General features: G+C 43.2%; 1 protein-coding gene across 1 annotated transcript; it reads right to left on the bottom strand.

Annotated features, from left to right (window-relative positions):
* Positions 1-1,910: 1,910 nt before the first annotated feature.
* LOC135527458 (beta-catenin-like protein 1) lies at positions 1,911-42,815 on the bottom strand. Its single transcript, XM_064955978.1, has 16 exons — positions 42,802-42,815; positions 42,389-42,569; positions 39,075-39,181; positions 34,375-34,514; positions 34,081-34,178; positions 32,838-32,931; positions 32,145-32,236; positions 31,865-31,937; positions 31,368-31,426; positions 29,850-29,998; positions 27,247-27,428; positions 19,926-20,023; positions 19,578-19,658; positions 6,161-6,298; positions 4,770-4,842; positions 1,911-2,152 (listed from the first exon to the last, which is right to left on the bottom strand). The coding sequence occupies exons 1-16, from the start codon at positions 42,813-42,815 to the stop codon at positions 2,064-2,066; spliced, it is 1,668 nt and encodes a 555-aa protein (XP_064812050.1). The 3' UTR covers positions 1,911-2,063.
* Positions 42,816-60,948: the final 18,133 nt, after the last annotated feature.

Here is a 60,948-nt window from a genome sequence, read left to right as displayed (position 1 = left end):
TACAGTCACTGTGGGGACGATGTCCTCAATGCACTTATTGATATAGCCAGTGACTGATGTGGTGTACTCCTCAATGCCATCGGAAGAATCCCGGAATATGTCTGTGATAGCAAAACAGTCCTGTAGTTTAGCATCTGATTCATCTGACCACTTTTTTGTAGACTGAGTCATTGGTGCTTCCTGCTTTAATTATTGCTTGAAAGCAGGAATCAGGAGGATGGAATTGTGGTCGGATTTACCAAATGGAGGGCAAGGGAGAGCTTTGTACGCTTCTTTGTGTGTGGAGTACAGGTGATCTAGAATTTTTCTTTGCACATTCAACATGTTGATAGAAAATAGGCAGAACTGATTTAAGTTTCCCTGCATTAAAGTCTCCAGCCACTAAGAGCGCCACCTCTGGGTGAGCGGTTTCCTGTTTGCTTATTTCCTTACACAGCTGACTGAGTGTGGTCTTAGTGCCAGCATCCGTCTGCGGTGGTAAATAAACATCCACAAAAAGTATAGCTGAAAACTCTCTAGGCAAGTAATGTAGTCTGCATTTTCTCACAAGATATTCTACTTCAGGCGAGCAAAATCTAGACTTCCTTAGATTTCGTGCACCAGCTGTTTACAAATATGCACAGACCTTCACCCCCGCAGTGTGCTGTTCTATCTTGCCGGTGCAGCGTATATCCCACTAGCTGAATATCCATGTCATCATTCAGCCACGATTCTGTGAAATATAAGATATTACAGATCATATCTCATCTAATTTATTGTCCAATAATTGCACGATGGCAAGTAATATTGACATAACGGCAGCTTTCCCACTCGCCTTCTGCGGATCCTAACCTGGCACCACGCACTGTGTCCTCTGTACCTGTGTCTCTTCCTCTTGCAAATAAGTGGGATGTTGGCCTTGCCGGGTGTTCGGAGAATGTCCTGCTTGTTGAAGAAAAAAAATCTTAGTCTAATCCGAGGTAGTGATCACTGTCCTGATATCCAGAAGCTCTTTGTCTAATCCGAGGTAGTGATCGCTGTCCTGATATCCAGAAGCTCTTTTTTTTGCCATAAGATACGGTTGCAGAAACATTATGAACAAAATAAGTTACAAATAACACGAAAATAAACATGATAGCACAATTGGTTGGGCACCCATAAAACTGCTGCCATTTCTTCCAGCGTAATTTATAAAAAAATCTGTGGCAACAGTTTACCAGAAGTTGACAACACAAGGATTCTCACTAACTCCATTGCTCATGAATAAACCATAGCCCATATCACAGTCTGCTTTCCAAGCACATTTCAGTTTCTACTAAGATCTGCGAATAAGGCCTACCCGCCCCATTGGGATTGCCAAGGAAGTCATCTGAACAGACATGGTGCAGTATGATACCAGCACCTTTATGTCATCCTGGGAATCCCAGGCATCAGACCACATTACCACTACCTGTAGGGTGTCTCACTGTGATTTCACAACCCAACTGCAGCAGTCCTTCTGTGTAGAGGAGGCATACTGTATATTCAGACATTCTCCCATTAAATATGTATGCTTGAGATATAAATACCATTCTAGTCTTGCCAGATGACAAAAGGCCTGAGAGTAGTTGACGCACAACCTAAAAGAAGCATAGACCCTTGGTCTACACAGCCTTGGTCTACACAGTCTTCCCTCAATCTCTCTTACAGCTAACACAACCCTGCCAACAGCAACAAAGTGGGAAATAATTACACGTAATTCACCTGCACAGAAAACAATGGGACAGCAATTTATTTTATTACTTAAGCATTTCTATCTCAAAAGAAGAATGGAAATTAGGTGTAAATGGGGGTTTAAAATCACAAAAACAATCTTATCCGGATGGGATTTTATTACAAAATACACAAATCAAACAACACAAACATGTGAGTCTGAAAGAGTTGCAGTTTAAGATTGCACATCTTTGTTATTATATTTTGAGTCATTATAGTCCAGCACACAGAGAGCGCAGTCAATACAGCTTCTCTGCACCTGCTGGACACTGGTATCTTCTGTCTGTGAGTCTCTGTTCTGGCCAGGTACTCCTCCCAGGGATTGGTTAGGGTTAGAAGTTCTCCAGCTGGTCCATAATCCTCTTCTGCTCACTCTCTTTGAACTCCTCACTCTTCCCGTCCCCGATGTTTTCAGCATACTCTGAAAAAAAACAAATCCCCAAGTTTAGTTTGGTAGACTATGAGCTCTTCTTTTGAATCAAACCACTCCATGGACATGGTTCCTGTAATCCACACAAATCAAAGGAATGGGGAATTGAAACCTAGGAGGATGTTCCTGAATGACAATGACATAACCACTCTTTTCCTCTCTCTCACGCCCACACAAGAATACATGCATGAACACTGAACACACCCAGTTTCCCCATACGCATGTTAAATAACCCGTGGCTTAGTGCCAAGGCCAGAATACAAAAAAGGAGAGATATAGAAAAGGCTGCAGTCTGCAACCTAAAAATCTAGGATATACATTTTTCTAAAACTGAATCTCCAACCCTATGTTCTAGCCCCTAGATCCAGTGTTGTGCTCTAGCAGTGCAGTACGTTTATTCCTATATCCCCTGACTTACACCTTGTCTCTCAAGGGTACATACTTCAGCCTATATTCCCTGCCAACTCACACTAGACTCTTCTTTAACTGAGGCAAACTCGCTGTGGAACGCCAGGCAGTCACACAGGCGTAGCCTCTGAAAGCAGCAGTCTATTTGTGAGTCTAATGTGGAGGGGTGTGTTGTCAGAAGCCCAGCGCAGGTAGCCCCTCTTGCAGGATTACCAGTAAAGCCTGTGGACCCTTGAGAGAGGAGATCAAAAACAAAGTTTCTCTTTTAAATGCCAGAGAATAAAAGAGTTTCTGACAATGGCCTGAGGCAAGGGGAAAAACATGGCTTCAATAGACTGCTGGGGTGAATCATAAGGAGTTCACACAGAGGATTCATCTCCTCAAGAGATTCAGTAACCATGACCATGAGCAGAAATTCAAGAGACTCACACACACTTTCTAACACAGAGCGGCGCTCTGAATCTCATATTCATGATGACTGATAGTAAATCTATACACAGTGGTATTAAGCACTAACAAAAAAACAAGACTCCAAATATTTTCTTGAAGTCCTAGATTCTACATCATACCCTGCTCATTCAGCCCCGAATGTGTGTGAGCCAGCAGGGTTCCACAAATGACCCACACAATCTCAATATCCCCTAGAATTAGCCTCAAGAAGACAGGCCCACTCTCCAAAATCATGGGCTGGCATTCTAAGGCGCTCTTCCTGTCACTGTGGCGACCAGGCTGAGGGGAATACAGCGTGACAAACGCTGCTACCATTTGCTGGGTCACCGACTAGGGCTTCCTGCTCGATCGCAAATGTTGCACTTAATTTTCGAGCCAATCTCACTGTCGACAAGTAGGTTAATCATTAAGGATCTCAGCCTGCAAACTTACAGAATGGAGAAACCTTTGAAATGGACCACTCCTGACACTTCACCTGTCAACTCTGATGTGTCACCGATGAGGCTAAGAGCAGAAGATAATAGGGAGTGCAGACTGAGGCAGTGCTTGTTAAGACACTCCGAAGAACTTCAATGCTTAATTTCTCCCAAGAATAACACCTTCAATCTATAGGTTGTAGTCTTATGCAAGACTTCAAAACCTTCAACTGCACCGGTTGGGAGGGTATGGCAGTCACACACACACACGGGATCATCATGCTTCTGGATGGCATCGTCCACCACACGTGACTTCACAGGTTGGGCCCTTCTACTGAGCAGCTGTCGATCGGAGCTAGGTTAGAAAGCTACATTACATTATTCATTCCCCAACACAGTTTCATTGATACCTTGGTTCCACAGAACCTCCCACTCTGAGCTGAGGGCCAAGAGTCCCCATTTGGTGGGAGCCAATCAGACATTAAGGTCATTTCACCCGGCCTGGCCAGACCGCTGAGGCTGCTGGAGTGTAGAGGCCTGGACAGACAACCTATATCATCTGGAGCAGACAGAATGTAATATATCTAGTGTATCATTCAACAGAAGTAATAATCTAGTATTACAATTTATTCTTAAGCTCCATATTATCCATAGAACGGGTGTGATAATAGGCAGCAATAAAAAAAAAACTCTACATTTGGTCATCTCAAATTCATCAACGGTCCACTCTAGACAGCCTTCACTTTCATTCTAAAAGATCGGAGTCAAGTTCAGAGCCATTGACATGTTCTCTGAATGTATTTAACCTGTTCATGCTGCCTAAGCCATGTCCAATGCAGGAGTCAGCCTTTTAAATGGGGAAGATCAGGGAGGAGCTTCCCACTCTAATGGGCACCCACACAGTGTCAGTCTCACAGAGACGACACAGACGAGGGCAGCTGAGCATGAATGTAAGTAAGTAGTAACTGTTGGCTTTCGAGGGAGACAGGGAACATGGGGCTAGTGCTGCACATCAACATGAGACTCGCTACTCTGTCCAAGCTGTGACATGATGGATGTCTCTATTTACATCACTACATGTCATCAGGGCTGAGAGCCATACCGTCCACAGCTTCCTGGTCTTAGTTGACAATGACAGAGGTTAATAAATAACTCAAAATACAAATCACATTAATATATAAACTAAAAACAGATAGTACACATGTATTTATGCCTTTTAGGTAAAGAAGGAAGCAGTGAGGCTGGTAAATAGGCTAGGTGTTGTATGGCTTCGGAGTAGATCCATGTCAGTGCTAGTCTCTTTGCCTCTAGCAGGGTGTGACGTGGACCCTCACCTCTCGTGATGTGCCGAACCACTTTGACAGAGCCTCCCCTCAGGTTCAGGATCTGATGCACCCTCTGCTGCAGCTGAGAGGAGAAAGGACAAAGGTTCATGACTGAATCACTAATAATGCTAGCATACTGTACACTTTGCCTCTGTGAAATTGTACAGTTACTATATCACTCAGAAGTTAAGCTAAAAAGATAGTGTCTTGACAACTTCAAATTAGTGGATTTGGCTATTTCAACCACACTTGTTGCTGACAGGTGTATAAAATCAAGCACACAGACATGCAATCTCCATAAACATTTGTACATCCTATGACGTGGTACCATCATAGTATACCACCTTTGCAAAAAGTCAGTTCATAAAATTTCTGCCCTGCTAGAGCTGCCCTGGTCAACTGTAAGTGCTGTTATTGTGGAGTAGAAATGTCTAGGGTCAACAACGGCTCAGCCACGAAGCGGAAGGCCACACAACTCAGAACGGGCCACTGAATCGCGTAGCTTGTAAAAATCGTCTGTCCTTGGTTGCAACACTTACTACAGTTTTCCAAACTGCCTCTGGAAGCAACGTCAGCACAAGAACCGTTAGGCTGGACCCTCATGAAATGGGTTTCCATGGCAGAGCAGCCGCACACAAGCCTAAAAATCGCCAAATGCAATGTCAAGCATCGGCTGGAGTGATGTAAAGCTTGACGTCATTGGAAACAAGTTCTCTGGCGTGATGAATCACACTTCACCATCTGGCAATACACGAACAAATCTGGGTTTGGCAGATGCCAGGAGAAAGCTACCTGCCCGAATGCATAGCGCCAACTGTAAAGTTTGGTGGAGGAGGAAAAATGTTCTGGGGCTGTTCATTGTTCGGCCCCTTAGTTCAAGTGAAGGGAAATCCTAACGCTACAGCATACAACATTCTAGACAATTCTGTTTCAGCATTACAATGCCCCCGTGCACAAAGCGAGGTCCATACAGAAATGGTTTGCTGAGATCGGAGTGGAATAACTTCATTGGCCTGCACAGAGCCCTGACCTCAACCCTATCGAACACCTTTGGGATGAATTGGAACACCGACTGTGAGCCAGTCTGAATCGCCTAATATCAGTGACCGACCTCACTAATGCTCGTGGCTGAATGGAAGCAAGTTCCTGCAGCAATGTTCCAACATCTAGTGGAAAGCCTTCCCAGAGGAGTGGAGGCTGTTATAGCAGCAAAGGGGGAGGACCAACTTCATATTACTGCCCATGATTTTGGAATGAGATGTTCGACGAGCAGGTGTCCACATACTTTTGTTTGTGTAGTGTACCTACAAGGTACCAAATACAAGTAGCCGAATCTTCATATATACTGTGCATACAGTAGGTATTTTTCATATTGAATGTAAATCAGCCCATGGCCCTACCTGGGATATCCCTGAGTTGCTGATCTCCACCATGATATAACAGAGCAACTGGAGGACAAACAGCCCAGCATCCTGCCTCCGTAGGTAGAACTCATCCTCCATAACATCATCCAGAATCTCACCACGTTTAACCATGTCCTGTCACACACACACACACACACACACACACACACACACACACACACACACACACACACACACACACACACAATTAAAGAAATAATATTCAAGTGTTATTTGTCAACCTTTCCAAATCCAATCTCTTTATTGATCAAGTCAACACACATATCAATTGATTTAAGAGTTAAGTGGCAAGGGGGTCTGCTCTGCTGCTTCTACTCGCATGCACACCTGCATAGTTATCCATCTTAACAAAGCTGTCCATATGCCAATAACGTATGGCTGTCAAAACACAACGGCCACATTAATCATCATGAGCCATGCAACCGGACCGAGGAGAAGCGGCTTCTAGCATGTGGTGCATAACGCCTAACCATGACGACTTGACACCTGAGAAGAACTGCAACAGAACCATGATGTGCATGTTAGCTCTCACCCTGCTGTCAGCCCAGGTGGAGAACATGACAGTTGGCATTCTTTACTGGATATAATTGCACCAATAGACATCAGCCTCCCCCTCAGGACTAAATCTATTTTCAAGGGATATTCTGGCATCAGAGAGGGAGGCATATTGCTGGCATGCACACAGCAGCAGTCAGTGTGCTCTAGTAGTCATACACAAGGGCATCCAACAGGAATATTAATCCGTGCTCTATATATGAGCAAACAAACAGGATCTTTTAAAGAGGTTTGTGATGAAAACAAACTGCTCTTCAAATGTGGATCCAGAGGGCAGTACTGTGTGCTTGACATTCAGATTCAAATACTGACGCCTGTCAGTTGACTCTAATTTGAAAGCATTACAACATTGAAGGGCTCAATTTCTTTAAATAAATCATATCAAGACACATTCAAGCTAGGCTAATTTATGACGTAAAAATATCTTTAGTATGCTAATATCAAAGACTAAACTATTTTGGGACATGTAAGCATTTGCAACTCTAGCCTATTTAGATGTAAAACAATAGACCTACCCATGATTGAAACAATGTTTAAAAAGACATCTGGGGATATAGCTGGTGCAGCTTTCAGAACAAAACTCCTGCCTGTTCTGAGACGGTCATCTCATATAGGCTACTGCATCAGACCAAGTGGATAAAAAAAATGTCTGTATATGCTAATGTATAGCGAACCCTAGGGACAAGGGGACTGGCAAACCTACCAGCTAGTCTGTCCTCATTACTCTGAAAATAATTGGAGTGGAGAAAAACTTTTTCAAAGGAAGCCTGGATGACTTAATCAAGGAATGAGGCCTGACAACCAACCACCAAGGAGAAAGTAATGAGGACCGATTTTCAGTCTCTTCTCCATTCCACATCCTGGTCCAGTACAGGTGTTAATATGACAACAGCAAAATGGAACAAATGCTGGCTCCATGCTTTTCCTCTGGTGGAATGCAAAGAATTAAAGTTACTTCTTTGTCAGCACTTTCCCTGAGCTTACTGTAGCCCTCCGTACACCAGAGGGCTTACCGAATCAGTTTACTTGTGTGGTGTAAGAGTAGGTGATACAACTTGAACAGGGAGAGATGCTGATTTTCACTTTTGATAGTTGCACAGATTAACATTTAGGCTTTTCAGAAATCAAATGGCATTTCTCTATTTTGATCCTACCCTAGGTAGTAGAATCCCAGAAATATGCACGCACACACACACACACACACACACACACACACACACACACACACACACACACACACACACACACACACACACACACACACACTTTAAGCCATCACAAGGATCAATAAGACTCCAGTGGTTGGCTGGGAGGTGATGCTGCGCAATAGGACTTTTCAGGTCTGATCCCTACCCAGCTCCCATCAATCCCACAGCACACAGCCCTCCTACACACAGAGGCTGAGGCAATGGATGTCTGAGCAATAGCTCCATTCTCTTAATGAGGCTGGAGCAGGTAAGGAAGACAGGAAGCAGGGAGAGAGAGAGAGAGAGAGAGAGGAGCAAAAATAACCAAAAAGCATTGAAACCATCCACCAACACTTAAAATTGGAAGAAAGGTAAACTACATTAGCAAAAGTATGTGAACACCTGACATCAAAACATGTCATTCCAAAATCATGGGCATTAATATGGAGTTGGTCCCCCCTTTGTACAATAACAGCCTCCAATCTTCTGGGATGGCTTTCCACTAGATGTTGTAACATTGCTGCAGGAACTTGCGTCCATTCAGCCACAAGAGCATTAGTGAGGTCGGTCACTGATGTTGGGCGATTAGGCTCGCAGTCGGCATTCCAATTCATCCCAAAGGTGTTTGATGGGGTTGAGGTCAGGGCTCTGTGCAAGTTCTTCCACACCGCTCACAGCAAACCATTTCATTACGGACAAAACTTTGTTCACGGGGGCATGGTCCCTTCCCCAAACTGTTGCCACAAAGTTGGAACAGAATAATCTAGAATGTAATTTAGGGCTGACCCCAAGTAGTCAACTGGTGGATTGTTTGGTCGTTAGGCTGTTCGATTGAGATTATTTCAGTCAAGCAGTAACAAATAGATCACACAGGAGGTCGGTGGCACTTTAACTGAGGAGACCAGGCTCGTTCTAATGACTGGAACCAAATGTTTAACAATGCGAAGGGCTCTGTACAGCTCCGCATTGACATGATTGGTTGACGGTAGGCGGGGGCGGAACATCCTGTAGAAATAACAAACTCACTTCCTTGACAACAGATCTGCACTGCTCCGTGAAGCATGAATGCCCTGACTTCTGCTGAGGCTGTATCACCGTAAATGCTGCATGGCCATGGATTGAACATGTGCCCAGACACTGTTATGTACTTGAGTGAAGACCCAAAAGCGGTTTTAACAGAAAACAGAGTTCTTTAATGAAAAACAGGAATGGCATAAATCCTCTTCCAACGTAGTCAATGGAACAAAAGAACGTAGTATAATGCAGGATGCACCTGCCAGGCAGACTCCGACAGGATAGGACAAGGTGGAAGCAAACGGGACGACAGCTTGCTTCTGGCATCAAAAACACAAACAAGAATCAGACACTGAAAGTAGCAGGAACAGAGAGAGAAATAGAGACCTAATCAGAGGGGGAAGAGAGAACAGGTGGGAAAGAGTGGATGAGCTAGTTAAGGGAGATGTAGAACAGCTGAAGAATGAGAGACAGAGAAGGTAACCTAAAAAGACCAGCAGAGAGAGACAGAGTGAAGAGAAAGGACAGGAACAGACATAACAAGACATGACAGTACCCCCCCACTCACCGAGCGCCTCCTGGCGCACTCGAGGAGGAAACCTGGCGGCAACGGAGGAAATCATCGATCAGCGAACGGTCCAGCACGTCCCGAGAGGGAACCCAACTCCTCTCCTCAGGACCGTACCCCTCCCAATCCACTAGGTACTGATGACCACGGCCCCGAGGGCGCATGTCCAAAATCTTACGAACCCTGTAGATGGGTGCGCCTCGACAAGGATGGGGGGGGGAGGGACGAGCGGGGCGCGAAGAACGGGCTTAACACAGGAGACATGGAAGACCGGGTGAACGCGACGAAGATAGCGCGGGAGAAGAAGTCGCACTGCGACAGGATTAATGACCTGAGAAATACGGAACGGACCAATGAACCGCGGGGCCAACTTGCGAGAAGCTGTCTTAAGGGGAAGGTTCTGAGTGGAGAGCCATACTCTCTGACCGCAACAATATCTAGGACTCTTGGTCCTACGCTTATTAGCGGCCCTCACAGTCTGCGCCCTATTACGGCAAAGTGCCGACCTGACCCCCTTCCAGGTGCGCTCGCGACGCTGGACAAAAGCCTGAGCGGAGGGGACGCAGGACTCGGCGAGCTGAGATGAGAACAGCGGAGGCTGGTACCCGAGGCTACTCTGAAAAGGAGATAGACCGGTAGCAGACGAGGGAAGCGAGTTGTGGGCGTACTCTGCCCAGGGGAGCTGTTCTGACCAAGACGCAGGGTTACGAAAAGAAAGACTGCGTAAAAATGCGACCAACAGTCTGATTGGCCCGTTCGGCTTGACCGTTAGACTGGGGATGAAAGCCGGACGAGAGACTGACGGAAGCCCCAATCAAACGGCAAAACTCCCTCCAAAATTGAGACGTGAACTGCGGACCTCTGTCGGAAACGACGTCAGACGGAAGGCCATGAATTCGGAAAACATTCTCGATAATGATCTGAGCCGTCTCCTTAGCAGAAGGGAGCTTAGCGAGAGGAATGAAATGAGCCGCCTTAGAGAATCTATCGACAACCGTAAGAATAACTGTCTTCCCCGCTGATGAAGGCAGTCCGGTGATAAAATCTAAAGCGATGTGAGACCACGGTCGAGAGGGAATGGGAAGCGGTCTGAGACGGCCGGCAGGAGGAGAGTTCCCAGATTTAGTCTGCGCGCAGACCGAACAAGCGGCGACAAATCGACGCGCGTCACGTTCCCGAGTGGGCCACCAGAAACGCTGGCGAATGGAAGCGAGCGTACCCGAACGCCGGGGTGGCCGGCTAACTTGGCAGAGTGGGCCCACTGAAGAACGGCCGGACGAGTAGGAACGGGAACGAACAGAAGGTTCCTAGGACAAGCTCGCGGCGACGGAGTGTGAGCGAGTGCTTGCTTTACCTGCCTCTCAATTCCCCAGACAGTCAACCCGACAACACGCCCGTCAGGAGAATCCCCTCGGGGTCGGTGGAGACCTCAGAAGAACTGAAGAGACGAGATAAAGCATCAGGCTTGGTGTTTTTGAGCCCGGACGATAAGAAATAACAAACTCGAAACGAGCGAAAAACAGAGCCCAACGAGCCTGACGCGCATTAAGTCGTTTGGCTGAACGGATGTACTCAAGGTTCCTATGGTCAGTCCAAACGACAAAAGGAACGGTCGCCCTCCAACCACTGTCGCCATTCGCCTAGGGCTAAGCGGATGGCGAGCAGTTCGCGATTACCAACATCATAGTTACGTTCTGACGGCGATAAGCGATGAGAGAAAAACGCAAGGATGGACCTTGCCGTCAGAGAGAGAGCGCTGAGAAAGAATGGCTCCCACGCCCACCTCTGACGCGTCAACCTCAACAACAAACTGACTAGAGATGTCAGGTGTAACAAGAATAGGTGCGGATGTAAAACGATTCTTAAGAAGATCAAAAGCTCCCTGGGCGGAAACGGACCACTTAAAGCACGTCTTAACAGAAGTAAGGGCTGTGAGGGGAGCTGCCACCTGACTGAAATTACGGATGAAACGACGATAGAAATTAGCGAAGCCCAGAAAGCGCTGCAGCTCGACGCGTGACTTAGGAACGGGCCAATCAATGACAGCCTGGACCTTAGCGGGATCCATCTTAATGCCCTCAGCGGAAATAACGGAACCGAGAAAAGGGACAGAGGCGGCATGAAAAGTGCACTTCTCAGCCTTCACATAAAGACAGTTCTCCAAAAGGCGCTGGAGGACGCGTCGCACGTGCTGAACATGAATCGAGAGAGACGGTGAAAAAAATCAGGATATCGTCCATGTAAACGAAAACAAAAATGTTCAGCATGTCTCTCAGGACGTCGTTAACTAGTGCCTGAAAGACAGCTGGAGCGTTAACGAGGCCGAAAGGAAGAACCCGGTATTCAAAGTGCCCTAACGGAGTGTTAAACGCCGTCTTCCACTCGTCCCCCTCCCTGATGCGCACGAGATGGTAGGCGTTACGAAGGTCCAATTTGGTGAAAAACCTGGCTCCCTGCAGGATCTCGAAGGCTGAAGACATAAGAGGAAGCGGATAACGATTCTTAACTGTTATGTCATTCAGCCCTCGATAATCCACGCATGGGCGCAGGGACCCGTCCTTCTTCTGAACAAAAAAAACCCCGCTCCGGCGGGAGAGGAGGAGGAGACTATGGTACCGGCGTCGAGCGAAACCGACAAATAATCCTCGAGAGCCTTACGTTCGGGAGCCGACAGAGAGTATAATCTACCCCGGGGGAGTAGTTCCCGGAAGGAGATCAATACTACAGTCATACGACCGGTGTGGAGGGAGAGAAGTGGCCTTGGAACGACTGAACACCGTGCGCAGATCGTGATACTCCTCCGGCACCCCTGTCAAATCGCCAGGCTCCTCCTGTGAAGAAGAGACAGAGGAAACAGGAGGGATAGCAGACATTAAACAGGTCACATGACAAGAAACATTCCAGGATAGGATAGTATTACTAGACCAATTAATAGAAGGGTTATGGCGCACTAGCCAGGGATGACCCAAAACAACAGGTGTAAAAGGTGAACGAAAAATTAGAAAAGAAATGGTTTCGCTATGATTACCAGAGACAGTGAGGGTTAAAGGCAGCGTCTCACGCTGAATCTTGGGGAGAGAACTACCATCTAAAGCGAACAAGGCCGTGGGCTCCCTAACTGTCTGAGAGGAATGTCATGTTCCCGAGCCCAGGTCTCGTCCATAAAACAGCCCTCCGCCCCAGAGTCTATCAAGGCACTGCAGGAAGCAGATGAACCGGGCCAGCGGAGATGGACCGGAAAGGTAGTGCGTGATCCAGAAGGAGAGGCCTGAGTAGTTGCGCTCACCAGTAGCCCTCCTCTTACTGATGAGCTCTGGCTTTTACTGGACATGAGGTGACAAAATGACCAGCGGAGCCGCAGTAGAGACAGAGGCGATTGGTGATTCTCCGTTCCTTCTCCTTGGCCGAGATGCGGATACCCCCAGCTGCATAGGCTCAGCATCCGAGCCGGCGGAGGAGGGTGGCAGTGATGCGGCAGGTGGCAGTGATGTGGAGAGGGGAGCAACGGAGAACGCGAGCTCCTTTCCACGTGCTCGGCGACGAAGATCAAACCGTCGCTCTATGCGAATAGCGAGAGCTATTAAGGAGTCCAGACTGGAAGGAACCTCCCGGGAGAGGATCTCATCCTTAACCTCGACGAGGAGACCCTCCAGAAAACGAGCGAGCAAAGCCGGCTCGTTCCAGTCACTAGAGGCAGCGAGAGTGCGAAACTCAATAGAATAATCCGTTGTGGATCGATTCCCCTGACATAGGGAAGACAGGGCCCTGGAAGCCTCCTCCCCAAAAACAGAACGGTCAAAAACCCGTATCATCTTCTCCTTAAAGTCCTGATACTGGTTAATACACTCAGCCCTCGCCTCCCAGATTGCCGTGCCCCACTCACGCGCCCGTCCGGTAAGGAGAGAAATGACGTAGGCGATGCGGGCTGCGCTCCTGGAGTAAGTGTTGGGCTGGAGAGAGAACACCATATCACACTGAGTGAGGAATGAGCGGCACTCAGTGGGCTCCCCAGAGTAACACGGCGGGTTGTTGATCCTGGGCTCCGGAGACTCGGAAACCCTGGAAGTGGGCGGTGGATCGAGGTGGAGTTGGTGAACCTGTCTTGTGAGGTCGGAGACTTGGACGGCCAGGGTCTCAACGGCATGTCGAGCAGCAGACAATTCCTCCTCGTGTCTGCCTAGCATCGCTCCCTGGATCTCGACGGCGGAGTGAAAAGGGTCCGGAGCCGCTGGGTCCATTCTTGGTCTGATTCTTCTGTTATGTACTTGAGTGAAGACCCAAAACCGGTTTTAACAGAAAACAGAGTTCTTTAATGAAAAACAGGAATGGCATAAATCCTCTTCCAACGTAGTCAATGGAACAAAAGAACGTAGTATAATGCAGGATGCACCTGCCAGGCAGACTCCGACAGGATAGGACAAGGTGGAAGCAAACGGGACGACAGCTTGCTTCTGGCATCAAAAACACAAACAAGAATCAGACACTGAAAGTAGCAGGAACAGAGAGAGAAATAGAGACCTAATCAGAGGGGGAAGAGAGAACAGGTGGGAAAGAGTGGATGAGCTAGTTAGGGGAGATGTAGAACAGCTGAAGAATGAGAGACAGAGAAGGTAACCTAAAAAGACCAGCAGAGAGAGACAGAGTGAAGAGAAAGGACAGGAACAGACATAACAAGACATGACAGACACACAATTCTCTCTGCTGAACGCGCACACTACCGCCAATTTGTGAACATTCATTGTATGAATTGTTTGCGTTTGATTGTTGGCGTATATCAATTTCCCATTACCTATATCACCAGTAGTACATATACTGTTATTATAAGAAATTAATCTACAATGTTTGGTACTTTGGTTACGGTAATTTCTGTTAATGCATTCAATATTATTATTCCAGCCGTCCCGTTATCATTGGTCGGACTGGACACGTTGTTTGCAGAGTGCACAACCTATGCTACATTTGTGAGAAACAAGTTTTGTTTTATTTCATTTGATTTAAGAGTTTTGTCAACTTAGTCATTGTCTTTTATTTGGAGAACTTCTGTCAATGTTGAGTAAGGGAATGTAGGCATATAAATGTGCCCATTTGGGGATCTAATACTATTTCTGGTTTGCTTAATGAGTTCAAGCAGTAGAACATTTGAGGTGCTAGGACTCCAGTGAGCTCCTGCCCAAGTCAAGCACGGCTTCTTATCCCTTGTGCAAAGCCTACAGCTGTGTCTGTCCCGAGCTCACTGGCATGGGAAACTGAGGGCCCAGAATATACAACGTTGCAGGTTCGCTAGCACAAGCATTGGGCTGGACCCACACAAGTTATTAATAGTTGATACAATGTTTCAAGTTCATTGCAGACAGGCCATGTGTAGCCAATATGATTTACAGGATATTTAATTTTAAAAATCAGGATATTTTCTAACTGCAGACTGCAATATTTTTATTTGTTGGCTTTATGTAGGCTATTTTTACATAATTGGCAAAGGCAAAATAAGTTACTTTTTATGTTTGTATTATTTCCAATTAGATTTGGGTATAATTTTGATCAACCACATGACAATGATTCAGACATGAAAATATTATAATTGAAACTTTCACAAAAACGTGCATGTGAAAACCATAAACGGCATGCAGATTGGTAGAAATGGTAAGATAAATTGGCATTCCACATGAGAAAGGTCTGCGCCGACTCCTTTAGCCAATTACCGGCTACTTCAAGAGAGTAATGTCAGAACCTGTGAAAGCCAGCAGGAGTGGGAGGAGAACAGTTGGGTCAGGTTCAGGTTTTTTTCTTCTTGTTATCTATAACTCTGGCGTCCGAGGCATTTGTCTAATTTCATCAAACCGTAAGCTTAAAGCATAAGACAAGCTCAATGCATATTGTTGATTTTATTTTATTTTTTAAACACAAGTTTTGTCTATATATGAAAAAAAATGTGTAATTTTTTTGGGACCAATCGATTGGTCGAAAGAACAGACGAATTTTGGTCGACCAACATTGATTGTTTTTTTTGCCGGAGTCAACCCTAATGTTGCTGTATGCTGTAGCGATAAGATTTCCCTTCACTGGAACTCAGGAACCTCTCCCGAACCATCAAAAATAGCCCCAGACCATTATTCCTCCTCCACCAAACTTTACAATTGGCACTATGCAGTCGGGCAGGTAGCGTTCTCATGGCATCTGCCAAACCCAGATTTGTCAGTCGGACTAACAGATGGTGAAGCGCGATTCATCACTCCAGAGAACGCTTTCCACTGCTCCAGAGTCCAGCCGACGATTGAAATTGCGCATGGTAATCTTAGGCTTGAGTGCAGCTGCTCGGCCATGGAAACGCATTTCATGAAGCTCCCGACGAACAGTTCTTGTGCAGACGTTGCTTCCAGAGGCCATTTGGAACCCAGTAGTGAGTGTTGCAACCGAGGACAGACGATTTTTACAAACCACACGCTTCAGCACTTGGTGGTACCATTCTGTGACCATGTGGCCTACCACTTTGCGGCTGAGCCGTTGTTGCGCCTAGACGTTTCCACTTCGCAATAACAGCACTTACAGTTGACCGGGGCAGCTCTAGCAGGGCAGAAACTTGACGAACTGACTTGTTGGAAAGGTGACGGTGCGAGGTTGAAAGTTACTGAGCTCTTCAGTTCGGACTATTCTACTGCCAATGTTTGTCTAAGGAGATTGCATGGCTTTGTACTCAATATTATAAACCTGTCCGCAACGTCTGTGGCTGAAATAGCGGAATCCACTAATTTGAAGGGGTGTCCACATACTTTTGGATATATAGTGCATGCTAGGCTATAGACAAGGTTGGGAAAGGCAAGAGAAAGGCTCATTTCTGTACGCTTTGAAATCCTTTTCAGCATTGAGGCATCCAGTTACAGTGCCTTGGAAAAATATTCATTCCACTTGCGTTTTTCCTATTTTGTTGCACTACAACCTGTAATTTAAATGGATTTTTATTTGGATTTCATGTAATGGACAGACACAAAATTTAATGAAGTGAAAAAAAAAAAAACTTGTTTCTAAAAAATAAAAAAGCGGAAGTGTGGTGCGTGCATACCCCCTTTTCTATGAAGCCTCTAAATAAGATCTCGTGCAACCAATTACCTTCAGAAATCACATAATTAGTTAGATTGGACACAGGTGGACTTTATTTAAGAGTCACATGATCTCAGTATATAAATACACCGCTGTTCTGAAAGGCCCCAGTGCCCGCAATACCACTAAGCAAGTGGCACCATGAAGACCAAGGAGCTCTCCAAACAAATCTGGGACAAAGTTGTGGAGAAGTACAGATCAGGGTTGGGTTATAAAAAAAATATCTGAGAATTTGAACATCCCACACCATTACATCCATTATTAAAAAATGGAAAGAATATGGCATCACAACAAACCCGCCAAGAGAGGGCTGCCCACCAAAACACACAGACCAGGCAAGGAGGGCATTAATCAGAAAGGCTACAAAGAGACCAAAGATAACCCTGAAGGAGCTGCAAAGCTCCACAGCGGAGATTGGAGTATCTGTCCATAGGACCACTTAAGCAGTACACTCCACAGAGCTGGGCTATACAGAAGAGTGGCCAGAAGAAAGCCATTGCTTAAAGAAAATAATAAGCAAACACATTTGGTGTTCACCAAAAGTCATGTGGGTGACTCACCAAAGATATGGAAGAAGGTACTCTGGTCAGATGAGACTAAAATGGAGCTTTCTGGCCAACAAGGAAAACGCTATGTCTGGCGCAAACCCATCACCTCATCACCCCGAGAACATCCCTAGAGTGAAGCATGGTGGTGGAAGCATCATGCTGTATCGGCTTGGCACATCTACCCACTGGGATTTTTGCCCCTTCTTCAAGGCAAACCTGTTCCAGCTCCTTCAAGTTGGATGGGTTCTGCTTGTGTACAGTGATCTTTAAGTCATACCACAGATTCTCAATTGGATTGAAGTCTGGGCTTTGACTAGGCCATTTAAAAAAAAAAAAAATTTAAACCACTCGTTTTGCTTTAGCAGTATGCTTAGGGTCATTGTCCTGCTGGAAGGTGAACCTCCGTCCCAGTCTCAAATCTCTGGCAGACTGAAACCGATTTCCCTCAACAAGTTCCCAGTATTTAGCTGCATCCTTCAATTCTGACCAGTTTCCCAGTCCCTACTTTTTTTTATTTTTTAAATGGCCTAGTCAAAGCCCAGACTTCAATCCAATTGAGAATCTGTGGTATGACTTAAAGATCGCTGTACACAAGCAGAACCCATCCAACTTGAAGGAGCTGGAACAGGTTTGCCTTGAAGAAGGGGCAAAAATCCCAGTGGGTAGATGTGCCAAGCTTAAAGAGACATACTCCAAGTGACTTGCAGCTGTAATTGCTGCAAAAGGTGGCTCTACAAAGTACTGACTTTGGGGGGGATGAATAGTTATGCACACTCAAGTTCTGTTTTTTAAAATCTTATTTCTTCAAAGTGGTAGGCATGTTGTGTAAATAACAATCTATTTTACTACCAGCCTGTAAGGCAAAAACATAGGAAAAATGCCAAGGGGGTGAACACTTTCGCAAGTTACTGTATGAATGCTGTTTGCATGTAGAATGTGCAGCCCTGTATCTCTATAGCATGACCACTAGGATAGTGTGGCTACTAGAGGAGCTGCAGGTAGTTAGACTACTCCTCGTTCCCTGCCTGCAGTCAGCAGAGACCTGACTAACCTGACAGGGGCTACAGCTGTAATTACTTGTCGGCGCTAATCAATTTCACAGCAACTTAGCACCGTCATCCCTCTGCCTCGGCCTGCCTCGAAAGCAGAAATGAGAGAGAGGGGGGAGAGAGTGGGTGAGGAGTTGGGGGGGCAGACGTGGGGACTAGTGCCTTAACACAACCTTTACATAGAAGATGAGATGAGTTTAATCAAATGCAAACAACTGATATTTCCAGGTTCTCAGTACTGCACTGAGGAATTTTGCCATATTGTGGTCAGTCTCAGACATGTTTTACTTTAATCAATTTCCAAGAGCATCATTATTATCACCAAGAAAGAGGGATGAGGGAGGGGGAATAAGCAGCTTATTAAATTCCGGTCCGGAGGACTCCTCTGATGACGAGAGGTATACTCCTGAGGAGTAGAAGAGGAAAACATTTTACCCGAAAAAAATAACACCTGAACGAGAGTGGACTAATAAAAACAGAACTGCTGACGGCAGCCAGTTGTACAAAGGAAGTGGAAGGGGCACAGGACACAGCAGGAAATGGCATCTTTATAGATTGAAGACATGAGAGAAGATCCCAGCCAGGACTGAAATAACATACTTAGTATTAGTTACCTACATTTCTTCAATCTGTAATGAACCTAAATACATTCTTACTTTGAACAATGTACTAGGGCTATCCATGTGCATCAAGATAGTGAAGACAGAAAATGTGTTCTTTGGGTGTCACTTGGTCATACTTGCACTCAAAAGTAATGGGGAATGTCAAGCCGTGTCAAGCTGTCACCCTTTAATTTACAATGTCAAATCAAATCGGGGTCAAATAAAATAATTTCTCATCAGATATGAATCTTAAAGCCATCTCCCTCTTAAAACTACCTTCTCCTGTTCTCTCTCTCCTGCTGGAGAAGATAATTCTCTTATCTGGCTCTTTCCATCTGGCTGAGGGAGCACAGCACAGTCTGGGCCTCACACATTCTCTGGGATCACAGGGTATCAGACTCACTGACAAACACTGCCTTGCTTACCTGTGGCTGATCGGATCTCATTGGGCATCTCTGCCTGTAACAATGGAGGGGGATTCCAGCCACAAAAAGCAAGCAGACATAACCCTCACACAGCAACATATTCTGAGTGGGTCCATGCAGCAGAGGCTGGGGAGTTAAACGTAGATAATAACATTATATTTGGGCATTGGATTTAAATCAAGGATTCCAGCCTCTCTCCAAGCTTGCCCCTAGTCCTGAAGTCGTGACAATTACAAGTCTATCTAAAATGACTCTTCTTATATGGACACTTATCTGCCCTTGTTTCAGAATTATTGTCAGCCGAGGTTAGAATGCAGGCTGTCGGTAGCGGAGGGGGATAGGACCCTTACATGTTTCTCTCCTTCAATCCTCTTGTCAGCCAGCTGAACAGCTTCCAGGTACTTAAAATGCAGCTCCATCAGTCTATCAACCTGTAGGACAGAGGGAGAAGACATCAGACACCAATACAAGGAACTATGCATACAAAATCCCCAGGTAGGGAGAAAATAGAATTTAGACAGTCAGAGGCAGGCATGTAGTATGTCTATGACCGTGTCTGTAGAACTACTCAGGTAGACTGTTGTCTCGAGAACTTAACATGCAAAACCCGAACAATGGGGCACATTATTCCTTATGAACTTTAATAAATATATATAATTTTTTTTATCTGCACAGTTGTGGATCTGTGAAGATCTCACCTTCTCACAGTCATTCTCTGTGAACTTGCTGAGGAGCCTCGTCCTCTGCTGGGCTTTCAAGTTCCGCAGGCAGGAAGCTATGATGGAACACACGTGTTCTGCAAAGGGAAAATAACAATATCAGTTCCACTGTGGCTTCACCAAGGTAGCTCAGCTTAATCTTCATGAGGTGTTAGAAGTAGCCTCGTGTTACTGAACCCACAGTGCTATTATTATACTGTACGTAAAAATAATATGCATTTTCAAAATTCATAGGAGCAACAGACTATTGTAAAACGGATTATATTCAAAGATCAGGTTACAGTCTGGCAGTGGCAGGAATGGAAACACAATGATTAGGACTGATAATTTGCTATTACTATGCAGAGATAAGCATGGAAAATCTTAGCAGGGAAAAAATACAAAGTAATAAAATTTAAAAATCAATTTTCATTAAAGCCTTGCTGTAATGTTCCACAACCGTTATGCTTGTCATTGAATATAATTTTCTGGTGGTGATAAAAAGCCCTTCTGTATAGGGTGTGTGGCCATTTAATGAGCCTGTGCTCCAAAATCTCTGGTTAATTGAAAAAATTAGTAACAAAAGGCAATTGGTCCTACGAGTGCTATTGTTAACCTAATAACCAAAACACACTTCACAGAACATTTACTCTACCCCAGTGACACATCACTTTTGTTCCAGCTTACACCTGCATCTGACATTTAGACCTAAATCTGACAAAATAATATGCTTATGAATAGGCCACACACAAAATACTAAAACAAAAGACGGAAAAATAACAGTGACATGCTGATATGAAACTGTAATTTGACAATTAATAAGAGGTCAATTTCTAAGTTCAATTTATCTTGGAAGTTGCTAAGCAACAAGCACAAGACTTGATTCTATTTTGGTTTAAGACTCATCTTCAGGAAGGTGCTCAATAATGCTCTCCCATGTGCCACTTATCAACACATTTTGCAAGAGAGATAAATGCCATACAAAGCAAGCCCACAACTCTATTCACTAGTTTTATAATTAACTGTTTGTGTTTATTATGATAGGTTTTACCATCTTAAGCTAATATTAACAAGTGGACTGTCTACACATAATGAGGCAAATACAACTTCCGGGGACATTAGTTTGTCAACATAGGCCGAGTGGTAATTGTTGTCAGCACCTTGACACCACCGTGGGATGTTATTGATCGCTACTGGGCACTCTACACAAACAGGTGCACAAGATCGATGCTGATTAAGACATACCCTTGTCATCCAGTGAGGGGGTGTCGTTAGACTACTGATGGCATGGGAGTTGCTGTCACTTCTCAAGCTTTAGGAGCTACACCATGCTGATCAGAAATATTCAGCTTTTTTTAAATGAAAATGAACAGCCAAACAACTGAGCAAGGTGACCAAAGATATATATACATGACCAAAGATATACATTTCAATGGAAAAATATCACCTACCCTCTTATTATAAACTCATATTTTGGCAGTCACAGTGATAGGCCTATTTCCCCACTAAATACTGTACAATAAGAGGGACATCAAATTCAGGAAGTAAACAAACAGAGGCAGCATGTACATCAAACAGCACCACAGAAAGGAAGTGCTGTCTCAGCGCTCCCCATCTCCAGAGGACCAGTGTCACATGGGCACAGTGGGAGTGTGATGGCTGGATGGGTAAAATAGGACATCATTAAAGCTAGTATAAGAAGTGCCTCTGGTGAAGGACTGGGACCACTGCAAAGACTCCCTGGGCTGAGCTGCAGAAGGCTGTGGAAGAAGCACTGGTCTGCAATCGGTGGCAGTTCAACTCAAAGTCTGAGTGTGTTACAATACCACTTGGGTTGTGTCTTAAAATGCCACCCTATTCCTTATATAGTTCAATACTTTTAACAAAAGCCATGGGCCCTGGTCATAAGTAGTGCACTATATCAGGTATAGGTTTCCATTTCAGATGCAGCCCTGGCCTTTACCCTAGGCCAGACCTGCTCCTCTCTGTTATCAGGATAGGAGGATGAGGTCTGTGAATGAGTGTCTTCACTACGGCACACTCCAGAGCCCCTCAATGAGAAAAGCCATTAGCCACAGGGCCATGGTCGCAGTGTGACATTCCACAGCCTGATCATTACACAACAAGTGATAGAAGGCTTCAGCTTGAACACCTAGCAGTAATAACAGCTCCATTAAATGTATGTAACTTATATTATGAATCTCTGCCGATAAATAGCCTACTGCAGGTTTTAGGCCTACTTACGGCATGTAATCCTATTGGTTTGTTTGGTTTTGAAGGGTTCCTGTTACAGTAAATTGCACAAAGCAAAACCTTGCCACCCGTCAGGCCACTTTCTGTACCCACACTTGGATGGTTCCACGTGGTTGGTGCAACTGAGGGGTTGTTTGTCTAAATGCTTTCAAAGAAGAATAGAGGGTCTTCATTATTTCAACTAGTGTCGAAATAAAAGGAATGGGTGAACGTGCTTCATTTTTTTTAATACAGTATGGTTGATTAACTGTATTGTTAATGATTTATCCAACTCTCTCCGTATCACGATTCTATAAAACATCCGGCAGACCAATGTAATTTCAGTGAACAAATTGGGGGTTGGTCACAATTTTTTTTTTTTACCGCTATCAGTTACCTTCAGATGAGTCCCATGATGGTTCGGACGCTACAGAAGTTGGCACATCAGACGAGTCAATGGAGAACACCATCCTATTCGTGAGAGTCTCGTCTTTCCAGAGTGGTCATATTAGTTTGTACTCCAAACTGTTCAGATGGAACAGACATTTTCATGAGAAAAAAACGATTTCAGGATGTCTCATGGTCAACAAACACCGCTGTAGCTTGGCCACTTTCCACCGTAGATGTGGAAGGACGACAGAGATCTCAATCCACCGTATCTGCCCATGTCAAACTGACAGATTTTGATGGGGATTTTTGTATTTATTATTGGCCTCCCAAGTGGCGCAGTTGTCTAAGGTACTGCATCTCAGTGTAAGAGATGTAACCCCCCCCCCAAAAAATCTACATCAAATCAAAGTTTCTTTGTCACGTGCGCCGAATACAAGAGGTGTAGACCTTACAGTGAAATGCTTACTTACAGGCTCTAACCAATAGTGCAAAACAGGTATTAAGTGAACAATAGGTAAGTAAAGAAATAAAACAGTAAAAAGGCTATATACAGTAGCGAGGCTATAAAGGTAGTACATACAGACACCGGTTAGTCAGGCTGATTGAGGTAGTATGTACATGTAGATATGGTTAAAGTGACTATGCATATATGATGAACAGAGAGTAGCAGCAGCAGTGTAAAAAATGGGGGGGCGCACAATCCAAATAGTCCGGGTAGCCATTTGATTGCCTGTTCAGGAGTCTTATGGCTTGGGGGTAAAAACTGTTGAGAAGCCTTTTTGTCCTAGACTTGGTACTCCGGTACCGCTTGCCATGCGGAAGTAGAGAGAACAGTCTATGAATGGGGTGGCTGGGGTCTTTGACCATTTTTAGGGCCTTCCTCTGACACCGCCTGGTGTGGAGGTACTGGATGGCAGGCAGCTTAGCCCCAGTGATGTACTGGGCCATACGCACTACCCTATGTAGTGCCTTGCGGTCAGAGGCTGAGCAATTGCCGTACCAGGCAGTGATGCAACCAGTCAGGATGCTCTAGATGTTGCAACTGTAGAACCTTTTGAGGATCTCAGGACCCATGCCACATCTTTTTAGTTTCCTGAGGGGGAATAGGCTTTGTCTTGCCCTCTTCACAACTATCTTGGTGTTTGGACCATTTTACTTTGTTGTTGATGTGGATACCAAGGGACTTGAAGCTCTCAAAAGGCACATCACAACAAGACATAGCATACTATAGACTGCAATGTTGGTCTCCGGTCTCCCAATTGATAGAGGAGCAGCATGGTTGCTTCTGCTGCTGGTTTCTCATAGGCTCTCCACACCGCTCGCCCACATCGCGTGTGCGAGTGTTGCAAAATAAATTTAGAAATCTGTTATTCAATTATTGTACCCATGCTGCTCGCTCGCACGCGTCAACAAGCGTCTACGTTGCCACAGGCTAAAATATAAGTAATACTATGAAAGTTTAGATGCCAATCACCATATAAGTTAAACGATAAAAAAGCCTGGATGGAGGAGAGACTACTAGAAATGACTCGGTTGACCGTTTTATGTGCGGATTATTTGTCAGAGTAGAGGACCTTGTGCACTTCAGGTAAAATAACAACTCAATGTTTATATCCCAGGACAAATTAGCTAGCAACAGCAAGCTAGCTAAATAGGAGAAATTAGCTGGCAAGTGTAAACTAACTATGTTTAATGCTTTTGGACCTGTTCCCAAACTATGTAATTGGTTCAGAGTTTGTTTTGATATTTTAACATGCATGTCGGGATCGCGTTTGTTGTGGGGGGTCAAAATAAATATATGCACAATGGCGCACGCGCACAGCCGGTTTGTGTTCCTTGTCAGAGAGTTGCTCAATGCAGCAGTGTGCTTGACCAGCTCCAACTGCCTCCTCTCCTCCTTGGTGAATAATGAGAGGAAACGCATAACTCATCATCAACTTTTTTAAAAAGACTACACCGCCACCCCACTACCACCATGCCAATCCATAGTGCCCCATCTTCCATAAAATCAGCAGCAGGAGAGAACAACACAATGCTTTCCATATCACAGCCCCTGCAGCAGAGTGGTGGACAAGTGAAAAACATGAATGAGGAAATAATACCAATCTCTGGGAGAGCTAGCATAGCGTCGGCTGTGAACAGTCTCAGTCTAGAATGGTGATCAGATTCATGGGTGAGGAGCTTCAAGTACCAGAGACTTTCTGTTCCAGTCCAAGAGAACCAGAACAAGGTGACACAATTTGACAAAGAAATGGTCCATGTTACTGCTGTATTACCATGATCAACACCTATTGAAAATATAATCTACAAAGAAAAACTGTGACACGTCAACCTGGAGCAGCCATTAAAGTTAGAATCCGTAGTGGTGATAATGCCACGTCTGTTTTTGATATTACAACAAGGGTGTCGGACATCATTGCACTCTCGATTTAACAGTAGAGTATGTACTACATTTTCATTTTTGTTACCTTCATGCTGGAGCTCCTCTCTGTCGTTTCATAAAAACAATAACAAATGTGCCTGGGGCAGCCAGCGGCGATTTTTCACCTAATGCAGATCTCAGCTTTAAGTTAACATGCAAATAGCAAAGAGGGCCACGCTGCAATTGAGCTCAGAGGAGCAGTAGAGGTTAAGGGTGACAGGTCCTGACAGCTCTTCGCTGGGGAGAGATTGAACCAGAACCAGCCGTGCCCTGAGGAAAGCAATCAACCCTTAAGAGTAGGCCACAGGCACCTCTGCAAAGTACAGGCTCCCATCTATACGGTCTGAGGATCCCACTATACCTGACTAGAATAGTCCAGGGGAACAATTCACTGACATGGCTGGGCTGTACTTCATAAGGTATTTTGATTGTCGACACCCATGTGATGCCTACACTATGGCTCCTATCACTGCTGGGTATCAGCAACAATGAAATGGATTGACCAAGTTTCAAACCAATTCAAAAGAGATTTGTATGCAGGTATGCATGAGTTCCCATTATCATAATCCTTCATTGACAACACAAGAGACTGAACAGGGCTGTAATACAGCAACTATTCATCCAGCTTGAGTTCAAAGGATTGAGACTACTGGTAGATTAAAACCAGTGTGATATTGTCCACTGATCACAATAATTGTCAACTAGACCGATCACTTGAAACAAAGTGATCTCCTAGAAACACATCTACTACAGCTCCTCTTCTGTCATTTCAGTATGACGTGGAAACGGGAATCAGAGAGACATTAAAGAAACACTCCAAGGCATTAACTCAACATCAAAGGAAAACAAAACAGACTATAAAAAGGGCTGTGGTCAAAACTATTGTGCTGCTGGATGTAAATGAGCTGTTTACTTCTGTTCTACCACACGGTGTGCATCATTAGCTTGCTAAATATAGTCTGCCACTGTCTGTACATCTAGAATCTCATTCAATCTGTGCACAACATTAGGACATGGAAATGAATACAGACCTAAAAAGGCAGGCTATCAGCTATCTGCAATATTTTCTTATAACATCTTCTCTTGATTATCTTTTGTATAAAAATGTCTGACAATTCGCAGCCATTGGGCCGCAGTATATTTTCAGAGGCGATTTCACGGGGATCAATCTCTCTGTATATGATAGAGAGAGGGGTTTGGAGAGCGCTTTGCCTCTTAATTACTTACACTCATGTGTAGCCGCTGATAATTCATTAATCTATGACTGCATTGTGTTATTCTTCAGAACCAATTTTCGCATCCGTTTTTCAATTACAGCAAAGGAGGATCCACTCTAGGTCTAATTATTGTCACATGCTATATGACAAATCCTATGGTCATGTGGAAATCATATGCCCTCAAAACAATAGCAATTTAATATGCATTCTAAAATGGCACTGCTATATTATGAAAGAGCCACGACTCAAAATGTTGCAAAAGTGCTATAATAGTGCTTACACTACTATATAATTGGTTGTCACTCATAATATATAAAAACACAAATGTTGTAAGGACACATCTTAGTCAATAAATTATGCTAAGCATTAGGAACATGTCTAGGCATATGAAAAGGATTATTATAGTCCAAGGGTACGTTACTAGCGGTAGTCTACTGTTCTATAACCTAGATGTCCTCCTGCATCAGCATACAATTACTCTCAGCATTAAAAGCGGGACACAGCAGTGTAACCATACTTCATGGCTGGCTGGCTTGGCTGTGACTAGTGGGAGGTTCATCAGTGGGAGCACCAGGGGGATAAGCTTTAGCAGGCCCTGTTATCTCAGGCTATTCTGCAGGTCTCAGGTTAATTCATTCTGTCCCCCAGATGAAGGAGACAGACAAAGGAAGCCAATTTGTTCACCTTGGGTGGGCTGTCAGGACGTATGAAATATAATTAGAGAGAGAGAGATGTTTTCCTGTTGGTTGACCACCTCAAAAGGGGGAGGGGAGGGTGGCTGATAAGCATTTTCTTATTTCACAACGCAAGTGTGGTTTCTGAGAAGAAAATCAAACAAATGAGTCAAAGCTATATTGATAACAAATCGACAGACTAAAAAGCCATGAAACAAACCTGATTCGATCTCCTGCCATGGCAAATTGTGTTTTGGGTACTCAGTGGGACAGTTGTAAGCTTTTGCAGATTTTGCTGAGGAAATATCTACTGTAATGTAACTTCAGACAAACAATAATTTCTTGTTTCCAATGGAAATTTGGAGTTTATAGAGAAATTAGTAAACCTTCATGTTCTTTGTCTACGGTCCCAGCTTTCCTCATCTTTTTAGGGGTCTTCATGAACAGGGGGAAGATGTTCCTCAGGCCCAGGATGTCCACAAACTTGTGGCAGTCATCAGAACCCTCTGGGCCAATCATGCCGTGGTCTAAGACCTTCAGAGCACTGGTCCGAGACATTTTCTTTTCCCTGGGAAGTGTACAAAAAAATAAACATTTCAGAAGGGCTCAACTATCTCTGGCACAATAGCTAGCTCACAGCATGTTCATGATGGACTTTTGCCAGGCACACAGACTTAGTGACCTAGCAACATGGAGTCCCTCTCCGTTATCTAAATCTATTGGCAGTCCTTTAAAGATAACTCCTCATAACACAACGTTTCTGCAGCTTATGGAGGTAGTATTTTTTTTGACAAAGTTAAAAGGGTTTTAAGAATGCAGAGGCAATTATTAAGATGCCTTCAACCGTGTTTCTAAGCTCATATTGCAAACCCCTTGATAAAGCCTAACCTCTACAGAAAGAGAGAAAAGTATTGAAGCAGAGGTGCAGAACTTCTGATTCTGTGAATCTCAAGGGAAGTGAAGAGAGAGTTACACGTTCCTCCCTAGATAACCCATTCGGAAAGCTTTCTCCTGTGGATGATATAAAAGTGAGTTTTGCATTTCTATAATTATACTGAACAAAAATATGAATGCAACATGTAAAGTGTTGGTCCCATGTTTAATGAACTGAAATAAATGATCACAGAAATGTTCCATATGCACAACAAGCTTTTTTTTTTTTTACTTCCCTGTTAATGACCATTTCTCCTTTGCCAAGATAATCCATCCACCTGACAGGTGTGGCATATCAAGAAGATTATTAAACAGCATGATCATTACACAGGTGCACCCTGTGCTGGGGACATAAAACGCCACTGTAAAATGTACAGTTTTCTCACACAATGCCACAGGTGTCTCAAGTTTTGAAGGAGCGAAAATCACGAGGCCCATGTTTATTAAGGTATCTGTGACCAACAGATGCACATCTGTATTCCCAGTCACGTGAAATCCATAAATCCATGTTCCGCTTATACTTTTGTTCAGTATAGATGTCGATGTGTGTAAATCCAGCTGTCTGCCAGGCGTCGGCATGATGATTAGAGCTTGGGCATGGAGGGTTTCATAAATGCGTGTAACGTCTATTTATTGCTCTTTAAGGTCAATGTCGTGGTGCTCTAGCGCCGTGTCGACTGATTGACTGGACTGGCAGCTGAATAGAGTCAGAGATATGTTTTGTGAAAAAAGACACTCAACCCTGTCTATGTACATACAGTGCATTCGGAAAGTATTCAGACCCCTTCACTTATCCCACAGTTTGTTACGTTACAGCCTTATTCTAAAATTGATTAAATACATGTTTTTCCTCATCAATCTACACACAATACCCAATTATGACAAAGCGAAAACAAGTTTAGAAATTGTTGCAAATGTATTCAAAATAAACATAAATACCTTATTTACATAAGTATACAGACCCTTTGCTACGAGACTGGAAATTGAGCTCAGGTACATCCTGTTTCCATTAATCATCCTTGAGATGTTTTTACAACTTGATGGATTCAATTGATTTAACATGATTTGGAAAGGCACACACCTGTCTATATAAGGTCCCACAGATGACCGTGCATGTCAGAGCAAAAACCAAGCCATGAGGTTGAAGGAATTGTCTGTGGAGCTCCAAGACAGGATTGTGTCGAGGCACAGATCAAGATTGAACTCTTTGGCCTGAATGCCAAGTGTCACATCTGGAGGAAACCATCCCTACGGTGAAGCATGGTGGTGGCAACATCATGCAGTGGGGGTGTTTTCAGTGGCAGGGGCTGGAAGAATAGACAGGATCGAGTAAAAGATTAACAGAGCAAAGTACAGAGTGATCCTTGATGAAAATCTGCTCCAGAGCACTCAGGACCTTGGAAGGTGAACCTTCGCCCTAGTCTAACAGGACAACGACCCTAAGCACACAGCCAAGACAATGCAGGAGTGGCTTCGGGGCAAATCTCTAAATGTCATTGAGTGGGCCAGCCAGAGCCCAGACTTGAACCCAGTCGAACATCTCTGGAGAGACCTGAAAATATCTGAGCAGCGACACTCCCCATCCAACCTGACAGAGCTTGTGAACATCTGCAGAGAAGGATGGGAGAAACTCCCCAAATAAAGGTGTGCCAAGCTTGTAGCGTCATACCCAAGAAGACTCATGGCTTTACTGTCAACAAAGTAAAGGGTCTGAATACGTGTGTAAATGTGATAGTCATTTATTTTTAATACATTAGCAATAATTTCTAAAAACCTGGTTTTCGCTTTGTCATTATGTGGTAGTGTGTGGTAGTGTGTGTAGATTGATGAGGAAAAACATTTAATTTAAATCAGTTTTAAAATAAGGCTGTAACATAACAAAAATGTGGATAAAGTGAAGAGAACTGAATACTTTCCGAATGCACTGTAAATCCCTACTTAGATATCAGATCACTAGTGACCAGTGTGAATTGAAAGCAGGGTTTAAAAAAGGCCTAGATCCAAGCCAAGTACCTCCTGTGAGGTGTGTGGAGGTGTTCAACATCAAGGTCTTTACCTAAGCATGAGGTTCATAAGCTGCAGACCCTCTCCCCTGAGGAAGCGGTCCTGGTTGGCAGCCAGCATCAGACAGGAGCACAGGGCATCAAACAGGTTCTCCATCATCTCCTGCTCCTCTGCCGTGGCTGGGTTGTGGCGCTTGAACACCTGAAGTAGAATGACACCCACAGTTCATCACCAGGGTTGGGTAGGTTACTTTCTAAATGTAATCCGTTAGTTATTAGTTACCTGTCCCTGTCCAACACTTATCAGTAACATAACACTTCCGAGTAATGTAATCTGATTACTTAATTTTAGATGACTTCCCCTTAGGAGGCATTAGGAGAAGACAAAAGTTAAAATTACCAATTGAACAACATCTATTGTGGGATAAATAGATGTTAAGGGTTTACATAGCTGGCCATAAATGGATGTTGCATTTTACTTTATGGGTTGGTTATGTATTAATCCATTGGTTTCTACAACAGACAATAATAGTAATAATACAATTATGCTCTCTTTACATTACAAACCAAAGTCTGGAAATCTGACAGTCATTCCAAATAATATAACATCAATTGATCTTCAAAAACAGGACTTGGAAATAAGGATTTATAATAAAGATTTATTAGCCTACTCTGGTTATGATTTTGTTGTCATGGAGGATTGAGCTCATTGTTTCGAGTTGAAAAAATAAATGCTGCTCTCATGGAAGTAGTGCTTTGAGCACTACCGAAAAGTCCCTTTTGCATGTGAGAAATTAATGACATACGCTGCATTTGCTATAGGCCTATTGTTTACACTTTTGTTGGTGACACTGATAGTGATAATTTGCAGCTGTTTAAGTCAATCAAAAGTGTGTGAGTTTGAGCATATGTCCATTAGGCTTATAGAATAATTTTTTGAATCAGCACAAGTTTGATTGAGCAACAAAAGCCCCACTCGTGGTCTTCTTAAATTGAACTTGTCTTTGACTGTATGGAGCACAATACCACAGAGGAGTTTAGAAGGGAGGAACTCTGATTTGAATGTCATTGAGCAAACAGAAAGTTAAAAAAAAAAAGTTTAAAAAATCACAAACATCCTTTCTGAATTTGAAAGTAGTCATCTAGTTTTTAAAAGTACAATATCATTGCCCTCGGAACTAAGGACACACTGAAATCCTTGCAACCGGCATCGCCAACAAGGTGGAGAGACTTACAAAGCAAAGCAGAAGATCTGTCTAGCATCAAGTTACATTTCAAAATCTTATTAATTTGCATTAGACAGCATTATACTGGAGACCTTGAATATATCAAATATTATAATACATAGCCAAAAGAATCCTGCACATAAGGCTAATCTAACTGAGGTTGTGTTCATGTGAGGATGAAGTGGGTATGGCTAGATCACTACTGTAAAGAACACACCGTTCTTATGAGCTGCTGAAATGTGTGATGTAAGGTGTGTGTGAGAGAGACAATGATGAATCAGAGAGAGAAGGAGGAGCAGTAGAAAGTGTGAACAGACAGGTTGGTAAAATCCCTAGGAGTCTTACAGAGAGCTGCTGCAGTAAAACGTCAATCCCATCTAGCTCCCCCAAGAGCTCCCTGGTGCCTGGAGGTAGGTAGGTAGGTGTAGAGAGAGCGTGAGAGAGAGAGAGAGAGAGAGAGAGAGAGAGAAACTTAAAATATTGTGGACAATATTTTGGATCGATCGAGGCAGCACAACCAACCCAGGCAGCTAAACTCACTCAGAGGGGGAGACAGAGAAGAAAATTAGATAGGACAGAATATCAATGTGGCCCAGTGCATTATTGTTCTGGACATGGTGCCTGACTGTCATCCAGCAGCACCACAAGGCCTTCTGGACCTAGCCACTCAAACTAACAAAAGTATACTTTAACCAGTCATGTTACTCTACAATTTTGGTCCACAGACAGAGTAATCACACCAACCACCTCTGTGGAAATGTTTATTCGACAATAACCCATTCGACTAGAGCAGTTTTCATCACTTTGTACAGCAAGTAGAGGAGAAAGGGCTGAAAATTTACTGTCATTGTTTTGAAGCAAGATAGCCAAGATTTCACTGCAGTACAGCTTGTTAGCATCGAATGGAATCTTTGCCTGAAAGAGAGAAAGGGTGGGGGGGGGGTGGGGGGGGGGTTAATGCCAAAATCAGTGACAGCATGAGCAATTGAAAGCCTATATGCTGTACTGTAGGTACAGGTCTAGAACAGACATTTTCAATGAGACATACCGAACCAGCCTGCAAAAACCTCTACTTAAAGCATCATAAACCATGGATTGTGTCATTTTCAGTCATATCCTCACCTTTAATCTCTTTAGCAACCACTGCATGAGTCCTTGCTGAGCTGCTTCTGTGCACAGGCCAGGCCTGAACTCTGCCATGTTCTCAATGATGGCTGATGGGAGAGAATAGAGGCGAATGAGACTTTCAGATTATGACAGCACCTCGCTGAGAAGTATAGAGGTCTCAGATTCCTTTGCTAATACTTGCATTATAAAGCCGTCTGAGACACCTTATTCCTCAATCAGCCAGGAGAAGGTCGGCAAAACCCCAGAGAGAGAGAGAAGTAAAGATGGGGAGGGGGGGCAGAGAGACGACAGAAGGACAAGGAGAGGGAGCAATATAGGCCTGCTGGAGAAGAGGGAAGCCTTTATCACTAATTCCAGCTGAGCAGACAGCAGACACCATCCTGGAGGACATGAGCCTCTGAGCCCCAACCACGAAGCAGACAAAAGGCTTATTCAAGCCTGGAGAACTGCCTTGATAAGACGCCATCAAAACACTAGGAGCACTGAGCCCAAATGTAATGATTAAATAATCGGCACGTGTTTCTTCTATGTGAATAGAGTGGAGGGCATCCCACTGATTCACAAACCGTTAGGACATGATATGACAAACAGATTTTTAGACTATGGGCTAAAACTGCTCCACGCCAGCATTTACAAACATTTAAATAATCCCCATATTTTGTCCAATCATTCTGCAGTGGGTCTTACCTAATGTGTTGTAGACTCCATCTGCCTCCTCCTTCACCTGCTCATCCAGCCTCTCCATGTTCTGCACCAGAAGGGCCACAACCTGTCCCTCCAGCTACAGTTAAAGAAGAAGACAGGCTGTTTATCACAGCATTATGGAATACTGTGTGGTTGAGTGACAACAAAGGCTCAGGCCTAATTTCCGTTGCTAACTTATAAGTCATAAGACCAGAGTGATTTGACCTTTGCCTCCTTGGTCTTTCTAAATGTCAGCCGACATTATGATGGGGTACTCAACCTTTTCCAGAAAACCGCCAATAACTTTGCTGCTGTCAAAGTGAGTGCAAAGGGAGGGCTAAGGCTTCCGCATGCTTCATTTGGAAACGAACGAGTGTGCTCGCATACTCCCATAAAAGACCTTAGCTAGAAAGACCATGCAAAAGTTATGTTTGTCCATCTTGAGACGCCGTAGCCAGTATACACTTCCTCAAAATCGCCAGGTGCACGGTGTTTCCTCCGACACATTGGTGTGGCTGGCTTCCGGGTTGGATGCGCTGTGATAAGAAGCAGTGCGGCTTGGTTGGGTTGTGTTTCGGAGGACGAATTGCTTTTGACCTTCGTCTCTCCCAAGCCTGTACGGGAGTTGTAGCGATGAGACAAGATAGTAATTACTAACAATTGGATACCACAAAATTGGGGAGAATAAATGTAATATATATTTTTTTTTAAAGTCAGAATTAATCTAAGACAACTCAAGAAATCTGTCATTAATTTTGCAGTTTTTGCAGAGATCTTAGTCGCACAATTTTACATCTAGGATGTTCAGTGCAGTATTTCTTGAGTGAAAAAATATGCATGAAAACGAGTCATCTATCGTTGAATGGCAACAAACACTTTATTGAAGGATCCCTACTGTTGACCAATGACCGACGAAGGGCGTAGACTTCAGCTCTGAAATTTGGCTCGCCTCAAGATTTTTCTTTGGAACAAACAGCCAAAAAAAAAACTTGCTGAAGACCAGAACTAACACAAACGTCACAAAGTGGTGTTGTCATAATATATGCACAAGTTGTTTTGGATGGGAAGCATGCGGACGCCTTAAGACCGACCATTTTCACTAAGGCAATGGACATTGGCTGGGATTGAATCTGCTTTTAATCTACTGAGTTTATCATCCGCATCAATATGGTTGTAGGGGGGATGAGAAATAACACAAAATGGCTGCTAGCCATGACTAGATTGTATACAAACAAAATGGACTCACCAAAGAGTCTATGAGTACTTCCGCGCCCTCCTCACTTTCATGAAGTGTGTCGATGTCCGTCAGCTCTTGTAACAAATCAACCACTGCAATGGCAATATGTAGGAGAGGCTAAGGATTTTTAAAGTGGGTATTAATATGTTTGATTTTTTCTAGGTTCAGATTTGAATCATTAGTAGCCTTATTCAAGGTAAAATGCATAGAATGGCATTAGTAAATGGTTTAACAAGTGCAGGTAAATTAACTGAATTTAACGGTGAATGATGCCCAGTAAGCCATCTTTGAAGGAAAGGATATCTGTGTTCTCGTGGCTGAGTAAGCCCAGCAGGGAATGGACAGCATTGAGCTCCACCAAGAGGTGGTAGAGATCAGGCATGGTGGCAATGACATGCATCTCCTGGATGATGTCATTCAGATCCAGCTCTGTTTCCATGAACCTGAGCAGAGGCATAATAAATTATGTCAGAAATAGAAAATAAATCCAGACTTGTTGAATGCAATGTCATGTAATTAAAGACTGGAGCAGATCAATTTACCCTTAAAAAAATAATGATACCTTTATAAGACAAATGCATGAATACTTCATGTATAACTAGGGCTGGCACGATTACCGTATAAACGTGAAACCGACGGTAATGGATGAAGACTGCCATGAAAATAAAATAAGTCATACCTGTTTTAACAAGAGTCGTCGGTGCCTAGGCAACGCCCCCCCCCCCCCTCCCCCCTGAAGTCTAGGTTGAAGATGACTACGGGTGCGTTTGTAAATTCACTCTGAAGTGTGAGTGCGCTCAGAGTGCACTCAGAGCGTTGTCAGATTATCTGTGCGCAAATTTAGTCTATTACGCTCTTGGATTATTCAGAGTGCACACTGGACGCTCTGGTCTAGGGGAAAAAGTGTGCAAGCATTCTGACCTAAAGGCAGTCAAGCACCCAATTTAACTGGCTAAAGATGGCTAGCTTGCTAGCTACTGCCAGACACAAATGAGAGAACACCTCACTGACTATTTTACTCGCCCTAGTAGAGCTGGTTGGACTGTTATCTAGAGCGTTGGGGATAATAACTGTGCTGCTAGCAACAACTTATTTCCGTTTTTTTGTCTGACGTTTACTGATCTGTCAAATTCAACAGGTGTTGTGCGTTCGTAAATTCATCAGTTATTCTGCACTCTGTCACACAAACAAGAGTGCTCTGATATTGGAGTAGATTGCCAAAGCAAATTTACAAACGCACCCGAAGGTTACGATAAGAGGATTCCAATATCCCACAACTCTTCGCCGCAATGGAACCAGCTATGCTAGTTAGCAACGGCGCTGGTATTTCGCAACGGCACGTCACATAAACCTGTTAATATTCTAAAAGTTTCTACATGGAATCCTAACTTGTCCTAACCTGTTATCTTCAATCTACCCTACAGCAGCAGCCCATGCAGTCAGGAGTGGGGGAGAAAATGTACCTCTTAAAATAAATATACATACATACACACATAGTTGAAGTCAGAAGTTTACATACATACACTTAGGGTGGAGTCATTAAAACTAGTTTTTCAACCACTCCACACATTTCCTGTTGGATGTATTTCAAGGCCTACCTTCAAACTCAGTGCCTCTCTGCTTGACATCATGGGAAAATCTAAAGAAATCATCCAAGACCTCAGAAAAAAAAATTGTAGACCTCCACAAGTCTTGTTCATCCTTGGGAGCAATTTTCAAACGCCTGAAGGTAACACGTTCATCTGTACCAACAATAGTACGCAAGTATAAACACCATGGAACCACGCAGCAGTCATACTGCTCAGGAAGGAGATGCGTTCTGTCTCCTAGAGATGAAAGTACTTTGGTGCAAAAAGTGCAAATCAATCCCAGAACAACAGCAAAGGACCTTATGAAGATGCTAGAGGAAACAGGTACAAAAGTTACTATATCCACAGTAAAACGAGTCCTATATTGACATAATCTGAAAAGCCACTTCTCCAAAACCGCCATAAAAAAGCCAGACTACGGTTTGCAATTGCACATGGACAAAGAGGTGCAATTGAAGCACGGTAGTGGCAGCATCGTGTTGTGGAGGTGCTTTGCTGCTAGAGGGACTGGTGCACTTCACAAAATAGATGGCATCATGAGTGATGAAAATTATGTGGATATATTGAAGCAACATCTCAAGACATCAGTCAGGAAGTTAAAGCTTGGTTGCAAATGGGTCTTCCAAATGGACAATGACCCCAAGCATACTTCCAAATTTGTGGCAAAATGGCTTAAGGACAACAAAGTCAAGGTATTGGAGTGGCCATCACAAAGCCCTGACCTCAATCCTATAGAAAATGTGTGGGCAGAACTGAAAAGGCGTGTGCGAGCAAGGAGGCCTACAAACCTGACTCCGTTACACCAGCTCTGTCAGGAGGCACGGGACAAAATTTAGCCAATTTATTGTGGGAAGCTTGTGGAAGGCTACCCAAAATGTTTGACCCAAGTTAAACAATTTAAAAGCAATTCTACCAAATACTAATTGAGTGTATGTAAACTTCTGAACCACTGGGAATGTGATGAAAGAATTTAAAGCTGAAATAAATTATTCTCTCTACTATGGAGGTGTGTTAGGTCATTGCCCTGTTGAAGTGATAGTCCCACTAAGCACAAACCAGATGGGATGGTGTATTGCTGCAGAATGCTGTGATAATCATGCTGGTTAAGTGTGCCTAGAATTCTAAATAAATCACAGACAGGGTCAACAGCAAAGCACCCCGACACATCCTCCATGATTCACGGTGGGAACCACACATGCAGAGATCATCCGTTCACCTACTCTGCGTTTTACAAAGAAATGGCGGTTGGAATTTGGAGTCATCAGACAAAAGGACAGATTTCCACCTGTCTAATCTCCATTGCTCGTGTTTCATAGCCCAAGCAAGTATCTTCTTATTGGTGTCCTTTAGTAGTGGTTTCTTTGCAGCAATTCGACCATGAAGGCCTGATTCTCTGAACAGTTGATGTTGAGATGTGTCTTACTTGAACTCTGTGAAGCATTTATTTGGGATGCAATCTGAGGTGCAGTTAAAACTTGTTGAGGATAGGGGGCAGTATTTTCACTTTGGATGAATTGCGTGCCCATAGTGAACTGCATCCTACTCTGTCCTAGATTGCTAATATATGCATTTATTATTACTATTGGATAGAAAACACTGAAGTTTCTAAAACTTCTCTGTTTGAATTATGTCTGTGAGTAAAACAGAACTCATAGGGCAGGCAATCTTCCAAACAAGAAGTGAAATTTTGAAAGTTGGGACAACTTAGACGTCATCGCCCCCTCCTTTCCCAACAAGATATGGATCTGGAAGCATTTCCTACGCCTTCCACTAGATGTCCTCATTCAGTAGAAAGTGGAATGGAGCATTTGCTGTGAAATTTGACCGAATGGGAGGGGAAATAGTCAGTGTCCCGACAGAATGCCATTTTCCTGTGGCGCATTTCTCTGTGGGTGCTACCGCTGTTCCATTTGGCTGCAGCTGAAAACGTATGATCCGGTTGGAACGTTATTGGATATATATATAATAATAACATCCTGAAGATTGATTCTCTACTTAGTTTGAACAGTTTATTCGACCTGGAATATATCTTTTGGAAGTTTTCGTGCGAGTTATCTTGGACCAGCAGTCAGTTTTCGGGCACATGAGCTGAAAGTGATAGCAAACGCAGCTACTTGGACACTAGTATTGGACATTATGGAACAAAACAACAATTTATTGTGGAACCAGGAATCCTTGCACTACATTCTGATGAAAGATCAAAGGTAAGGGAATATTTATGTTATAATTTTGTATTTCTGTTGACTCCAACATGGCGGAGAAATACTGTTACGTCTGAGCGCCGTCTCAGATTATTGCAATGTAAGGCTTTTTCCGTAACGATTTTTAAAAAATCTGACACAGCAGTTGCATTAAGAACCAGTGTATCTTTAATTATATGTAGAACATGTATCTTTAGTCAAAGTTTATGATGAGTATTTCTGGTATCTGGCGTAGCTTTCTATAATTCCTCCGGATATTTTGGAGGAATTTCTGAACATGGCATCAATGTAAACCGAGATTTGTGGATATCAAAATGCATATTATCGAACAAAACATAAATGTACCGTGTAACATGTCATATGACTGTCATCTGATGAAGATTTTCAAAAGGTTAGTGATTCATTTTATCTCTAATCCTGCTTTTGTGATATTATCTTTGGCTGGAAAAAATGGCTGCGTTTTTCCTTTGATTTGGTGGTGGTCTAACATAAATATATGTTGTGTTTTCGCTGTAAAACATTTTAAAAATCTGACATGATGGGTAGATGAACAAGATGTTTATCTTTCATTTGAGGTATTGGACTTGTTAATGTGTGAAAGTTAAATATTTCTAAAGATTATTTTTGAATTCCCTGTGCCACCTTTTCAGCTGAATGAGGGGGGGGGTGGAGTTCCCCTTGGGGAACGCCTTGCCCTAACAGGTTTTAACTCTGAAGAACTTGTCATCTGCAGTAGAGGTAACTCTGGGTGTTCCTGTCCTGTGGCGGTCCTAATGAGAGCCAGTTTCATCATAGCGCTTGATGGATTTTGCAACTTCCCATGATGAAACTTTCAAAGTTCTTGAAATTTTCTGGATTAACTGACCTTCATTTCTTAAAGTCATTTATCTTTGCTTATTTGAGCTGTTCTTGCCATAAAATGGACTTGATATTTGACCAAATAGGGCTCTTCTTCTTCCTACCTTGTCATAACCCTACTGATTGGCTCAAACACATTAAGGAAAGAAAATCTAATTTACTTTTAACTAGGCATGCCTGTTAATTGAAATGCATTCCAGGTGACTACCTCGTGAAGCTGGTTGAGAGAATGCCAAGAGTGTGCAAAGCTGTCATCAAGGCAAAGGGTGACTACTTTGAAGAATCTCAAATATAAAGTCATCCAAAGTTCCATGACCGTCACAGTCTTACGTATAAATGTCCCTCATTAACTCACCTCCCCGGCGTGTCTGGGAACTTTATCCTCAGCTCTTGGTTTTTGTAAGACCTTTTTTCAAAGGTCAGGATCATTTTCTTCACCGAACTCTCATCCACTGGTTCACCCTGAAAACAGAGTGCCCTTTTGTGAAAAGTGTAACCAAGACAACAAAAAATTATTTTAGGAACAAGATCAGCACGAGAGAAGATGGCTGATGTTTTAAGTGTTCCTAATCAACTGATTTTCTGTTAGTTTGCAACTTTTTGGTTTTTACTTATTTTGTACATAATGTTGCTGCTACCGTCTCTTACCACCGAAAATAACTTCTGGACATCCGAACAACGATTACTCATTGCCTGCATCCGTAATGGGTCTGCGACCAAACGTCCACCCCTCATCACTGTCAAACGCTCCCTAAAACACTTCTGTGAGCAGGCCTTTCTAATTGACCTGGCCGGGGTATCCTGGAATGACATTGACCTCATCCCGTCAGTAGATGATGCCTGGCTATTCTTTAAAAGTGCCTACCTCACCATCTTAAATAAGCATGCCCCATTCAAAAAATGTAGCACTAGGAATAGATATAGTCCCTGGTTCACTCCAGAAATGTCTGCCCTTGACCAGCACAAAAACATCCTGTGGCGTTCTGCATTAGCATCGAATAGCCCCCGTGATATGCAGGTTTTCAGGGAAGTTAGGAACAAATATATACAGGCAGTTAAGAAAGCGAAGGCTAGCTTTTTCAAACAGAAATTTGCATCCTGTAGTACAAACTCAAAAAAGTTCTGGGACACTGTAAAGTCCATAGAGAATAAGAGCACCTCCTCCCAGCTGCCCACTGCACTGAGGCTAGGAAACACTCACCACCGATAAATCCACTATAATTGAGAATTTCAATAAGCATTTCTCTACGGCTGGCCATGCTTTCCACCTGGCAACCCTACCCCGGTCAACTGCCCGGCACCATCCACAGCAACTCGCCAAAGCCCCCACCATTTCTCCTTTACCCAGATCCAGATAGGTGATGTTCTGAAAGAGCTGCAAAATCTGGACCCCAACAAATCAGCCGGGCTAGACAATCTGGACACTCTCGTTCTAAAATTATCTGCCGAAATTGTTGCAGCCCCTATTACTAGCCTGTTCAACCTCTCTTTCGTATCGTCTGAGATTCCCAAAGATTGGAAAGCTGCCGCGGTCATCCCCCTCTTCAAAGGGGGAGACACTCTAGACCCAAACTGCTACAGACATATATGTATCCTACTCTGTCTTCGAAGGTCTTCGAAAGCCAAGTTAACAAACAAATAAACAACCATTTTGAATCCCACCGCATCGTCTCCTCTATGCAATCTGGTTTCAGAGCTGATTATGGGTGCACATCAGCCACGCTCAAGGTCCTAAACGACATCATAACCACAATCGATAAGAGACATTACTGTGCAGCAGTATTCATCGACCTGGCCAAGGCCTTCGACTCTGTCAATCACCACATTCTTATCGGCAGACTCGACAGCCTTGGTTTCTCAAATGATTGTCTCGCATGGTTTACCAACTACTTCTCTAATAAAGTTCAGTGTGTCAAATCGGAGGGCCTGTTGTCCGGGCCTCTGGCATTCTCTATGGGTGTGCCACAGGGTTCAATCCTCGGGCTGACTCTCTTCTCTGTATACATCAATGATGTTGCTCTTGCTGCTGGTGATTCTCTGGTACACTGGTGATTCTCTGGTACACTTCTACGCAGACGACACCATTCTGTATACTTCTGGTGCCTCTTTGGACACTGTGTTAACTAACCTCCAGATGAGCTTCAATGCCATACAGCTTTCCAACTGCTCTTAAACGCAAGTAAAACTAAATGCATGCTATTCAACCGATCACTGCCCGCACCTACTCGCCCGTCTAGCATCACGACTCTGGACGGCTCGGAATACGTGGACAACCACAAATACCTAGGTGTCTGGTTAGACTGTAAACTCTCCTTCCAGACTCACATTAAGCAGACTACCATAGTCCCTGTGCCCAAGAATACTAAGGTAACCTGCCTAAACGACTAACGACCAGAAGCACTCACTTCTGTAGCCAATTTGCAAATGCCCTATGTGAGAATGCCATTCATTGACTACAGCTCAGCGTTCAACACTCAGCGTTCAACACCAAAGCTCATCAATAAGCTAAGGACCCAGGGACTAAACACCTCCCTCGGCAACTGTAAGGGTCGGTAACAACACATCTGCCACGCTGATCCTCATCACCGGGGGCCCTTCAGGGGTGCGTGCTAAGTTCCGTCCTGTACTTCCTGTTCACTCGGCACAGCACGGCCAGGCACAACTTCAACACCATCATTAAATTTGCCGATAACAACAGTGCTCGGCCTGATCACCGACAGATCTGGCCATGTGGTGCCAGGATAACAACCTCTCCCTCAACGTGATCAAGACTAAGGAGATGATTGTGGACTACAGGAAAAGGAAGACCGAGCACACCCCCATTCTCATCGACAGGTCTGCAGTGGAGCAGATCGAGAGCTTCAAGTTCCTTGGTGTCCACATCACCAACAAACTAACATGGTCCAAGCACATCAAGACAGTCGTGAAGAGGACACGACAAAACGTATTCCCCTCAGGAGACTGAAAAGATTTGGCATGGATCCTCAGATCCTCATAAGGTTATATAGCTGCACCATCGAGAGCATTCTGACTGGTTGCATCACTGCCTGGTATGGCAACGCTCGGCCTCCAATCACTACTACAGAGGGTAGTGCGTACAGCCCAGTACATCACTGTGGCCAAGCTTCCTGCCATCCAGTACCTCTATACCAGGCGGTGTCAGAGGAAGGCCCTAAAAATGATCCATCCACCCTATTCGTAGACTATCATAGACTGTTCTCTCTGCTACAGCACGGCAAGCTGTACCGGAGCGCCAAGTCTAGGTCCAAGAGGCTTCTACCCCCTAGCCATAAGACTCCTGAACATCTAATCAAGTGGCTACCCAGAATATTTGCATTGCTGCCCCCTCTTTTACACCATTGTTACTCTGTTATTATCGATGCATAGTCGCTTTAATAACTCTACCTACATGTACTTATTACCTCAATTACCTCCACTTACTGGTGCCCCTGCACATTGACTCATTACCGGTACCCCCTGTATATTGTCTTGCTATTGTTATTTTACTGCTGCTCTTTAATTACTTTAATTAGTTCCTCTTATTTCTTATTCTTGTTTTTTAAACTGCATTGTTGGTTAAGGGCTTGTATAAGTAAGTATTTCACCTGTTTATTCGGTGCATATGACAATTTGATTTGATTGATTTTATGTCAGTAAAACTTTGCCCACCTCTTGGTCGTCTGCATCCTCATCATCATCCATGAGTTTCTCCAGTATCCTCTTCCTGTCACTACTCGGGTCCTCACCGTCATCTCTCTCCAGACGTCTGGCCAGGTCTCTGCCAACCTTCTTGCTTCTGGGGTCATCACCATCATCATCATCATCCCGCAGACGCTTTGCCCCCGTCAGGCTACAATGAAGATCATACCATGTTGAGCAGGTACATCAAAACAGGGCTGTCAAGTCATAAGGTTTTGCAATGTATCCAAAGCAAACAGTTAATAATGTAGCAAATGCATTCATCTTTACATGCAATAGCACTTGATTTTCTGATACACACTATGGCCAAAAGTATGTGGACAAATTCAAATCTGTGTATTCCACACCCATTGCTGACAGGTGTAAAAAATTGAGCACACAACCATGCAATCTCCATAGCAAACACATTGGCCTTACTGAAGAGCTCAGTGACTTTCAATGTGGTACTGTCATTAGATGCCACCTTTCAAACAACGGCTCTGCCGAGAAGTGGTTAGCCACACAAGCTCACAGAACAGAACTGCCGAATTCTAAAGTAGAGGTGTGGCCAATTAATCAGGGCCGATTTCAGGTTTTCATAACAATCGGAAATCGGTATTCTTGGGCGGCAATTTTTTTTTTTATTATTATTTTTTCTTCACACCTTTATTTAATCTTTATTTAACTAGGCAAGTCAGTTAAGAACACATTCTTCTTTTCAATGACAGCCTAGGGTTAACTGCCTTGTTCAGGGGCAGAAGGACAGATTTTCACCTTGTCAGCTCGGGGGATCCAATCTTGAACAGACAATGCAATCTCAACCACACTGCACACTGCCCTAACCCATCTGGACAAGAGGAATACCTATGTGAGAATGCTGTTCTCGACTACAGCTCGGAATTTAACACCATAGTACCCTCCAAGCTCGTCATCAAGCTCGAGACCTTGGGTCTCGACCCCGCCCTGTGCAACTGGGTACTGGACTTCCTGACGGGCCGCCACTAGGTGGTGAGGGTAGGCAACAACATCTCCACCCTGCTGATCCTCAACACTGGGGCCCCACAAGGGTGCGTTCTGAGCCCTCTCCTGTACTCCCTGTTCACCCACGACTGCGTGGCCACGCACGCCTCCAACTCAATCATCAAGTTTGCGGACGACACAACAGTGGTAGGCTTGATTACCAACAACGACGAGACGGCCTACAGGGGGGAGGTGAGGGCCCTCGGAGTGTGGTGTCAGGAAAATAACCTCACACTCAACGTCAACAAAACTAAGGAAATGATTGTGGACTTCAGGAAACAGCAGAGGGAACACCCCCCTATCCACATCAATGGAACAGTAGTGGAGAGGGTAGTAAGTTAAGTTCCTCAGCATACACATCACAGACAAACTGAATTGTTCCACCCACACAGACAGCATCGTGAAGAAGGCGCAGCAGTGCCTCTTCAACTTCAGGAGGCTGAAGAAATTCGGCTTGTCACCAAAAGCACTCACAAACTTCTACAGATGCACAATCGAGAGCATCCTGGCGGGCTGTATCACCGCCTGGTACGGCAACTGCTCCGCCCACAACCGTAAGGCTCTCCAGAGAGTAGTGAGGTCTGCACAACGCATCACCGGGGGCAAACTACCTGCCCTCCAGGACACCTACACCACCCGATGTTACAGGAAGGCCATAAAGATCATCAAGGACAACACCCACCCGAGCCACTGCCTGTTCACCCCGCTATCATCCAGAAGGCGAGGTCAGTACAGGTGCATCAAAGCTGGGACCGAGAGACTAAAAAACAGCTTCTATCTCAAGGCCATCAGACTGTTAAACAGCAACCACTAACATTGAGTGGCTGCTGCCAACACACTGACTCAACTCCAGCCACTTTAATAATGGGAATTGATGGGAAATGATGTAAAATATATCACTAGCCACTTTAAACAATGCTACCTAATATAACGTTTACATACCCTACATTATTCATCTCATATGTATACGTATATACTGTACTCTATCATCTAATGCATCTTTATGTAATACATGTGTCACTAGCCACTTTAACTATGCACTTTGTTTACATACTCATCTCATATGTATATACTGTACTCGATACCATCTACTGTATCTTGCCTATGCTGCTCTGTACCATCACTCATTCATATATCTTTATGTACATATTCTTTATCCCCTTACACCTGTGTGTATAAGACAATAGTCTTGGAATTGTTAGTTAGATTACTTGTTGATTATTACTGCATTGTTGGAACTAGAAGCACAAGCATTTCGCTACACTCGCATTAACATCTGCTAACCATGTGTATGTGACAAATAAAATTTGATTTGCGATGAGGCTCGTGTAACCGAAGTGAAATGGCTAGCTAGTTAGCGCGCGCTAATTGTCGTTTTGTTGCTGGTTCGAGCCCAGAGAGGAGCGAGGAGAGGGACGGAAGCTATACTGTTACATTGGCAATACTAAAGTGCCTATAAGAACATCCAATATTCAAAGGTTAATGAAATACAAATGGTATAGAGGGACAGAGTCCTATAATAACTACAACCTAAAACTTCTTACCTGGGAATATTGAAGACTCATGTTAAAAGGAACCACCAGCTTTCATATGTTCTCATGTTCTGAGCAAGGAACTGAAACATTAGCTTTCTTACATGGAACATATTGCACTTTTACTTTGTTCTCCAACACTTTGTTTTTGCATTATTTAAACATGCTTCATTATTTACTTGAGGCTAAATTGATTTTATTGATGTATTAAGTTAAAATAAGTGTTCATTGTAATTGTCATTATTACAAAAAAATTATATATATATAAATGATTTTAAATCGTCCGATTAATCGGTATCGGCTTTTATGGTCCTCCAATAAATCGGGATCTGCGTTGAAAAATCATAATCGGTCGACCTCTATTCTAAAGCATGTAAAAAATCTTCTGTCCTCGGTTGCAACACTCACTACCGAGTTCCAAACTGCCCCTGGAAGCAACGTCAGCACAAGAACTGTATGTCGGGGGCATCACGAAATGGGTTTCCGTGGCCGTTTAGCTACACACGAGCCTAAGATCACCACGGGCAATGCCAAGAGTCGGCAGGAGTGGTTTAAAGCTCACCACCATTGGAAACAAGTTTTCTGGAGTGCTTCACCATCTGGCAGTCCAGATGAATCTGGGTTTGGCGGATGCCAGGAAAACGCTACAGTGCCTTGAAAAAGTATTCACCCCCTTGCCGGTTTTTCCTATTTTGTTGCACTACAACCTGTAATTGATTTTTATTTGGATTTCATGTAACGGACAGATACAAAATAGTCCAAATTAAAATGAAAAAAAAAATGCCAAGGTGGGGGTAAATACTTTCGCAAGCCACTAAACCTGCCCCAATGCATAGTGCCAACTGTGAAGTTTTGGTGAAGGAGGAATATTGATCTGGGGCTGCTTGTTCATAATTTAGGCCCCTTAGTTCCAGTGAAGGGAAATTTTAACTCTAAGGCACGCAATGACATTCTAGACCATTCTGTGCTTACAACTTTGTGGCAACAGTTTGGGAGATTCCCTTTCCTGTTTCAGCATGACAATGTCCCCATGCACAAATCGAGGTACATGCAGAAATGGATTGTTGAGATCAGTGTGGAAGAACTTGACTGGCATGCGCAGAGCCCCGACCTCAACCCTATACAACACCTTTGGGATGAATTGGAATGCCGACTGCAAGTCAGGCCTAATCGTCCAACATTAGTGTTCGACCTCACTAATGCTCTTGTGGCTGAATGGAAGCAAGTCCATGTAGCAATGTTCCAACATCTAGTGGAAAGCCTTCCCAGAAGAGTGGAGGTTGTTATAGCAGGAAAGGGGTGACCAACTCCATATTAATGCCCATTATTTTGAAATGGGATGTTGGCAGGTGTCCACATACGTTTGATCATGTAGTGTGCTCAAGAAATTACATTCCACGAAAGCAACATTACTTTAACTAACAAGGCTGAGCCACAGATAGATATTTGCTCTTTTTCCTTCAGCTGAGCTAAGTTAGGCAAGTGTTTGACTCAAAAGATATAGCTAGCTTAGCTAGATACTGTAGTTAGTTAGCTACAGTAACTTGTTAACTGTATGTGCTAACGTTTTTTTAGGCTGACTTGACATCAGATAGCCAGCTCCTTAAATTTGTCACAACGTTAACTAGCTAAGCGAACTTGGTTTATTCGCTAAATACCAATCATTTTAGCCAGTAACGTTAGCTAACAACGTAACTATAGGGCTAGAGTCAAATACGCTGTTTACAGCACCCTTATTTTGCTAGCTAACTAACGTTACCGGTAAGTTAGCTAACTAGGATATGAGGATATGTCTAACCAGCTAATTACCTGATAATTCAGTAGCTCGCCTACGTCCATGACGAAATGTTAAGTTTCGGGCAAACGTTACAGTTACCAACAATGAATAGTGGCTATGTCAGCCTCGCAATGTCCCGCTACAAACTTAAAACAGCAAATGTTACCGTAAAGCACTTCGTTGTCGTGATATTCTGAAGAGGAGACTTGCTTTGAGGAACTGATGGGGACGTGACATTCCAAGGACCTTAGCTGTAGGTCCCCATAAATTAAGAGGTAACACGTTTTCCTGTTTACTTTACAAGTTGCACAGATACTATAGAGTGACATTGAATTTGCATTTATTGTTATACGATAATTATGCAGGTGGTAACATTTACAGGACTTCTTCATTTTATTTTCAGGATTTGCAGCATTGTAATTGCATAATCATAATACTGTTATTGATTAAAAAATAATTACACAGCAACTATGGCATGATGCAACACACGCACACACACAGTCACACACAAATACACTCTATACAGCCTTGTAGGTCCTCTAACAGAGTGTCTGTAAAATAAAAATAAAAGAGAAATAAAGATTCAGCGCAAGGCTGCATGTGAGACAAGCAGAAAACCACCTTTTCAATCTGCATCATTCGGGATTTATGAGTGTTGTCTGGCAGGCGCCTCCATGTTGTCACTCTTCACTGTGACCAGCGATCTGTGACAGTAGTGCAATAGCAACAATATCCAAACAGGAGGCCATTGTAAACCAGTCAAGCTTGCGATGCAACACAAGGGAAAAGAGAGGAGATGGGCAGTAAAATTCTAAGTTAGAAAACACAAGCACTTTGGCAAGGCAAAATACTCACACTTCATGACGCTGTTACAATTGATGGAAAATATGGTTGTTCTTACCAATCCAGTGAAGATGACCCTACTGTATAAAAGCCAAGCAGGGTGTTGATAAACAGGTGTTGATAAACAAAGAAGGAGAAAAGTGTGAGTGGCTATGGTCAACGGTCAGCAGTGTCTCCCAAACCCCCTGCTATGTAGGTAATTAAAATCTGTCTTACCTCACACTACACATGCTGTGTTTGAGATGGAAAATATACCATAAAGGCTCCAAGAAATGCTGCTGGATGTGACATCTCTCATAACCTTGGCGGCCGTGAATGATGAGCAGTGTTTGGCAATGCTAAATTTAATGTAGGCTTTTTCCATTTCAAGGAGTCCACAATTGTTATTTTAATGTTCTCCATGGCTATATTACTTTGTCCTGTCTGGGTGTTTTGCTTGGTTGAAACTTTCCTGCGAAGACATAAGAGAACATTGTTACTGTTATTATGAAGACTTAAAGTCGGAGAAAGAACCCATGATTAATGGTACTGCATTACAAACCAGGCCCAAGGCACTTGGCCCTGGAAACCATTGGAACATCTATTAAACCTGTCAAATTAATGTTTGGCTGAAAATAATTACCCAGAGACTTAATTACCAACGATTTTTATGGCCCTCTGGTTGTTGTAGTTTTTCTATTACCTCCCTCCTAAAGCAATAAAACAAGGCCAGCTGTGGTGCTATTAAAAACTCTCTATCCTCCTCCAGACTTAAAACTTGATTAACTGCAGTCAAAACCTTGTTTAATCTTTAATACACAGATACAACATCAACTATTGACGTTAACCTGTTCCTTAACACAAAGATGGTCAAGGAAAGCTTATAGGAAAGCCTATAACTGAGCTGTATTATATTAAAGGTAAATTGCCACAAGCAGCACCGCAGATATTGAGATGAGCGAGATGCAAGTCTTCACTCTCGCTCAGTCACACATCTGTGCATGTGCATGGGTTCGCTTCACACTGTTACAGCGTGGGAGCCACAGGACAAAACAGGAGAAGTTAAGCCTCGCGTTTCAATGCTCTTAGTTGATATGGAAATTGGCCCACTATGCGGTTTACTTTCTGCATCTACGTCATATCACTGAGTCTTCCTTTAATCAACATAAGATGTGGTTACTGGTTACAGTTTCCTCTACTTTGTCCTTATGGCATTCAAATCAACATGCAGGAGCATATTCCTAACAGTGGCTTTGACAACAATGTTAATCAACAACCATCTGCAAAGGGATCCCCTGACAGAAGGAAAGCCTTATCAGAACGTGATGTCTGCCTAAAAACTTGTTCATATTCAGCTCCTCTATACAACAAAGACATGACGCACATTGGATGTGAATACAAGTACTCGTCGAGGAGGCTGGTGAAGGAAGGACATTTCATAAAAATGAATGGAATAAAGTGAATGGAATGGTATCAAACACATGGAAGCCAGACAATGTTTGCCTGTCCTCCCCATTTAAAGTGCCACCTGCCACCACTGCAAGTATTATATAGGAATATGTAAACTTAAGGTAAAAAAAAGACCTTGTCAGTACCATTAGGGATGCATGCCTGAGGAGTCACTGAAAGGCAGGTACTGTAAAACATAAAACAGAAGATGTCACAGATGACAGGTTTCCTCATGTCTGTTCAGCTGCAGTGCAGTCATCATGTGAGCAATGACTTTCAAGGACCATTTGCCAAAAAGTTTTTTTCAAAAATCTTTAAATCAATCAACTCTTGTTTCCTCCTGCTGAACCCCAAAGCCACCATGAATCTCCACTGTTCAACAGAATTAAATTAACTTGTACCATGATCCCTGAAGATGCTGGGCTTTTCACACAGTGTCTGCTTACTGTGTTAATGACATCTCTTCCCCCCAATGTATTTGGGCTGTGCCGCTGGATCCTTTCCATTGAATTCCATCCGTTTCCTTTCATTCGGAGAATATAATTTCACACAAGCTGTGAGAGCTGATTACACTAATCTGCAGAGGTCGCCAGTGATTGCATCGCAGCAGAGCAGCTACGTTGAGTGTGCCGGGCTCCACACTGTGACTTCATTATTTAACATCAGGGGGATATGGTGGCCTGACTTTGTGAATTACAAAGCATTGTTTGGTCCATGAGTCAGATGGTGCAATCAAATTAATTGCATAATTTCTTCTGAGATATTTCCACCACACACATGTTTCTCTCCACAAAACAATTGGTGTTCATAAGTGTTGTACCTACTTAAATAAAGGTTAAAACATATATCTTCTTTAATAATACATGTGGACCTATACAGGTGTAGGATCTTAATTTGATAACTTTCCTGCAATTCATTTGAGGTTTAAAAAGGCTTCTGAAATTAGTAATTTCCACATAAAAACTTCAGGCTTGATTTTTCCCTCACGAAAAATGTTTCAGCCCATACATACAGTGCCTTGCAAAGTATTCACCTGCCTTGGCGTTTTTTCTATTTTGTTGCATACAACCTGTAATTTAAATGGATTATTATTTGGACTTCATGTAATGGAAAGACACAAAATAGTCCAAATTGGTGAAGTGGAAAAAAATAAAAATAAAAAGTGGTGAGTGCGTATGTATTCACCCCTTTGCTATGAAGCCCCTAAATAAGATCTGGTGCAACGAATTACCTTCAGATGTTACGTAATTAGTTAAATAAAGTCCACATGTGTGAAATCTGTGTCACATTATCTGTCACATGATCTCAGTATATATACAGCTGTTCTGAAAGGCCCCAGAGTCTGCAACACCACTAAGCAAGGGGCACCACCAAGCAAGCGGCACTATGAAGACCAAGGAGCTCTCCAAACAGGTCAGGGACAAAGTTGTGGAGAAGTACAGATCAGGGTTGGCTTATATAAAAAATATCAGACACTTTGAACATTCCACAGAGCACCATTAAATCATTATTAAAAAATGGAAAGAATATGGCATCACAACAAACCTGCCAAGAAAGGGCTGTCCACCAAAACTCACAGACCAGGCAAGGAGGGCATTAATCAGAGAGGCAACAAAGAGACCAAAGATAATCCTGAAGGAGCTGCAAAGCTCCACATGGGAGACTGGAGTATCTGTCCATAGGACCACTTTAAGGCATACACTCCACAGAGCTGGGTTTTATGGAAGAGTGTCCAGAAAAAAATAAGCAAACATATTTGGTGTTCGCCTTAAAGGCATGTGCGAGATTCCCAAAACATATGGAAGAAGGTACTCTGGTCAGATGTGACTAAAATTGAGCTTTTTGGCCATCAAGGAAAACACTATGTCTGGTGCAAACCCAACACCTCTCATCACCCCGAGAACACCATCCCAGGGACGCATGGTGGTGGCAGAATCATGCTGTGGGGATAATTTTTCATCATCAGGGACTGGGAAACTGGTCAGAATTGAAGGAATGATGAATGGAGCTTAATGCAGGGAAATTCTTGAGGGAAACATGTTTCAGTCTTCCAGAGATTTGAGACTGGGACAGAGGTTCACCTTCCAGCAGGACAATGACCCTAAGCATACTGCTAAAGCAACATCGAGTGGTTTAAGGGGAAACATTTAAATGTCTTGGAATGGCCTAGTCACGCCCGACCTCAATCCAATTGAGAATCTGTGGTATGACTTAAAGATTGCTGTACACAAGCAGAACCCATCCAACTTGAAGGAGCTGGAGCAGTTTTGCCTTGAAGAATGGGCAAACATCTCAGTGGCTCGATGTGCCGAGCTTATAGAGACACACCCCAAGAGACTTGCAGCTGTAATTGCTGCAAAAGGTGGCTCTACATAGTACTGACTTTGGGGGGTGAATAGTTATGCATGCTCAAGTTATCAGTTGTTTTGTCTTATTTCTTGTTGGTTCACAAAAAAAATATTTTGCATCTTCTAGTGGTAGGCATGTTGTGTAAATCAAATTATAAAAAATACAAATAAATCTATTTTAATTCCAGGTTGTAAGGCAACAAAACAGGAAAAAATGCCAAGGGGGTGTCACGTTCTGATCTTTATTTCCTTTGTTTTGTCTTTATTTAGTATTGTCAGGGTGTGAGTTGGGGTGGGCAGTCTATGTTTGTTTTTCTATGTTTGGTTTCTGTTTCGGCCTCGTATGGTTCTCAATCAGAGGCAGGTGTCGTTAGTTGTCACTGATTGAGAATCATACTTAGGTAGCCTGGGTTTCACTTTTGAGTTGTGGGTGTTTTGTTTTCCGTGTGTGTGCTTGTTGCCACACGGTACTGTTTCGGTTTCGTTCATGTTTTCACGTTTATTGTTTTGTAGTGTTCAGTTTATGTCCTTAAATCAGAAGAGGAGGAATGCCGTTACAGGGGGGTGAATACTTTTGCAAGCCATTGTAAATGTCCATTAGTTATAATTCACATAATAATTCTAATTTCCTGTAGATGCAGGATTATTTTCCTGCTGTAGCAAACTGGCTCAAATTAAGATCCTTACACACCTCCCTTAAATATCCAACCTCTGTATGTTTACAGTATAGCTGGAAAATATATTTCTTTTAGTTTGTGACATTATTCAGGGTGTGTGAATTGAGGGATCAAGGGGTCTTAAACCATAGGGGGAAAAGTGTATCAATGATACAGAATCAATAAATACAGACAAGACGAGACCTTGTGGCCTTGTGCTGAAATATGTTTGCCAGCTATACTGTAAACATACAGAGGTTGGATATTTAAATGAGGTGTATAAGGACAGGGGGTTTGCCGTAATAGAACAATCTTAATCTGGAGCCTATGTTGAATGTAGGAATCTCCTTATCATCTCAGTGGTTGCAAAAAGTCTGAAATAAATCTACATTGAGAGCAAATCAGACTCCGCAAATTTGAATAAGTGAAACTTCCTGCCCATTCACATTTGTTTTGATGAACATGGATGAATCGGAAGTGACAGATGCATGCTTGTGTGGTGCTTTCTAGATAAGGATAGACAAGCTTTAATCGTCACCACACAACATTTTCTTTGCGATCCAGAGCAGGTTAGGAGCTGCAGGATTCCTGTGTCTAACACAGCAGTGTTGGCTGGCTTGCGGTAACACAGGGGAAAGCTGATTAATTTTTATCTTGGAACGAATATGTTTACTGCGATGCTATGGAGGCCTGTGCTTTGGTTGATCACTAAAGGACCAGGTGCAGTGCTTGGGGCAGCCAATGTGCGCACGCACACACACACACACACACACACACACACACACACACACACACACACACACACACACACACACACACACACACACACACACACACACACACACACACACACACACACACTCACTCACATACTCACTCACATACAGGGACCTAAAGACATATGAAGGATACAAAAATTGTGTGTACAAACATTTCAGAACCTCTTGCATAAAGATACATTCACACACACTTCAGTTTTGTGGTAATTTCAGGCACAAGTGATGCTTATAAATCACATTTTCATAGTCTTCAATATTCCCTATGAATAATTCTGAATAAACTCCTATGATGAACCCAAAGTATTCAGGGACTGAGCGGCAGACATGAGAGGAAGTCTGTATCCATTAGTGCCTCTCAGAACCAGAACTTGCATACCTCACCATAAATTTTGATAGAGGGATACATACTGTAACATGCTTTGAAAAAGCATAAAGGTAGAGCAGCACCACAGATATTGAGATACGCGAGATGCAAGACTTTTCTCTCACATATTCACATACAGTATCTGCGCATGTGCACGGGTTCCCATCATGCTGTTCACAGCATGGTAGCCAGGCCACCAAAGTTGAGCCTCACACTTCTACGCTCTTAGTGGTTGTGGAAATTGACCCACTATACAGTTTAGCCTACTTTCTGCCATGTCATTATGCTCAGTCTACCTTTTAACCTTGACTTCTCATTCACTATTACAATATAGAGGATACCATCTATTGAAAATACCTATGATAGCCTGAATACCTTATGTATTTCAAATAATTACTCCATACATTTTCCCTGACTTCCAAAAGTACTAGTTCAATTTTGAATGCCCTGCAGGACAGACAAATGTGCCAATTCACACACTTATCAAGAGAACATACCTGGTCATCCCTACTGCCTCTGATCTGGCGGACTCACTAAACGCAAATGCTTTGTTTGTGAATTATGTCTGAGTGTTGGAGTGTGCCCCTGGCTATTGCTTAATATAAGGAATGTGAAATTATTCACAATTTTACTTTTCATTTTGATACTTACATTTACTTTTGATACTTAAGTATATTTAAAACCAAATACTTTTAGACTTTTACTCAAGTAGTATTTTACTGGGTGACTTTCCCTTTTACTTGAGTCATTTTCTATTAAGGTATTCAAAAAATATATATACTGATCAAAAAAATAAACGCAACATGCAACAATTTCAAAGATTTTATTGCGTTACAGTTCATATAAAGAAATCAGTCAATTGAAATGAATTCATTAGCCCTAATCTATGGATTTCACATGACTGGGAATACAGATATGCATATTTTAGTCACATATACCTTACATAAAAGTTAGGGGCGTGAATCAGTATCTGGTGTGATCACCATTTTCCTCATGCAGCGCGACACATCTCCTTCACATAGAGTTGACCAGGCTGTGGATTGTGGCCTGTGGAATGTTGTATCACTCCTCTTCAATGGCTGTGCCAAGTTTCTGGTTGGGAACTGGAACATGCTGTTGTACTCGTCGATCCAGAGAATTCCAAACACGCTCAATCAATGACATGTCTGGTGAGAATGCAGGCCGTAGAAGAACCTGGACATTTTCAGCTTCCAGGAATTGTGTACACGCCTAGTTAAATAAATAAAAGGTTACATATTATGGTGGCGAACTAATGGCACGACAATGGGCCTCAGGATCTTGCCACAATATCTCTATGCATCTGCGGAGGCTGCTGAGAGGGGGGACGGCTCATAATAATGTCTGGAACGAAGTGTTTGATGTATTTGATACCATTCCACTGATTCCGCTCCAGTCATTACCACGAGCCCATTTCCCCCAATTAATGTGCCACCAGCCTCCTGTCCTGTGCATTCAAATTGCCATAGATAAAATGCTATTGTGTTCGTTGTCTGTAGCTTATGCCTGCCCATACCATAATCCCACTGTCACTAATCGGTTTACAACCTTGATATCAGCAAACCTCTCATACACACAATGCCATACACGTGGTCTGCGGTTCTCAGGCCGGTTGAACGTACTGCCAAATTCTCTAAAACGACTTTGGTAAAGAAATTGACATTAAACTCTCTGGCATCAGCTCTGGTGAACATTCCTGCAGTCAGCATGCCAATTGCACTCTCCCTCAAAACTTGAGACATCTGTGGCATTGTGTTGTATGACAAAACTGCACATTTTAGGGTGGCCTTCTATTGTTCTCAGTACAAGGTGCACCTGTGTAATGATAATGTTGTTTAATCAGCTTCTTGATATGCCATATCTGTCAGGTGGATGGATTATCTTGGCAAATGAGAAATGCTCACTAACAGGGATGTAAACAAATTTGTGCACAGATTTTGAGAGAAATAAGCTTTTTGTGCGTATGGAACATTTCTGGGATATTTTATTTCAGGAACCAACCCTTCATGTTTATATTTTTGTTCTGTGTATATAAAACATGTTTTTACTGTTACATACACTGGATAGGTGAAGTGGAATGTGTTGTTTTACAGGGTCAGGCAGAGTAGCACAGCACCTCTGGAGCAAATTAGGGTTAAGTGCCTTGTTCAAGGGCACATAGACAGATTTGTCAGCTTCACAACTCGGGTATTCAAACCAGCAACCTTTCTGTTCCTGACCCAATGCTCTAACTACTTAACGACCTGCCACCCTATTAATCTAACTGTAAAATGATTGTGTTGAGACTGAAAGCACTCCCTTATATAGTAAGGAAGCTAATTCAACAGATGTGAGAGGTCAGGGGTGAACACAGTGCTAACAGCTGCAGGGCCCAGGGAGCAGGTTTGAGGTGGATGGCAGGCTTGGATACATGGGAATCACACGGGAGCAGAGCTGAGAAAGTCAGGTGTGAGACCTTGATAAGAGCCAGAATGACATTTTAATTAAAAGTAACACTAATGGAGGCAGATAACACAAAAAGTCTAAAATACATGTTCACTTAAAAGTTCAGGCATTTTTAAAGCATCAACGGCATTATATATTAAACAACATGAGTCTTTGGTGAATCTAAACAAAGTCAGCAAGGTGCCCTCTTTGTTGATGTGAGCCTTGAGGTGACCTCCCCTCCTCTGAGAGCACGATCCAGGCAGCTTGAAATCAAATGTTGACAAAGAATTGCAGACCCTATCAGAATGCTGAAGTGAGGGCCATGGTGACCAGACCACTGTGGTTTACTGCCTGCCGTCATGGGGCTTTGAAGAGTGCATGACCTTCATGTAAATTAGCCCACATCTCATTAGCTCTCCACAGGCGTATGGAGGGAGGAAGAGCAGGTGTAGGTGGACATATTAGGACATACAGTACCAGTCAAAAGTTTGGACGCAACTACTCATTTAATGATTTTTCTTTATTTTTTACTATTTCCTACATTGTAGAATAATAGTGAAGACGTCACAACTATGAAATAACACATATGGAATCTAAATATATTTTATCTTTTAGATTCTTCAAAGTAGTCACCCTTTGCTTTGATGACAGCTTTGCACACTCTTGGCATTCTCTCAACCAGCGTCACCTGGAACGCTTTTCCATCAGTTCCCGCATATGCTGAGCACTTGTTGGCTGCTTTTCCTTCACTCTGCGGTCCAACTCATCCCAAACCATCTCAATTGGGTTGAGGTCGGGTGATTGTGGAGACCAGGTCATCTGATGCAGCACTCCATCACTCTCCTTATTTTTCAAATAACGCTTACACAGCCTGGATGTGTGTTGGGTCATTGTGCTAATGAAAAACAAATGATAGAATAATTTTGCACGCCCAATTTTCAGTTTTTGATCTGTTAAAAAAGTTTGAAATATCCAATAAATGTCGTTCCACTTCATGATTGTGTCCCACTTGTTGTTGATTCTTATATTATATATAATATATATAATATATAATAATATAAATTATATTATATTATTTATATCTTTATGTTTGAAGCCTGAAATGTGGCAAAAGGTCGCAAAGTTCAAGGGGGCCGAATACTTTCGCAAGGCACTGTAGATATTCCTCTTGTCCAGATGGGTTAGGGCAGTGTGCAGTGTGATGGCGATTGCATCGTGTGGGGACCTATTGGGGCGGTAAGCAAATGGGGGTCTAGGGTGACAGGTAGGGTGGAGGTGAAATGATCCTTGACTAGTCTTGACTAGCACTTCATGATGACATAAGTGAGTGCTACAGGGCGATAGTCATTTTGTTCAGTTGCCTTGGCTTTCTTGGGAACAGGAACAATGGTAGCAATCTTGCACATGGGGACAGCAGACTGGGATAAGGATTGATTGAATATGTCTGTAAACACAGCCACCTGCTGGTCTGCGCATGCTCTGAGGACGTGGCTAGGGATGCCGTCTGGACTGGCAGCCTTGCAAGGGTTAACACGTTTAAATGTTTTACTCACATCGGCCACGGAGAAGGAGAGCCCACAGTCTTTGGTAGCGGGCCGTGTCGGTGGCACTGTATTGTCCTCAAAGCGTGCAAAGAAGTTGTTTAATTTGTCTGGAAGCAAGATGTCGATGTCCACGACAGGCCTGTTTTTCTTTTTGTAATCCATGATTGTCTGTAGACTCTGCCACATGCATCTCGTGTTTGAGCCGTTGAATTGTATCTCCACTTTGTCTCTATACTGACACTTTGGTTGTTTGATTGCTTTACGGAGGGAATAACTACACTGTATGTATTTGGCCATATTCCCAGTTGCCTTGCCATGATTAAATGCGGTGGTACGTGCTTTCAGTTTTGCGCGAATGCTGTAATCAATCCACGGTTTCTGGTTAGGGAAGATTTTAATAGTCTTAGTGGGTATAACATCTCCTATACACTTCTTTAAAAACTCGCTCACAGAGTCAGCGTATACGTCAATGTTGTTCTCTGAGGCTCCCCGGAACATATCCCAGTCCATGTAATCAAAGTAATCTTGAAGCGTGGAATCCGATTGGTCAGACCAGCATTGGATAGACCTAAGCACGGCGCTTCCTGTTTTAGTTTTTACCTATAGTAGGGGAGCATCAAGATGGAGTCATGGTCAGATTTGCCAAAAGGAGGGCGGGGTAGGGCATTGTATGCATCGCGGGAGTGAGCGTAGCAATGGTCGAGCATGTTGCTCGCTCGTGTACTGCAAATGATATGCTGATAGAAATTAGGTAGCCTCGTTCTCAAATTAGCTTTGTTAAATCCCCAGCTACAATAAATGCAGCCTCGGGATATTATGGTTTCCAGTTTGCATAAAGTCCAGTGAAGTTCCTTGATGGCCGTCTTGGTATCCAGTTGCGGGAGGATATACACGGCTGTGACGATAACCAAGGAGAGTTCTCTTGGGAGATAATATGGTCATCATTTGATTGTGAGGAATTCTAGGTCAGGTGAACAAAAGGACTTGAGTTCCTATATGTTGTTACAATTACACAATGAGTCATTAATCGTGAAACATACACCCCCACCCTTCTTCTTACCGGAGAGATGTTTATTCCTGTTGGTGCGATGCATTGAAAATTCCGTTCGTTAACTGTACTGACACTGAGAGCATGTCCCAAGCTAGACATGTTTCCGTGAAACAGAGTATGTTACAATCCCGGATATCTCTTTGGAAAACAACTCTTGCCCTGATTTCGTCGGCTTTGTTAACTAGGGACTAGACATTAGCGAGTAATATACTCTGGAGCGGTGGGTAGTGTGCAAGCATCCGAAGCCTCACTAGAAGACCACTCCGGCACCCTCTCCTCCGGCGGCGTTGTTTTGGGTCGGCCTCGGGCATCAGTTGAAATGCCCTGGGTGGTGCAGACAAAGGATCCACATTGGGAAAGTTGTATTCCTGTATTGCTGATAAATTGACGTCTCTCTGATATCCAATAGTTCTTCCCGGCTGTATGTAACAATACTTAAGCTTTTCTGGTCTAACAATGTAAGAACTACAGTGAGGGAAAAAAGTATTTGATCCCCTGCTGATTTTGTACGTTTGCCCACTGACAAAGAAATGATCGATCTATAATTTTAATGGTAGGTTTATTTGAACGCATGTCAAAAATTTTATAAATTGATTTGCATTTTAATGAGGGAAATAAGTATTTGGCCCCCTTTCAATCAGATAGATTTCTGGCTCCCAGGTGTCTTTTATACAGGTAACGAGCTGAGATTAGGAGCACACTCTTAAAGCACATTACGGTCCTGGAGTGGCTTAGCCAGTCTCCAGACCTTAATCCCATAGAAAATCTGTGGAGGGAGCTGAAGGTTCGAGTTGCCAAACGTTAGCCTCAAAACCTTAATGACTTGGAGAAGATCTGCGAAGATCTGCAAAGAGGAGTGGGACAAAATCCCTCCTGAGATGTGTGCAAATCTGGTGGCCAACTACAATAAATATCTGACCTCTGTGATTGCCAACAAGGGTTTTGCCACCAAGTACTAAGTCATGTTTTTCAGAGGAGTCAAATACTTATTTCCCTCATTAAAATGCAAATCAATTGATAACATTTTTGACATGTGTTTTTCTGGATTTTTGTTGTTGTTATTCTGTCTCTCACTGTTCAAATAAACCTACCATTAAAATTATAGACTGATCATTTCTTTGTCAGTGGGCAAACGTACAAAATCAGCAGGGGATCAAATACTTTTTCCCCTCACTGTAAGACATTAAAAAATCAAAATACTGCACAGTTTTCTAAGGACTAGAAGCGAAGCTTCCATCTCTATCGGCGCTATCTTCCTTCTGACAGTGTCACCAGTAAAGCACCACCACACCATCACACCTCCTCCTCCATGCTTCACAGTGGGAACAACACATGCAGAGATCCTTTGTTCACCTACTCTGCGTGTTTTCTTCTTATTGGTGCCCTTTAGTAGTGGTGTCTTTGCAGAAATTCAACCATGAAGGCCAGATTCACGCAGTCTCCTCTGAACAGTTGATGTAGAGATGTGTCTGATACTGGAAGTCTGTGAAGCATTTATTTGGGCTGCAATTTCTGAGGCTGGTAACTCTAACTCAGGGTCTTCCTTTCCTGTGGCAGTCCTCATGGGAGCCAGTTCCATCATAGCACTTGATGCATTTGAAGAAACTTTCAAAGTTCATGATATTTTCTGCATTGACTGACCTTCATGTTAAAGTAATGATGGACTGCTGTATCTCTTTGCTTATTTGAGCTGTTCTTACCATAATATGGACTTGGTCATTTACCAAATAGGGCTATCTTCTGTATACCACCCTTACCATGTCACAACACAACTTATTGGCTCAAACGCATGAACTTTTAACAAGGCACACCTGTTAAAACTTCTTGGTGACAGGGGGCAGTATTTTCACATCCAGATGAAATGCATGCCCAAATTCAACTGCCTGCTACTCATCCCCAAAGGATAAATATGCATATTATTAGTAGATTTGGATAGGAAACACTCTGAAGTTTCTAAAACTGTTTGAATCATGTCTGTGAGTATAACAGAACTTATTTAGCAGGTGAAACCAAGAGGACAAACCATTCAGATTTTTTGTTGTTGAGGTCACTCTCTTTTTAATGGGTTTTCATTGGGAATGCAGACTTCTAAGGGACCTTCTTGCAGTTCCTACCACTTCCACTGGATGTCAACAGTCTTTAGAAATTGGTTGAGGTTCTTCCTTTGAGAAATGAAGAAGTAGCCATATTCAGAACGAGGGTCACTTGTAGTGTACTGTTTGTTAGAGGCGCGTGGCCAGAAAGCGTGCTACAGTTTGTTTTCCTCCTGTATTGAACACAGATCATCCCGTTTTCAATTTTATTGATTATTTACGTAAAAAAATACCTAATGTTGTATTACAAAAGTAGTTTGAAATGTTTTGGCAAAGTTTACAGGTAACTTTTGAGATATTTTGTAGTCACGTTGCGCAAGTTGGAACCGGTGTTTTTCTGGATCAAACATGCGCCAAATAAATGGACATTTTGGATATACATCGACGGAATTAATCGAATAAAAGGACCATTTGTGATGTTTATGGGACATATTGGAGTGCCAACAAAAGAAGCTCGTCAAAGGTAAGGCATGAATTATATTTTTATTTCTGCGTTTTGTGTCGTGCCTGCAGGCTTGAAATATGCTTTTCTCTCTTTGTTTACGGAGGTACTATCCTCAGATAATAGCATTGTTTGCTTTTGCCGAAAAGCCTTTTAAAAATCTGATATGTTGGCTGGATTCACAACAAGAGTAGCTTTAATTTGATATCTTAAATATGTGATTTCATGA

Source organism: Oncorhynchus masou, chromosome 33 (genome assembly GCF_036934945.1).
Source record: "Oncorhynchus masou masou isolate Uvic2021 chromosome 33, UVic_Omas_1.1, whole genome shotgun sequence".
Lineage (NCBI taxonomy): Eukaryota > Metazoa > Chordata > Actinopteri > Salmoniformes > Salmonidae > Oncorhynchus > Oncorhynchus masou.
The sequence above is the reverse complement of the archived record's forward strand: the minus strand, read 5'-3'. Positions and strand labels throughout refer to the sequence as shown.

Bases quoted from the DNA above. Each gene is read 5' to 3' on its own strand.
- LOC135527458 (XM_064955978.1), bottom strand. The intron at 39,182-42,388 runs GTGGGCAAAGTT...CTCTGTTTTCAG, and splicing joins AGGATGCAGACGACCAAGAG to GGTGAACCAGTGGATGAGAG. The intron at 31,938-32,144 runs GTGAGGATATGA...TCTCTCTTTCAG, and splicing joins GGTTGCTAAAGAGATTAAAG to GCAAAGATTCCATTCGATGC.